Below are 72,089 nucleotides of genomic sequence, written 5' to 3' on the forward strand. Positions count from 1 at the left end.
TAAACCAAAATAAACCTCAAACAGATAGAAAAAGAATCCAGGTGCCAAAGTTTCCCATAAAAGGAAAATACTAATAAAGAACTTTTGCTTACATAATGAACTCTAAAATGTAAGCACTTAAAATACCAAAGCTTCTTCAATGCATATACCAAGCACTCAAAGTCAGCTGCTTTTTCATTTTCCCAGCGAACCAACACAACCCAAAATGAAAACCCAGAAACAAATATAAAGAATCTAATCCAAATAAAGGAGAACGTCACCAAAAAGAGAGTCAATTTTAATACAAAGTTTGCAAAGTTTACCTTGAAATTCTTGTTTCTGAGGAACCAAAAATCAAAATCCAAAGCTACAAATTAATAAACTAAATAAATTTCTTATTCCTTCGGTAAGACTTGGACTTTCTAATCTTTTTCTCAAAGTTTGAAATTGAAAAAACAAGAATGAATCAGGCGAGTGAGTCGTGTATTTATAGGAGGGGAAACAGCGGACGATGATTTAACGGAGTTTTATATGAAGATTGAAGCGGTAACCGTTTTTAAAAATGTTGGGAGGTGTACTTTTTCGTTTTTGTACTGCTTGAGTTGACGGCGTTAAAAGGAAACTAACGGCCCCGCCGACCACGTTCACACGTTCGACTACATTATTTGATATTTCCTTTATTTTCTTCAAATGCGTGGCGTACGACAATCGCTGATTCCACGCGCCTCCCTAGACTGTTTGAAACAATCTCCGTCATATTTTGTCCACATGCTTCATTTGAAAAAATAATTCAATTTATATGTGAAAGTATATCAACAAAAATTTATTCAAGAAATAGTGTGATAATAAATTCATATATAAATTTATCGACTATAAAACGATGCTAATAAAACTAAATTTTAATTAGTTATTCTTTTGCATTGGAATGCAACTACGAGCAAATAATTTTACGAACAATTCTATAATTCGAAAGTCTCGATATATATTTAATGGTTGAATGTCATGAATCAATGAAATTCGATACTAACTAAGAGCGGATATATCCATTGGTCGGTTAGCCATCATGTTGTATTTTCATAGATTCAAAAAAACTCTATAAATCAAGCTTTATTTTAAATAACATAGATAACTTTACCGTACAAGAAAGGACTGAAATCAACACCCGAAACAAGAACTAATTTTATGGCTTCTACATAATCCGATTGCACTTAAAGACGTTCAAAACCATAAATCATTACTATTTGAAGACTAATATAAATTTTTACAACTTGATTTAAAAATGTGGGACGGTGTTAACTTTCTGAAATCATTTTTCGTTTCATTAAAGAGTAAATTATATTGTTTCTCATTGAATTTTACTTTATTTCTTATTTTGCTCATCGTACTTTCAATATTTTTATTTTGCCCACTGAACTTTACTGATTTAACTATTTTGTTCACTCTATCATGAACTTTCTAACGGTGTGATGATGTTTCATTTATTATTATTTAATATAAAATAATTAAAAAATATAAAGGGTAAATTACATAGTTCCTCGTTAAACTCTACTATCTCTTCTATTTTGCTCACCCAACTATAAAATTAAAACAGAATATGGTTGGATGCAACCATCAACCGTCGTAGATGGTGACCATTCACTCCCAAATTTCATGGGTTGCTTCGCCTCGACACCTTCAGTCAAAATTTGACATCCATTTTTTCGAAACTTGCTCTAAAGTCAACGAATCGAGATCGAAAGTGAGAAAGCTAAAACGTTTTAGTTGAGATTTACGGATTTTGAGATATTTTTTGGTGAAACAATTACCAGATTCAACCACAAAGGGCCGATACAAACCAACTCATGAATTTGGGGACCAAATGGCCACCATCAACGACGATCGACAGTGGCGGAAATAAAAAAAGACGTGGTGACTGACGGCGACAATAAGGGAAAAGAAGAAGATTCGATACGATGTCATTTTGTGTATATTTGAGTTTTTCAAAACGACGTCATTTTGATGCTTGTGTCATGTCATAACACCATTAAAAAGTTAACGATAGAGTGAGCTAAATGATTTAATCGGTAAAGTTTATTGATAAAAATAAAAAAAATTAAAGTATGGTGCGTAAAATAAGAAATAAAATAAAATTTAGTGATGATTGCTGTAATTTACCTTTCATTAAATATTAATATAATATGTGTGTGTATATATAGTAAGTGAAGCTGTACGATAAGAAAGGAGCGTAGAACTTGATGAAGGCGAGCGAGAGTGTTTGACTGGTGCCGCTCACGTGATATGCACGTAACGAATCCGCCGTGTAAAAACTGAAAGCAGAAGCAGAAGCGAAACTACAGTCACCCGATGAACGACAGATAGCAGTACCTCGTCGGACACCTTTGACACGTGGCTGAAGTACGGGTGTTCTCTTTTACTCTCATGAACTTACGTGGCAAAATGTGGTTCAATCCTCAAAAGGTAAAGTATATTACTAGTCTGCTCTTAACAGTTTCTAATCAATCATGTTTTAATTAGACATTAATGAGTGGAAGCTTGGAAGAATATTTTTGTTCGTCGGAGGATGTATTTTTTTTTAAAGAATTACATTAATATGATAAAATCATTTATTATTTTTCTCTGTCATACTTATGATGAATTTCACTAAAAAATATAAATTACATTTATTATATTATAAAATGTATTTATTTTATTAATACTTATAATAAGAGACAAACATAAAATTTTATATTTTTATCCAACTTTATAAAAGCAAATCCTTTATTGAAAAATATCATGATAAGATATTGATTTCTGTGCTTTTACCACTCCCATCAAATCAAAATTAAATAAAATATATAGGGTTAGATTTGGTCCAACGGTCAGCTGGTGAACTCCAACCCTAATTACGTATAGATAAGGAACAAAACAAAACAAAACAAGAGAGCGAAAGATTAAGGACATGTATCTAGAAAAGGTCCAAATGTGGGTTGAATAGTAATGATGATGTGATCTTCAAAAAGGGTTTTAATTACTAATCCATGTTTTCTTTATTATTATAGTGTTTTAAAGTATAAAGGTTTGTCACTTGCCAATTTAATTAACCAAGTTGTTGTTGGATGCAATTTGTCACTTGTCGTCAACATTCCTAGTTCACGGACCTCTCCTCATTCACATTTGGAATTAGCATCTTTTTTGATACACGCACCTCCTTTAATACATCTATTAATTTAAAAATATAATAACTATATATCTATTCAAACTAAATCTAAAAAATTATATCAGCTAGATTAATGTAAATTTTAGCATAATTATATATGATTTCATCTAGATACTATTTTTTAATATTTTGAGGCAAAGAATAGGTCCAAACCTAAGTGGGCACACATCGAGATACTTCTAAGCTCTACTTTAAAGCAAACAAAATTATTATAATTATTAATAAAAATATTTAATAGGAAATAAAAATAAACATGTAGTGTTCGTACAATAAAAGATAACATATTATATCTTTTTATTAGCCAATAAAGTAAAGGAATAGGAGTGGGAGATAGGTCTTAAGAAGAGATTCTCTAATATATAATTACTTTTTAAATTTTTTTATAATTATATATTTATCTATAAATTAATTTAAATCAAATAATATAAAAATTCATAAAAACAACCCTTTCGACAATTGAATAATTGAAATATATTTAGAGACGAACTATATATAATGGAACTATAAGACTTGGTCATCAAATACATTTTCCCTTTAAACTTAACGTGTTTCGTCAAATTAAGATGACTACAATTGGGTACTGTTTTGTCACTTATGTTTTTGTTACTGTTGAGTCGGCACAATTTATTCAGTACGACTTGGTCATGGAAATGGGAACAAAACCAGTGTTTCATTTTTTTATTATATAAATTTAGGATAAATATAAAGTTCAAAAAGTATCAATTAAGTGATAATAAACACTCATATCCCTATCAGTACTCGAATTCGTAACCTTTATAGAGAATAACAAGTCTCTTAACCTTCGAGTTCAATCAATTCGTGCCAGTATTCCTTTTAACTTAGTGAAAACCGACACATTAACAAAATCTTATGAACCCAGGTTGGATTATATATTTGCTTGGGTCCCTAAGTGAAATTTTACCTCTATACTAATTTATAACTTCATAGAATATAAAGGGACTAAACAATAAATACCCCATTTTAGGGGAGGAACAAGTTCAACTTCATATATATTTTTTTTGTATAACCACCGATATCTGATCCATTGATTGACTAATCTAGATTGAGTGCTGCAGTGGCAAAGGCGACCCTCCCAACCCAGTTTGCTCCATTCACAATCGTCAAGATTCCAACCATTGACTTTACTTAAAAGAACTAGTGCCTTATCCCACTAAATCAACTCATTGTTGGTAGAAAATTCATAATCTAACTTTGGTAAAAACATAAATAAAATAATAAATAATAGATCATTTTTATTATTTAACTATAATATATATATATATATATATATATATATATATTATCTTTTTCCAGTTACAAACTCAGGTAAATTATGCTTTTAGTACATAACTATCAGTTTTGATCTGTTTTAATACATAAACTTTTAATATTTTTAAAATTATACCTAAAATTTAGTTTTTATTTCATTTTAGTACACCCACCATTAAAAATTTAACGTGTTTAGTACATAAACTGTCAGTTTTAGTCCGTTTTTGTGCCTAAACATTCAAAATTTTTCAAAAAATAAGATTAATTTTTGCACATGATACTAAAATGAAATAAAAACTAAACTTTATGTATGATTTTAAAAAAATTAAAAAATAAAATATTAAAATGACCAAAACTGATAGTTTATATACTAAACAAACAATTTACCCATACAAATGAGCGTAATGAGAATATATGATATTTAAATATATGTATATTTTTAAATTTATTTATAATTAATGTAGTATTATATGAACTCTCACACATTTATTTTATTTTTATTATTTCCATAATATAATGTGTTTTAAATTTGTTTATTATCATGTAAATACGTCACATTAAAAAAATCATCAAATCTATGAAAAATTCCCAAATCACATGGGAACTGCAAAGCCGGAATGAGATAAGCCAAAGAAGATTGTGTTCTCATTTCTCACCACTGCACATATTAAAAGGGAATGTCCCATTTGCTGACATTTTTATATAAATTATTACAAAATCAATATTTGATCTCAATTAATTATTAAAATAATATTTATTTGTATTACAAAATATAAAGACGTGTCGTATTTATTTTATATTATTAAAAGTAATTATTATTTTTAGATTAAAACATTATAGTTTACTAATTGTACGTGTCATATGAAATAAAACATATCTTTACCATATTTAATAAAACAAAAAATCATTTTTATAATGAATTAAAACAAGGTATTAATTGAATACATAGTTCATATAAAAATGTTATTAAGATAAAAAGCCTTTTATATATTCCACGTCAGCAATATATAAAATGGGTGATGTTGACTGTTTACATATATAAGGGAGAACTTATCTAATAATTGAATTAAAAATAATCAATTAAATATTTTTTTTGTTAATCTATAGTGATTATAAGTAGTAGTCTTTATTCTAAAGACTTTCGACTATTTAACAACGAACATTCAAATACCTTGTAATTGTTAGTATTCGAACTCAATACGAATAACAATCATCCCTTTAATCACTTAATATTTGTATATATATTTATTTGTCATGTTATATCTTCTAAAGAAATCATATTAGTATATCTTAATAATATTATTTTTAAATTTTAATTAATTTTTTTTTATATTATAAGACTTACGATTATATCCAACACTTGTCCATAATTAATATAATACTTTTATCTTGGATATTATATCATATGTACGAACCAATTTATCTCAATGGTTAAATCATTGTTATTTCTAGAGTTATGAGTTCTACCAATGACTGTAACATGATGATGGATCATTCATTGTCAAATAGAAAAAGAAAAGTCATATTAGTATATCTTAATAATATTATTTTTAAATTTTAATTAATTTTTTTTTATATTATAAGACTTACGATTATATCCAACACTTGTCCATAATTAATATAATACTTTTATCTTGGATATTATATTCATATGTACGAACCAATTTATCTCAATGGTTAAATCATTGTTATTTCTAGAGGTTATGAGTTCTACCAATGACTGTAACATGATGATGGATCATTCATTGTCAAATAGAAGAAAAGAAAAGTGAGAATGTGGTAGAAATGTGACGACTCAATTTCCTTTCATTGAGCATGGACCAAGGTTGGTGCAAGTTGTCCCAACATGGACCAAAGTTGATCAATTTTTTGAGGACCAAAGTGGAAAATCAAATTTCCTCTCTAAATGGAAACTTCCTTGATGACGACCTCAAAGGGTCTATTAGAATGCCAAATGAATATGGTAGAAAATCTTTAATTATTTATCTATAAACTGCATCAATAGTGTAAGGCTGTAAGCCCAAACCCATCTATAAACATATACTTTGTCAATTAGAGGGTTTTTTCCCACTAGGCCATGCGGTAGCCCATGATGCGAACATAAATTTATAAAATTTTATAGGAAAAAAATAGATTTTTAATAAAAGAATACATAAAAAAATCTATAATATATGATAACTTTTAAGGGTGCCGACCGCCTCGCCTAGGTCCATCCCTAGATACAACCATCACATGGTTAGATTAAAGCAAATACCGATAGATTACTATATTTTACAAAGTTTGAGAATTTGATCAGTATTTATGACGGGATTATGGTCGATCATGATGTGTTAAAAATCATTTGAGAATTAAGATTTTGACAAATTAAAAGCGAAAAAGATATATCGATAGTGTTCGTACTATCTAACAAGAATCAACATCGTTTCGAGACCATACTATTGTGTTCAGGGACGAAGTTAGGATTGTCACTCGGGAAAATTAAATTAATGCCATAGGTTAATTGTTTTTTTTGAAGTATTGATTGACAACATTATTCTAAAGTAATACCTCATGGTTACGTCCCATTTGAGATCTTCGCATTTTTAAAATGAGTGAGGTAGTCTCCCTCTGCCTCACCTTCATGTTATAATATATTTTGTTCAATTTTATACACGTTTTATATTACATCACCTTCTACATATTGTCAATGTTGCATTTAAAAGCATTTTTTTCATTTAATAAAATATAAAAAATCCCCACTATGTTACATAAATAAATAATTGAATATTTCCATATATATTTTAACTATGCTGTAAACATTTGGTAGGACTTTTATTTTCAACAATAATGGAATTCATTGGGTGTAATTAGTGGTCTAGATTTTGAAGACATATAGGTCTAGGCAAGGAAGATAGGAAGTTGAAAAATAATAAGACCTTATTCATTATTATGATTATTATTATCCTTGAAATAATCCTTTTTTAATTGACTATAATTCGAGTCTTTTTCATTAAGGGTAAGATGTGGGTCCACATATTTATTATTGATAATGTAGATTGTTATTAAAAATAATAATTATTCCATTTTTAAAAAAATACTTTTATTGTATTATTAATATAGAATAAAAACAATTTTAAAGTTTAAATTTTATTATGTGTAAATTTTCTGTATTTATTTTATTTATTATATCTTAAATTTTTATCATATTTAATATTTATAGGTAATTGATTTTTTATTAAGCTAAGGTGATTACAAAGTAATATATGTTCTAAATACTCTCAACCATTTTACAATAAATGCTAAATTACCCTACTGCAACCGCTGGTGCTCGAACTCGTAACCTCTAACAATAATAACGATTCCTTTAATTATTGAGGTCGTTCATATGAATAAACTATCTAAGTTGAAGGTGTGTGTATATATATATATATATATGGATTTTAATCTTTCCTATCGGATTAGGTGACTTAGGTTAACAGTTACCCACTGCCTCCTATATATACGGATAAGTCTCTTAAAAATGGACAACCACTTCTTTTTGTTTATGATGTAAATACTATACAAGGTTTAGTTAAACTAATTTCATCAAAAAAAATTCAAAGATTGAGTGCAACTAAATATGGATAAGTAAAAGTTCATTTTTCCTTATAATTATGATTAAATTCTTGATTAGAAAGTAATTTATTAAACTTATATGTCGTTTTATTGCATGTAAATATTTGTATAAATCAAAGATGTATGCTGGCATCAATATGATCATAGTCGGAATGATAAATTTGGTGTAAAAAATTTAAAAAGAAAAATCAAGTTTAACCATTAATTTGAACCAACAAATAAAGTTTAGAAAACTAATAGACAAAATAAAAATAGATAAAAACTCTTGTACCAAAATGTATATTTGAACAAAAGAATAATTGTTGAAGTTTAAAATTAAAATTTTATAATTATATGCTCTTTTACAAGAAATAAGGTAGACATATGTCCCCATTTGGTGTGGATTAAGCATATGACATACTAGTGAAAGACATCATTTTAATTTTTAGCAACAATAAATCTTAATATTGGTTTCATATAATTTTTTTCTCCCTTTCTATAAATCGTACGTACCAATCAAACTACCTCAGTGATTAAATGAATGATTGTTATCTTTCGGGTTCGAGCACCAACTACTGCGGGATATTTGAGTGTTAATTGTCAAATGGTTGAGAGTCTTTAAAACATATATTACCACTTGTAATCAACTTATATTATTAAAACAAAAAAGAATCTCTTTCGGTGAAATTAAATACTTTTTTTATTAATCTAAAGGTGATTATAACGTAGTGCATATTCGAAAGGCTTTCATCCCATTTGACAACAACACTCAAACACCTCTAATATGCGTTGTGCTTTAACCCGAGACATGTAGGAATAACAATCATCTTTTTAATCATTAAGGTAATTTGGTTCGTGCGATGTAATTAAATACTTAAGTATGTCTTATAGAAAGGGAGAATTTTTTCTTCCTGAAATTATAACATTAGCTTATTTTATTGAATAAATAAAGAAAAAATCAAATAAAAAGAATAATATTAAAAAAGAATAATCTACATAATCAAAAGTACACTAGTCATATTAATTAATTATTCTTCTAAAAGCATCTAAAAGCAAAACTAATCACTGAAAAATAAAATTTGATAATACAAAAAGAAGGGTATAAAATAATCACACAACTCAAAAAAAAAGATATAAACAAATATCATTGTCGGCACGAAAAATAAACACCATCGACACTAATATAATAATAGAACATGACAACATGATGATAATTGACTTTATCACAATTAAAACACATGTTTGAGGTGATTACGAGTAACTATCGATATGAGAGAACCAGTTCAATGATTCAAAGTATGAGTAGATCATCAAGATAACCAGATAACAATCGACTAAATAAAATGATGACAATAAATTCAATCATGAAAAAAATGATATAAGAATAGACAAAAGTATTTACTATTTTATAAAAATGTAAAGATTTATAAAATAAACAAAATAAAAAGTCAGACATGCAAAATAAAACTTAAAAGAATTGAACGAAGCAAAATGGAAAAATGAAAGATTATAGAGAGACAAAAGGGATTAATGATTGATTCTTAAATCTTTACCGATAACAATTAATTAAATTTGCTAGTTATAAAGTGGGCGAAATTTTTTCTACAAACCAATTTTAATCCACTTAAATTGAAAATTAGCCAAAATTAATCCACTTAAAGGTGACTTAAACTTGATGCTTGCCTAATGAGTTACCAAACTTCAATTCCACACTAAGGTCACACCTAAAATTGCCGCTGCACCTTTGGACCAACTCACCAATATATGCCTCAACTTTATGGGTATCTTTTTTTTCCTTCCGGTTCCTAAGGCTTCGCCTTGACTAATCTGGACCGACTCGAGTCGTACACCTGGTTTTTCCATCCAGATCTTAGTAAAATGAGCTAATACATTAAAATATTATTTTTATTAATCTAGGATAATTACAAATTGTAGTATTCAGTGGTAGATGTAAGAAGAACTCAGAGTGGGCACGAGCCCAACCTAAAATCAGAATTTTTTTTATGATAATTATTCATTTCGTTGATGTTATTCACCTTAAAATTTTGTTTATATCTATCTCACACAAAAATTATCTATTATTATTAACATATATGTATCCACCCTAAAATTTTTTTATAGATTCGTCACTGATAATATCCGTTTAAAGACTCTCAACTATTTGACAATAAATACTTAAATATCTTGTAATCGTTGATGCATAAATCCGAGATTTCTGAAGATAACAATCGTTATTGACATATGACAACAATGTATCTATTAAAATTTATAATTTGTTTTTTCAAATACAATACATTGATCCATTCTAATAGGTTATTATTTTTATATTTTTAAAGATAAAAATATGGAGTAACAAGTTATTATTTTTACTTTTAATAATAAATAAATACATATTTTAGTATATGAATTTAGTTTTAATGTGTAATATAGTAGTACTTGTTCTCTTATCTAATTAGGTGTTTAAACTAGTCTTTAGGGTTCAATCTAGTATTTAATTTTTTTAGTCTAATTTAGTATCTTAACTTAATTTATTGGTTCAAATTAGTATTCAAACTTCAAATTGTTGTCTAAATTAGTGTTCACAATAAATGATTTAATTAAAATAATTTAAATCATGGAATCAAGATTTATGTACCAAATTGAACCTAAATGAAAAATTCATGTACTTAATTGGAACAGAAAATAGCTTTAACTATCAGACTAAACCTTAAAACCAAGTTCATATATCTAATTAGCCAAAAAAAAAATATTTAGATGTCAAGTTATATCTTGAAACTAAGTTAAGGTACCAAAATATATATTTTATAACAATTAATCCTTAAATTATGATCATTATTCTAAACTAATCCTTAAATTTTATTGTATTTTATAACAATTATCAAACTATTAATATCATAATATTTTAGTCCTTCTATTAATATGACATTAACTCCACTACTTTTTTAGACATTCTTAATAAATTAATATGTTTTTGAATGTCCAAGAATTGAAATCTTGATATCCTAAAAGAAATTTAATTTATTTTTGAAGGTTCTAATAACATTTTAAAAAGTCACGAGTTCAATTTTTTTATTATAAAAAACATATTAATGTTTTTAACAAATAGAGTTAATGTATCAATAACAAAATGACCAAAATAGAATTTCGATAGTTTGGATATTGATATAGAATATTTAAATTTTTTGGACCAATTTAAAATGAGTCATAATTTATAGATTGATATATATAATATTTTAAAATTTAAGGACTAATTTAGAATAAACATAATCTGAGCACATCCTATGTAATTATCCTAAATGTTAATTTAATAAATATTTTTTTTAAATAAGGCTTAATGCCCAAATAAGTGCTCAAACTATATTTTTGTGCAAAATAAGTGGCTACATTTTTTTTACCCATCCGGGTGCCTAACATTGCAAACGTTAGTACTTTAGGTGCCCGGGCAGTCAACGGCGTTAGTTTTTCCCGTTAAATGACACGTGTTACAACCTGATAATTTTAAAATTTATTTTTTTAAAAAATACTATTATATTTATAAAAAAACCCTAAGTTTTCTTATATTATAAAACAGTCTCAAAATCTCAAATCTTAACCTTAGTTCGTCGTCCCCGCCCTCTCCAACCATGACCACCGCCGTCGACGTAGTCTTTACCATCATCTAGTTATATGTCGCCGTAGTTGTTGCCGATTCACCATTGGAATCACGTGGGATTACGATTTTCATCTTAGGGTTCACGGGATTTAAAACGCCAATTTATTGTCAATCGCTTTTCAACCGATCATGATTTCATAGGGTTTTTGGTTTTCGGGGGAAGTGATGTCGGGTGGAGCTTCTTCGACGGTAAAAGGCAGCGGTCGACGTGAGTTTAGGGGTTGAAATGAATATTTTCAAAGTTTAGGGGTTATTTCAAAATTTGTGTTTTCTATTTAAAAATATATATAATTTTTTTTAATTTTATATAAAAAATTTAAAATAAACAAGTTGTGACACGTGTCACTTAATGAAAAAAAACTAACGCCGTTGACAACCGGGTACTTCAAATGCAAAAGCTTATAACGTTAGGTACCGGATGAGTAAAAAAAATATAGTCACTTATTTAATACAAATGATATAATTTGGACAACTTATTTAGGCATTAAGCTAAAAAATAAATTTAAACACATAGATACAGTTTTTAATTTAAAATTGAAAGATTATATATAGAAGATATTTTTCTTTCACAGTAGTCGCGCCTTTATTATACAAACGGCGAGTCACGTATTCCATTTTTAATGTAGTTAATAGAGAAAGCATTTCCCTCTAAATACACTGGAAACGATAACTCCAGATTTTCATTTCCTTTCATTTCAAACTTTCACAAACATTTCTCCTTTTTCTCGGTTCTCAACTCTCAGATTCCTTCTCCCTGTAAAATCCCACTCAAAGAATTTTGCTATCTCATCATTTTCCACAGCTGTTTTCTCTTTTCTTTCTCCTTGCTCCAATGAGATAATGTAACTGAAGAAATGTATTTTGAAAGAGGTACCCTTCAAAGTCAGTTTTATTTATTTTTGGTTTATTTCTTCAGCAGTGCATTTACTTTATGGAAAAGAAATTCTGGGTTTTTTTGTTATTTATTTCTGGCCTTGTTGTCATGTTTTCATGGGTTAAAAGTTTTCTGCTTCTGGGTGTTTTTTATTCCCTTCCTTTCTTGCTCTGCACTCTGTTTGGTTGGTGAGAAAGCTTAGGGAAGAGAATTTGGAAACTGAAGTAAAAGAAACTAATAGGTTCGCTTAAAAGCTCTTTGCTTTCCTGGAACTCTTTTTGGAGTTCAATAACTCTAAATTTTTTGTTCTTAGTAATCATACAGATCAGCATATGTAATTCTTGTTTTTTTAATCATAATCAGAAGAAAGTTTCAGTTTTTGATTCATAGTAAATTATAGGTTTTTGACCAATGCTAATCAGATCAAGTATATTTTTCAGATCACAAGCTTTGGGGAATTTATTGGTTTCCCTTTTTACTGAATTATGTTTCTGGGGGTCTTTCCTATTTGTTTCCTTGTGCGGTCATGTGAATTCGAGCAGTTTTGGTATAAGACCAGTCAGAAAGTTGTTCTTTTTGTCATGTATATCAGTTTTGACTTTTATCCCTTTTGCAGTGAAAAAAGTCATGAAAGTTTTAAACTTGACCTTCTAGTTTTAGTTAAATTAGCCTTATTTGACCCTGAATTGCACTACAGATTTTTTAATTTTCCTTTTCTCTATTGTCAATGTTTTGATAGTTTAGAATTGGCTTGATATGACCCAGAATTGTATTTGCAGTTGTTTCAATGGACGGGAGGCTTGAATAGCAAAAAACAAAAGAGTAGAAATGAGAGGGGAGTCCTCTGGTTTGATCATTGGGATTTCTATAGGAGTGGTGATTGGTGTGCTTTTAGCTATTTTTGCATTGTTTTGCATCAGGTATCATAGAAAGAGGTCCCAGATAGGAAACAGCAGTTCTAGAAGAGCTGCAACTATCCCTATCAGAGCTAGTGGAGCCGATTCTTGTACTATGTTATCCGATTCAACTACCGGCCCCTACTCACCTGTGAAATCTGGAAGAAATGGAATGTCTGTGTGGCTTGACGGGCTTAGAAAAAGCAATGTTGTCTCTATGTCCGGAATACCCGAGTATTCATACAAGTACGTTTCTATGCATCGTGGTAGTTGGTTTTGAGTTGTATTGATTTTAACAAAGTATTCTTTAATTTTATGTATATGTGATTATGTGTGAAGAAAATGTGTTAGTAATTGGATTGTTTTGTTATGCATTTTATATGATAAATGATTTAACGGCTCTGGGAAGTTGTTTTCGTGGTCAAATCTTAAACTTTGCTTAGGTTTTTCATGTTGTGCCCCAGGATGGATAGATAGCTTGATGGAGATTTTCAAAGTATTCCAGTTTTGGTATCTGTCAAGTTGTGTTGTTTTCGGTAAAAGTGAGCATTCTTGATGAGAAACTAACTCGATTTCTTGCGATGCTATAGTTTTTCAGTATCAGGCAACTTCTATCCCTAAAATCGAGCTAATGTCCCAAACTTAAGAATGTGTTTCAGCCCTTAATACTTTCATTCATGCTATAGCAAACTAGTAGGATAGTTGGGTGGTTTGAGACATGAATGAGTTTATTTCCTAGTTTGTTAATTTGTCGATGTTGTTACCGATACAGGGATTTGCAAAAAGCAACTTACAATTTTACAACACTAATAGGACAAGGAGCCTTCGGTCAGGTGTATAAAGCTCAGATGTCAACCGGTGAGACTGTTGCAGTGAAAGTGCTTGCAACTGATTCTAAGCAAGGGGAGAAAGAGTTCCAGACTGAGGTAGGGATGTTTAGTAGTTTGCTTTTTGTTGCTCCTTCGTGCTCTCTCCTGCTTGTTTAATGTTTCATCGTCGTAACATTTCAGGTTATGTTGTTGGGAAGACTGCATCACAGAAACCTTGTAAATTTGGTCGGATATTGTGCAGAAAAGGGTCAGAATATGCTTGTCTATGTGTACATGAGTAAAGGCAGCTTGGCTTCGCATTTGTACAGTAAGTATGCTGTCAACTCTCTCCGTAGAAAGATTAGTGTAATTTTGAAAGGCTAGGACTGAAAACTGCACTATCGACTTGTATATCAGCCGGTCTCGCTCTTCTATACGTTACCACTTTCTTCGAAACAAAGCTTTTCTGAATGTTTGGCGTTCAATATTTTCTTCATACATGTTAGGCATCCAACATAAAACCGACTGTTAATTGGTGGAGAGGTCCAACTTGAATATAAGACCCCAGGAAATCCAGCACCGACTATATGAGGAACAACATCAACACAACAGTTAAACATACTTGAATTGTGAAAATCAACTGTTATGGTGAAAATAAGTCTATATAAGTATGATTTGGATCATAATTAGCATCGAATTACTATAAACCATCAATAGATTAGGGTTTAGGAGGAACTTTGTAGTGCCTGCTAATTGAAAATATACACATACACTGGATTCTGTTAAAAACAACATTTCCTCTTTGTGCAGGTGAAAATCATGAACCTCTGAGCTGGAATTTGAGGGTTTATGTTGCTTTAGATGTAGCGAGGGGCATGGAATATCTTCATGACGGGGTAATATTTCTACTTATCCGGACCATACTTTAACCCCTCTGCGTTTGCAGGCATGTATCTGTTGATTCTCGTGCATGCATTTTGTGTTTTTGGAAAACATTTCTGAATTTGTTCATACTTCGGTTCCAGGCATCTCCTCCTATAATACACCGGGACATTAAGTCTTCCAACATTCTTTTGGATCAGTCCATGAGAGGCAGGGTATGTTCTTGCAGATTGTTAATTATAGATTGTCAAAACACAAGCATGAGATTCTATTAAGATTCGATCTTAAGCAGGTAGCTGATTTCGGGCTTTCGAGAGAAGAGATGGTAGACAAACATGCAGCTAACATACGAGGAACGTTTGGATATCTCGACCCGGAGTATATATCTACGAGGACCTTTACTAAAAAAAGCGATGTTTACAGCTACGGGGTATTGCTGTTTGAACTCATAGCAGGAAGAAATCCTTTACAGGGTCTCATGGAATATGTTGAGCTAGTAAGATCTCTCTTGCACATTCTCTTTCAAGAATTGAGTTCATATCCATGGAACATAATAGTGATGTGACCAACAGGCAGCTATGAGTACCGAAGGGAAAGTCGGGTGGGAGGAAATCATGGATTCACGATTGGACGGGAAATTCGACGCGCAAGAGCTCAACGAAATAGCAGCCCTCGCGTATAAATGCGTGAACCGCGTTCCGAAGAAACGACCTTCCATGAGGGACATCGCGCAAGTGCTAACGCGGATCCTTAAGACAAGACACAACAAGAAACACCAGAAGTCTCAATCCGCAATTGCAGATGAGGCTTCAGTCGACTTAGAGCAAGGAGAAACTAAGAATCAGATAATCGAACACCGGAGAGAGGAGTCCATGGACAGTGCAGCCGACACCTTTGAATTGCAACCCAGTGATTCTTCCATTCGTTAAAAAAGTACGTTGGATTTGGTCTCTGTCTTGTGTGGTACATGTTCAGATGTGGAGGGCATGCTTGTAGTATTTGAATTCTCGTTTGAGTGAGTTTTCTTAGGGAAAAAGGATTGTTTATAATTTGTTGTAACATAATTAGATTTTACTCCTTTGATTTGCTGATCTAATTTTGTATATTAAACCCTTTAGTAATGAAAGCATAGATAATCAAAGTTAAATCTCAAAATTATACATGAATTCCGGTATATATAAACCTTTAATTTACTTTGGATTTTACTAATCACTGAAATTTAACTTCATTTTATGTTTATATATTGTGTAAAAAATAATTAAATTTATCTAAAGTTGATACGTATATTTTATTTGTCGCTAAAAAAGAACTAATTAGTGTATTATGTTAAAGTAAAAATATTGAGTTATTATATTATTATACTATCATCTTACAATATAAAATAGAGAAAATAACCTCAGTGACCGAAAATACCTTATAATATACGATTTTAATCAATTTTTTTTTGGATTTGTCAAAATGACTAACAAAATCGCAACGCGAACTCTAATTTTTCAACTCAGTTTCCAAATTCGCAACGCGATTGTAAGATTCGCAACGCGATAGTTAAAATGTGTTGCGATAGTTAAAATGTGTTGCGAGAGTTTGAAAAACGTGTTGTTGCGATAGTGAAAAATCCAAAATAAGTTTACATTTTAACTATTCCAAATTCACATGGAGTTTGAAACAATAAATAATGTGTTGCGATAGTGTAAAAGATTCCGAAGCCATTTGTAAGATCTTAGTTTGAAACAATAAAGAATGTGTTGCGATAGTGTAAAATATTCCCAAGTGTTTGCAATACTCAATCCCACATAGTATTGGAAACACTATTGAGAATGAGTATTTAAGGCTTGGATTTCCCACTTCCTTGTTGAGTGGAAGAGAACAAGGGGGACTCTCGCGCACCGCCGCCGCCGTCCCGTCTAGTCTCGGGTCGTGGTCGTGTCTTCGACACGTCCGCGCAGATACTATTTTTTTTAGAGAAAATTCTTAAGAAACAAATGCAATACCACCAGTCGTTGCGATTTTAGAAAATCGCGTTGCGATTTTGTATTATCGCGTTGCGATAGTCATAATCGCGTTGCGATTTACATATTCGCATTGCGATTTTCTAAAATCGCAACGCAAATTTGGAAAATCGCAATGCGATAGTCAAAATCGCGTTGCGAATCTGAAAACTGATTTGCGATACTGGAGATCGCGTTGCGATTTAGATATCGCATTGCGATTTTGTTGGTCATTTTGGCAAATCGAAAAAAAATTGGTCAAAATCGTATATTATAAGACATTTTCGGTCACTGAGGTTATTTTCTCTATAAAATAATGTAAATTCTTTTTAATCGGTCCTTTAATTAATATTTATTTGTAATCATTTTCAATATATATATATATAGATATATTTAAGATCCAATATAAAACTTTTTAATTTTACACAGATTTAAGACTATTGGATGAGTGAAAATAGATGACTCAGATTGACTCATTATTTTTTTTCTAAGTGAATATCTTCATATACCCTATTGTTAATTTGAGTCATTTTTTTAACTCATCAAACGATCCTAAATCTGTGTAAAACTAAAAAGTTTTACATTGTGTAAGTAGATCTTGACCTCTCTCTCTCTCTATATATATATATATATATATGAGTTTACAAGTGATAGTATATGTTTTAAAGAATCTCAATCATTTGATAATGAATGCTCAAATATCATGTACTCATTGATGTTCGAACCTAAAATTTTTAAAGATAACAATCACATCTTTAATCAATAATCACTGAAATAACTCGATTCGTGTTTCATCGATAAAATGTATAATTTTATATATAATTTTGAGATGAATTTTAATAATGAATTTAGTTTGATTCAACTATTAAGCCCAAAGCCCATAATATTTTTTTTACCAAAACTTTAGTCCAAAACTCCGTCGTTTCCATTATCATCTATCTTTTATCATCCACAATTTCCACATACACACCATGTTTGTCGTCATCATCAAAACAGTAGCTGTCGACAATCAATTTACAGAACCGTTGAAGAAGGCGAAAATGGCAGCCATGGCTGCGTTGCAAAGCTCGATGGCCGGTCTTTCTCCGTCCTCAAACTCCTTTTTGGGCCAGCTTCTGTCAATTCCTCCTCCTCTCCCCACTCTCCACGTAAACATGGTTTTCAGAATCGGACCGATTAGTGAACCGGCCATATTACCGGTTCACTTGTTCAATCGGTCGAACCGATCAATCCGACCAATCGAAAGAACCGAACGACGTCATAATTATTTAAAAAATTAAATAAAAATATCAAAAATATTTAATAAAAAATAATTTTTAATATCACAAGTTATATTCAAAGCAAGTCATAACATATATAAGTTAAAAACCATAAAATCAAGTGAAACAAAATTATTCAAATTAACTACAACATAATATTTAAGGTAAAACATATTAAATAATAAATATAATTATATAACTATAATTAAAAAATAAATTTGGGGTTAAAAAATCATAAAAAAATGATATTGTTTGGTTTATTTTTTTTTAAAACAATCCCACATGGCTAGGAAACATAGAAGAACATCCCAAAAGTCTAAAGAGTAAAAATATGAGAACAAAACAATCCCACATTGCTAAGAAACATAGAATAACATCCCAACTAACTTCTATAAGAGGTAATTTGACATTCAAAATCATGGAGCCTTTTGGTGAGCATTGAGTGAACTATTCTTTCACTTCAATCAAACTCGAATTTTAGACTTCAATCGAACTTCTAATTTTTTTTTGAGTTCAAGCCTTTTCGAGTTCAAGTTTCAATATTATATTTCGAGTTCGAGTTGAACTTGATAATTTTTAGCTCGTGAATTTGAGTTGAACTTACTTTTAAAGTTTTCAAGTTCGAGTCGAGCTCAGCAATACTCGAGTTCGACTTGGCTCGTTTAACAAACGACGTCGTTTGGTTTAATTAAAAAAAAACAAAATTGGCGGTTTTTTCCGGTTTTCAGCTGATCCGGTTCGAACGGTTCAATGGTTCCGACCGGTTCACTAGTAACGGTTCAACCGGTATAAATTGAACCGGACTAGACAGTAGTTTCCGATTGAACCGGTCGATCCGATCATGTTTTCAAAACACTGCACGTAAATTAAATTCTTCCATCAATTATTTTGCTCTAATCTTTACATTTTCAGCTCTTTGGAGATTATATGGAAATGGGTGTTTCATAAATTTCACTCCTTTTGTAGTTTTCTCCTTGTAATTTTGTTGGCCAAGTCTAAAGCAACTGCTTTTGTGTGTGTGTGTTAAAAGGGACCAAACTTTTGACATATAAAATAAAAGCAATACAATTTACGAAGTTATTCCATTTTCTATGTTTTAATTGATGATTTGTTTAGTGTTTTGGTTAACTGTTGATGGGCTATGCATTGTGCTATGTAAGATTGATGAATGTTCTTCATGTGCTATTCAGTTCACCGTTTTTGTTTTCCTGCAGATCAAGCCAAGCGAGAATCCACGTCTCATTGTAGTGAAGGTTGGTACTTCTTTCTCCGGTTTTTCATACTATTCTTTTGGCTTAACTATAGAGAAGGTGCCCAATCTATGCCTCTTTTTCGAGTTTAGTCTCTAACATTTATTTTGTTTCAGTTTGGTGCCTAATATTTTATTCCATTACTAAAAATGAGTTAACCAGTGACGGTCAGTTAACACCGTGGTAAATTTAAAATTTTTATTTAAAATTAAAAACTTAAAAGTATATTAAAAAAGAAAACACAAATTTTGAAATAAGCCCAAAATTTTAAAAACTTTTTATTTTAACCCTTAAACCTACGCCGACCGACACCTTTTACCATCGACAAAGCTTTACACGATCTCTCCTACTCTTGGTGACCAAAACCGACCATAAAATCATGATCGATCGATGGTTGATCGGCATTCAGAATCACGATTTTCATCCTAGGGTTGGCTGAGTATGCAAATTTTTATTCAGCCGAGCCTAATCATGCCATTGCAGTCAACAAAAGTATTGGCACCGATGGGTACGAGGATATGACCTTCTAAAGATCCTCAAATTCATAAATTTTTCGAATACGTACCCATATTAGAGATTTTTAACCGAGTTCGAGTATAAAAAGAATGACTTCAACAATGGCTCAGGAATGTGACAACACACTCGAAGAGTCTTAACCAGTTCTGAAAATGGAGGGAAATAAATATCTTTCATTTGAGTTCATCTGCTCCCAAACTGACCCCAATCCAGTATTTAAGACACAATTGAATGGAATTCAAACTCTAGAATTTATGTTTTATTCAGACAGGTGAAATGAGAGGGGTTTACATTCATTTATGACATGCATGTGCCTTGAAATCCAATAGTTTGAAATTCAAGAGAGGGAAAACAAAGAAGGGTTGTTTATTTTGTACCAGTTTTGAGATAAAAAAAAATGAAGAAGACGACAGAATTACAGGTGTCCATGCTAATGTTTTCCTAGGTTTTTGTCTCTTGTTGGTAAGGACCACAAGCAAGTGGACACGTTAGCACATCCATTAGTATTTTTTTCATTTGTTTTTCTTACCAGACAACACAAAAACATGTTTAAAGGGTCCCATGTTCTTAAATCACTATACTTTATGAAATGAAATCAACATGACAATAATTAAACTTGTTCTCCAAGCAATCATGCAACTGGTTTGAATGGTTAATCATGGTCAAATTATTGTGTCATGAATTTTATAAGATATTTTATCTTTTATTCGAATCCTGGATTTGTCTTTATGTATGTGAATATCTTTATCTCTTATCCAAATATTTGGACATTTTCATCTACAATCACAGTTTCTTAAACAAGAAAAAGAAGCACATGAATCTGAGGTGCACAAACCAGACCATATTAACAATTAACAAGAATGAGAATTCTTTCAAGAAAAGGATTCACATAAACATCATAAATTCACAAATTCACAAATTCTAAGTTAAAAGCACTTGAAATTTGTTTATTCAAGGTTTGCAGATTACCACAAAACAAGGAAGGAGAGCTCTAGGATCGAGCAGATAAAGTTCTTCGATGTTCGAATACAGACCGACTTTCCCGGCCAACGAGCCGAATCCGGTTTGGCCTGCCATTTCTTGTATGTTCTCCAAAGGTCTATGAACTCTCCCGGCTATTACTCTGCAAACTATCAAAGCTTTCCTTATAGACGGATCGTCTTCAACAACTCGAATGGACTCGTAAGCTCTTCCACTTGTGGAAGTCGTGAAAACACCAAGTCCTTCCTTGAGTTCCTTCTTGGCGGAGAATCCGTTCCTAATAATCCGACAAACACAACATTTTTCGGATATGCAAAGTCTCGAGGAGCCATTTAGACCGAGAGAACACGCCACGGTCGTGCCGTAGAACCTCAACAGCTCGTTTCCATCGGCGATGCATCGAGGATGTTTCTTGGGGAGCTTGCTTGCTTTAATCTTGACCATATCCCTATATTCCTCGAATCGAGCCAGGGTTTTCTGCATGTTGTGGACTTTCAGGACCCTTTCGATCCGGCCGCAATGGTTCTCGGACTTCAACCAACTCGTCCGACATATAATTTCAACAATCCTCCTGGATGAGTCACCTTCCACAAGCTCAGTAACTGCCAAAAAAATGAGAATGTTTAGATAAGCCTGCTTCAAACATATCCACAAAAGAAAATTTGCAGGGAATTAAGAACCTTGTCCAAATTGATCGAAAAAGAACAAGGAAAAGGGTATCTAGGAAATATGTTAAAAAGTAAAGAAAAAGGCTTGGATTGTTCATTCGTAAAGGTAAAATCTTGGAATGCTCACTTCAAAAAGGGGGGAAAAGACTAGATTTTGTGGTGAGAGGAAAGTGAGTGATTTTAAGTACCAAGAAGATAAGAAAACAACGGAGGAAAAGCAAAGTCCAAAACTTTCAATAAATGGAAAGACTATTTTCAAAGAATTTCAACAACAACAAAAAGTTACCAGCATGCTTGGAGAGATGGTGAGTTTCAGCAGCTTCGAATTTGGTAAATTGCTATCCACATTTGTGCAAGTGATTCTAGAACATCCATTGGAACCCTATTTCTTGAATGAACATTGCCACCTCCAAAACCAGAACTTTTCCTTTCAGATAAAAGGAAAGGTGATTTCTTTGGAGCAGTAGCAGAAGAATTCTTAAAATAATCCATTGTTGGGTGGCCACCGGGCCCTGGTGTTCCAGGCCTTAAGGTACCAACAAAAGTTGAGCCGCCGCCGCCACCATTGGAATCACTATTACTACCACCATTGGTGACACCATCTTGGAACCCTCCAAAGCCAGTGATTTTCAGCTCACACCTTGAGATGCTGAGAATAACTTCATGGGTTATGTGGTTAAGAAACTCACTGCTACCAATGGATCTCGGACTGCAACTCAGTGGCTTCTCTAAATGTCTCTTGCTTCCATGGATTACATCTTTGAGATTTGCTATGGACCTTGAACACCCTGACCTGCCTGCTTTTCTAGTCAGTATTGTACTCAATTGCTTCCTGGTTTTTGGGTCATGAACATCTGATGGCTCTGATTTACAGTGTAAAGATCTCTTCAAAGAAAACCAAACCGTTGGCATATTTCTTCTTCTTCAAAAATTAACCAAAAAAATTCAACCTTGCTCTTCTTTAGCAATAATGATATTCTTTTTCCTTTTCTCCACCAGTAGTACAACTTTTGCCATGAAATTTGGGTTTTCTTGCTTTGTATTTCACTCCATTTCCCGGCAGTTTCTTTTCCATTTTTGGAACCATATGAACTCGGCAGCTGAATCATGTACTGTAGAAGAAAACATCATCAAAAGAGAACTGCAACCCAAAACCCAGGATTTTTAAGAAAATAATAATATGATAAACAAAACAAAATAAATTCAATCTAAGAACTTAAAATGTAGCATGCTGATGTACGGCAGTTCTTACATGAAAAGCTCTGCTCACCACTAACCAGAAAATACGTTTTTCAGCCTTGTCTGATTATATAAAAATCAACGAGGAGTTGAGCAATTGAACAATCATTTAAATAAATAGATAAATAATACGATTTAAATTAGACATATCTGATCTAATACGATTTATCATAAAATGTAGCATAGTGTTTTTTACTAATAAAGTCCTTGTCAAATTTACCTTTGGTCCCCAAAAAATATATATATATCATAGTGTAAACAAGACAAATTCCATGCTGTTATATGTATATTATCCATAGAAGAATTAATTTCTATTACTATTGTTTGTGGATTTTTCATTATTATTTTATTTTGGGTAAATTACATCTTTCAATTTTTTTTAATTTACTCATTGAACTTTATTGATTGAATCATTTTGCTCACTCTGATGTTATCTCTCTAACATTGTGATGACGTGTCATTTTATTATTATTTAATCATAAATTATATCGTTCATCACCGAACTTTGCTCCCTCTTCTATTTTGATCATAAAAATAGAAGGTGGTCGAATGCCCACGTTGATCACCGTCGACTGCCGTTGATGGTGGTCGTTCAATCTCAAAATTCATGGGTCGGATCGTCTCGATCCCCTGAGTCCGAATCTGGTGGTTGTTTCATCGAAAAATATCTCAAAATATGTGGATATCGAGTGAAAGGTTTCGACTTCCTCATTTTCAATCTCCAATTCGTGGAATTCGGAGCAAGTTCCGACAAAATGGAGGTTGGATTCGGACTTAAGATGTCGAGGTGAAGCGGTCCATGAAATTTGGGACCGAACGACCACCATCTATGAAGGTCGACGGTGGCCGACGACCACTTTATGTTTTTATTTTATAGTTTGGTGAGCAAAATAGGAGATAGGGTAAAGTTCAACGATGAACGATGTAATTTACTCTTTATATTTTCAATTATTTATATTAAATAATAATAATAAATAACACTTCATTACATTGTTAAAAAGTTAACGACAAAGTGAGTAAAATGATTCAATCTATAAAGTTTAATGAACAAAATAAGAGAGAGAATAAAGTTTAATGAAGAACGATATAATTTACCCTTTTATTTTTCGTTCAAATAGCAAATTATTATTTAAATTTTTTATCCTAAAATTATGGGTTATGAAGAGTAAAAATAATGAAAGCTCCCAACCACGAGACAATGGAACACTAATCTCAGTGCTACTTTCCAAAACACACATAAACTGATAAATGACAATACAAAAAAAAGTTGTGAAAAAGAGGTACCAAAAAAGATTTTTAAAAGTGTGGGGTTAAATTTATTCTAGTATTTTCATTTTGTTTCTGTGTAAAATATAAACCAAAAATAGGTCACTATTCTTTTAAAAGTTACAAACATGTCACTCGAGTAAAACATTGTTACAAATAGATCATTACATCCTTAAAATCAAAATGGACATCTAATATGGTATAATAACATTTTAAGTCTCTAAAATTTATACAATCTATTAATTTGACCCTAACTCAAAAATAGTTCAATAAGTTTGGCCTTTCACATTTGAAATTCTATTTTTTTGTGATACTGTTAAAGAAAACAAATCTATTGGATCAAAGCATTAGTTGGATAATTATATTATTCTATATACCATGAAAATAATATAACATTTTAGGGGAATAGCAAGAAATTAAGCAGAAAAACAAATACTAAACTGAAAAAAAAATTAAATATGAATGGTTTAAATTATTAAATTATTTTAAAATTAGGACCAAATTGATAGATATATAAACTTTAAGGACCAAAACTATTACTATATCAAACTATATTACTGTTAATCTGTTATCATCTAATAATTAACTACTACTAATATATTTATAATAACGTTTTAATTAAACGATATACTTATAACTTTTAGAAAAAAAATATCATATTTATTAAGTGAAAAGGCACTCAATGTCCCCGAACTTTAAAAAAATTAATGTGGTTTTTATCTTATTTTTCAGATCAATGTGGCCCTCCAATTCGAAAAAAAAAACTCTAATGTAACCCTTTAACCAATGTTTTCCATCGTGGACCAACTGAACTGTTACTTTCGGCTGACGTGAAACGTTTTCTATCCGTTTAATGCTTAAAAAAGTGTTAATCGGAAACCAATCGTCGGTGTAACATCTTAATCTAGTAAGACCCAAAGATCGATGGACTATGATATCACACGGACAACAGGGTGGCTAACCCAATTTTTTTCTTTTAAAATCAACATAATCCGATGTAGAATTCTGGATTTCCACCCTAGGTATAATATAGGGGTGCATGAGCTCTGAGATGTAGCCCCTTAGCCGCACCATGATGCCTATCTTTGTATGTATGTTTTAGCTTAGCATATTGGAATGCTAGTAAGTATGTTTTAAGTATGTTCATTAGAGGATGCATGTAATATAGTTTGACTATTAGTGTGGCACTAAGCTTGTGAGCTCAACGTTTGAAATTTGTTTCTGTGCGCATGTTAGTAGCATCATCCTTTGAAGGAGCCACCACCTAGCACTAGCCGCCAACTTTTGAGTATGTATCGACTTATTTATTAGTGGGCATGTATTGTATGTGGACCTATGTATGGCGAGTCGAATGATATGTAAAAATGTTTTGTAAACTTTAAATTCAAGTCAGTTTGGGGGCTCTCGTATATGTAATTAAGTACTAAGTATTTATTTTGTTATTTATGTTATTATATGGATTATTATGAAAGATTATGTTGATTTTAAAAGAAAAAAATTGGGTTAGCCACTCCTGTGGTCTGTGTGATGCCATAGTCCGATGATCTTTAGGTCGTATTGGATTAGTACGTTATGTACATCGACGATTGGTTTTCAATTAACACTTTAAGCTCAGCGATTGCGAACCAAATAAATTGAGTAAACTTACAATAGACCTTCTACAAAACTTGATCTATATTAATCAATTAATATTTATTTTATTAAGCTAATATGATTACAAAATAGTAAATGTTATAAATACTCTCAACCATTTGATATTGAATGCATAATCATCTTGCTGCAACATCTGATGCTAAAATCTGTGATTTCTAGAAATAACGACGATTCTTTTAACCATTGATGTAAGTTGATTCGTGTAATCAATTAACATATCAAATACTAATAATCAATTAAAAAAACATTTAAAGATGTTGTTTTCACGTGAATTTGTTTAATGAGCTTTTATGGTTTTTTTAATCAAGCTAAAGTGATTATAAGTAGTATATGTTCTAAATATACTCTTCATCATTTGACAATAAACTCTCAATCACCCTGTTGCAGTCGCTGGTGCTCAAACCCATGACTTTTAAACGATTCATTTAACCATTAAGGTAAGTAGTTCGTGGTTGTTTAAAGAAAATATAAAATAAATAATAGTATCCAAGGCGTGTTCAATGGTTGCGGTATCGGTCAGTGTTTATGAACCAATTTAATGCTACCACATGCCATTATGAGGTTTCAATTTTTCCCTACCAAACTGCATTTACTCTTGAAAATAAAAATTACACCATTGACTAAGTATAAACAGCAGATTCTATATTCATGGGTAGAGTTTAAAAAATAACTACATTTTTTGTATGGCAATACCTAATATTCAATTAGGATTTATATAGGAATTTACAGCTTGCCCACCAAGAATGACGGTAGTAGGATTTAAATTTGATCTTACAAACGTAAATTCATGAATCCTCACCACTTGTGCCAACACTCATTGGAAATAACAACGTTGACTAACTATAAAATACTACAATAAATTGGCTTTTGTTTCGAATCAAACATAAATTATACAAAAAAGATCCACCAAACTTAAATTAAATTTTGAATTTTTTTAAATAAAATCTAAACTTCTTACGATTCGAAGTTGGTTAAATTAAAGGATAGCAGGTAATTAAATCGGGTAATTCTATTCTTTATAGTTAATTGATCAAATCTAATAATATTTGAATAGAATTTGATCGGATTGGCTTTTTATAAAAGAAATTAGCTTTAAGTTTTTTTTTAAAGAGGGTACTTTGTATTACGAATAATTTCCAAGTACACCACCTCGAGGACCTCATTAAAAAATCTCCCTAACCCTAAGTGCAGGAAAAAGAGTGAACCAAGAGGTGAGAATGATCGAATACAAAAATAACACTAACAACAAACAAGGCATACCCCAAGCCACAACCCAACTCAAACTAACACCAATACAAACCATGCAACAAAACGAAGATAGAACGAGATGGACAACCATAATACTGATCTACAACGAACACAGCAGCAAAGGGACGTAACCAAACAACGGCAGAAACCCTGATCACCAAACCTGCTAAAAACACTAACGTAGCGCCATAACTCCAACAAACTTCCTCCCAGCACACAAAACTCATCATACAATACTCCCCAACGCCATTAGAAGAATTCAAAAACCAATCACTCCCCAACAAGATTAACACTTATGCAAATCAGAAACAAACTCCACAATTGGATAGAAAACCACAACACACCTTACCAACCACTAAATCTTAAACCCACTGCAGTTCAGACTAAAAAAAATTAGAATTTAAATCCAGCTCTTCTAAAAAATCACGACCAAAACCACTAAGACCAAAAGCCTTAGACCTCACGACAATCTTTGTTTAATACCATAAGCCCAACACTATCATCAATAGCCATGTACATGAGCCCATCATAGAGCGAAAACGACACATCCTTCATATTGACTTCGAAAATAGCACACATATTCTCCTCAGGAACCACGTGCCCCCTACTAGCTGCCTCCAAGACATTAAATGTGTCACTCATCTGATAGAGTGAAGCATGCATGGGAACCACATTACATTCTGTCTGGGGACCAAAACCATCAGCCCATACCTCAACTCACAAAGAACAATCACCAGCTACCTCAGCATCTGAACGCCACGCTCCACCACTATGCCTCCCCATTACAGTACCCAAACTAGTTAGTTCTGAATTTCTTCAAATGATAAAATTGATTTAGGTTCGGTTTGATAAGGAAAAGTTTGATCTGACCCGATATAATATTACAATTTTTCTTTGTATATTTAGGGATGTTTACAATTTGTTTATACTATTTTTTCAATCGAGTCTTTATTTTATATAATAAAAATGAATGGGGGTGTTTGGTAAATAATTTTTTGAAGAGCTTTTAGCTTATTTGAGCATAAATAGTTGATTGGTAGTCAAACACTTCATTTTTAGTGTTTGGTAAATACCTTTCAGAAAGAGCTGATTGTGCAAAATAAGCTAAAATGAAAACGTTGGAAAATTCATCGGTTTGGGAGAGCTGATTGCAAAATAAGATGTTAAAGAACATATTTGACTTTATTATTTCCATAATTATACCCTTGCCATAAAACCTAATCTAATGAAATGGATTCTATGTTTGTTAAATATTCTTATTTGTTTGTACTTGTTTAGATTTGTATCTCTTTCTTGAATATTTATGTAATATAAATTTATTTTCAATGAACTTGTGTAAAATGAATTTTATGCAGCGTCTAATGATGAATTAGTAAAATTTTATTTTATTATTCTATTTTTAGTTGTAGGTTCTCAAATATATTTTATTTAAGAAAATATAGCAAAACATGAAAGTAAAAAGAATGTAGTGTTGATATTTTATACAAGATTAATGTATGTATCAATCTCACAAGATCAATATTTGTAAATATTAAATTTTCAAAAATATCTTATTTGAATTAATTAACAAATAAATTGAGTATTAATATCTTATTCTCCATACTTCTGTTGGACTTGTATTGTTTGGCCTAGTATAACAAAGAATATCTCTTACCTGCAACTGAAAAGCAAATGATCAAATTCGACAAAACCTTGCCATCCCCTATAATTTCCAATAGATGATTCCACCTTATATCCAAATAGTATCTAAACCGACCAATGATTCAACTCACAACTCACATGTCTGATACGGTCTGTCACAGTACTCAAAAGCAGACTTCTCTTCAAGGTTCCAACTTACATGTCTAAAGTATATCAGACAAATCAGTTGGAAAGAAATTTTCTCAGCTTCCAAACAGTTCGAAAAAAGGAAAAATGAAAAGAAAAAAAAGAGCTGGCAAAGACTAAGTGCAAGGTAATACTGACACAAGTACAGGCTGCAAAGTATACTCATGAAACGATTGAAAAATAGTACTACTATTTAGCAGGGAAAGTAAATTGGTATTTCTTTGTCACGTTTAATTACATTTTTCCTGCAAAGAAGAAGAAGAAAAATCTTGGTTTTGAAACTTTGAAGGCTTCTGATTCTCTCTTGTTGGGAGAGATGGCGAAAGCTGGTATTTTCGTTTGTCTCGTGATTGTTCTCGTGGATTTTGCTGCTGGTTTTCTCGGCTTCCAAGCACATATTACCAAAGACAAGGTACATTCTTTGATATCTGATTCAACGTCACATATTATACTTGAAAAATCAAGGGTTTTTTTGAACTTTATGTTTAACAGGTGAGATACATGAATGTGAAGAGATCTGAGTGCCAACAGCTCAAAAACAAAGCATTCAAGTTCGGGTTGATTGCGGCTGTTCTGCTAGCTTTGTCCCATGTTTCTGCAAATTTGCTTGGTGCCTGCATGTGCATCTGTTGCACTGAAAAGCTTGAAAAATCATCTGCTAATAGGAAGTTCTGGTTCGGGTGTCTCGTTCTTTCTTGGTACGTGTTTTCCAAAACTCCATTTTTGTTCGAAATCTTCCTTTTTTTTTGAAATGTGAAATTCATTGGCTTAAGAGATGTTATCAGGATTGTAGTGGCAGTTGGATTTCCAGCGCTGGTGATGGGAATGCTGGAGATTCCCAAATCAAAAGGGTCATGCCACCAGGTTCTGCATCACCATTCTCTACTTGCTGGGGGAATATTGTGCTTTGTTCATGCAATTTTAAGTGTTGGATTCTACGTTTCTGCAAATGTAAGCTTTGAAAAGGATGTCGCCGTAGGGTAGCATGCCCTTAAATAAAGGCTGTATCCGTAGATATGTATTATGTTTGATTAAATCGGATACGATTGATTCATGTTGTGTTTTATATTGTTTGTCCTGAGGCAACTTTGTACCCTAACTTCACAATATAGTTTCCATTTGTGGGAAAACTTCACACCAAATTGTCATTTCAACAAAAGAACAGAGATTTAGTTGGCAGTTCTCATCAAAGAGACATGAAGGGACACGAGGCAATTGGCTGTCATGTTCGACATGTTAAAGTACTATTACCATCACGTGCTTAATATGCAAATCGTACTTAAATTTTATTTAATTAAAGTTTTCAAGAGTGGGGACAAATCGGGTGAAAGTCCTCCCACGATCAACGTAACTTCGTCATTGGGGACCCAAGTATAAAATCCGAATATTTCTTTACTCGTAATGATTATGAAAACTCCCCGTTACATTTAGAGAGGATGTATTCTCCATCTCATGATTCAATAAGTCACACGTGTCACATTGATTGTCAAAGTATTTTAAAAGCAAAGACCCCTCCCAAGGTCCCTACCCTAAACAATCAGACATGTAGTCCCAGAGAAATTTTCTCAGCTTCTTTGTCACGTTTAAGTACATTTTCATGCAAAGAAGGGAAAAAAATAGGGTTTTGTCATGAACATGCACTTTACCCATTTTTATGAAAGAGACCATGGAGGCTTCTGTTTCTCTACTATTTCCTTTTAAAAATATCATCCGTAAAATATCATCCGTTCCATGCCGTCGTTGCCTTTTGGTTAATTTGAGGAACGTTTGTGGTAGAAAGAAATGGAAAAAGCTGGTGTTTTCGTTTGTCTCATGATTGTTCTCCTAGATTTTGCCGCTGGTTTTCTCGGCATCCAAGCACATGTAAAGAGATTAGAGTGTCGACAGCCAAATGATGAAGCTTTCGAGCTCGGGCTGATTGCAGCTGTTCTACTAGCTTTATCCCATGTTTCTGCAAATTTGCTCGGTGGCTGCATGTGCATCTGTTGCACTGAGAAGCTTGAGAATAAATCATCTGGTATAAGGAAATTCTGGTTCGGGTGCCTCGTTCTTTCTTGGTATATATGTGTCTTCTAAAACTCCATTTTTTCCCAAAGATTCTTCCATTGAAATGTATGAGACAAAGCTGAACCAAAATGGTTTCTGAATTCATCAGGATTGTAGTGGCGGTTGGATTTCCAGCGCTGGTGATGGGAATGCTGGAGATTTCGAAATCAAAAGGGACGTGCCACCAGGTTTTGCATCGCCATTTTCTACTTGGAGGAATATTGTGCTTTGTTCATGGGATTTTAAGTGTTGGATTATATGTTTTTAAGCTTTAAAAACGATGGAGATCCTTAAATAAAGAGTGTATTTATCCATTGTATGCATCAAACACCGTTATATATTTATATTACGAGCCTCTAATAATTGCATCGAACTGTTTACAAATGAATCAAACTGGTTTGAAAGAAAATTTGTATTAATCTCTATAAAACTCGATTTAAATTAATCGATTGATGGATCATATATAAGTGATTAATATAAATGATTAATTCAAAAAAAAAAATTAGGCGGACCTTTTCAAAATAGAAAACCTAACAAGATTACAATATAACTAGACGAGTTTAGCCTCAATGAAAATGGCAACCATTCTTTGCATAGAAAGGGTAATATCGTCACAGCAAGCCAAAAGAGAGTTGAAGCCTTCAAACACCGACTTTTAAAAGAATTCAAATCCCAACGGTAACGAAAGTCCAAAACCAAAATCTTATTTTTAATACAAAAACCAATTCCTTTTTACCAACAAATCTAAAAACTTCATCTAAAAAAAACTTATTTTTAAGAAGATCAAAATTAAATCGAAGATTTTTTGTTTTCTTATTGCTTGAAAAGCAACGGTTTTGATTCATTATTGGTAGCTTTGAGTGCAATTCATGGCATCACTTTACTAGACCCAGAATTTACCATCTTCCCTCCCATCCCCAACATCTCACAACTTCACTATCTCTCTCCATTTTCTTCTTCAAAAATGGGTTCAAAGAACCAGAACAAACCTCCATTTCAACATAACACTACTCTCACAACTACTTCTACTACCATCACAGTCCCTTTTAAAGTAAGTTCCTTTCCTTTTTTGTTTTTGAAGTATTGAAAGTTGTTTATTTTTCATAAATGTTTTTAGATAGAAGTGCAATCCCCATGATCTTCTTGTTAATGGGTAAGTTTTGCTTTCCAATTTGGATTCAAAATGAGTTTTTTTGTTTGTTGAAGATTCAATCTTCATGATCTTCCTGTTCCTGGATATCTTTTGTTTTTCATTTTCTGGATAGGATTAAATCTGCATGGGGTGTTTGTTAGTAAATACCTTTTGCCTGTCATTGGGGTTTAGATTGGCTTCTTGTCCCAATTCTTCTTTTTTTGTTGTTGAAAATTTCGATTTTTGTAACTCAATTACTTCCCGCTGCTTTTGAAGAAATACAGTGCTGATGCGGTGAGTGAAGATAAGGGACGAAGGCTTGGATTCGAGAAAATGGTTGGCACCGCAAATAATGGTCGGCCCCGGCTAGCTTTCTCACTCGTAAATGGCTCCCAAGACCTTGGCTCCGATAGTGCGCCACCGAGTGTTGCCGGTTCAGAATGTGGTGGTATTGAGTTCACGAGAGAGGATGCGGAAGCACTAGTGAATGAGAAAATGAAATACAAGAACAAATTTAACTACAAGGTGAGTGTGTTTTTTCAGCTGTTTAGCTGGAATTAGCTTAGATCTTCGCTCATTTTCGTCGGCTATGCAGGAGAGATGTGAGAATATGATGGAGTGTAACAACCCGAAAAATTGGATTTTTTTTAATTTAATTGTGTAAATTGGTGAAAATTTGATGACTAAATTAAAGTTTTTAAAATTTGTAACCTGTTTTAGAATTGAAGAAAATTTAGAGACCAAACCCTGAATTAACCCAAAAAGTGTCAGCAAGCTTTTTCTTTAAAGGAAATGAATTGGTTTCTGCGTGAAAACACATTAACCAATTCATAAAATCCCCTCCCTTACGCCCAACTTCCGACGCAGTCCGACTTCCGATCGTAGTTTTGAAAACAACATCGTGTTCGTTATCGAGTGAGGAACAATTCCCTTAAATTAAATGAAGCGAAACGCTGTCAAATGCCGGGAACTTCCAGTCAAAGTCTCGACCTTTTTTTAGCTCAATCGCCGAGAAAATCTTAAATTCATCGCCGATCGTTGCTCCGTTTACGACACCTCCCGCACCATCGTGTTCCTTGTGCCGTTCTGAGTTCGCCGGTGCTATCCTCGGTCTTCGTCGACAGCGGCGCGTGGGGAGGTGAAGCGGTCAAAGTTTCCGATTTGATGAAATCGAGCTCTCCGCAGTTCAAAAATTTGAATCGATCTTTGTAAGTATCTCGAAATCGCTCAAAATAATTTTTAGAAATTTTTCCGTGAATTTTACGTTGCCAGAAGGCACCTCACGTGCCGTCACTGCGAGTGTAGAAGGTTAAAATGACCGGTTTAACCGGTTTGACCGGTTCCGACCCGACCCATTGACCGACCTGACCCGTTGACCGGGTGATATTTTGGAAATTAATTCGAAATGGGTGCTATTTTGAGAATTAATTCGAAATAGGTGCTATTTTAGGAATTTAATTCAAAAAGTGCTATATAGGGAATTTAATTCAAAAAGTGTTATTTTGGAAATTAAATCGAAAAAGTGCTATTTTAGTAATTATTTTAAAAAGGGTATCATTTCTGTAAAATGGTTGATAATTTGTTGACCTCCTTTGACCAGAACTTTGATCAGCTTTGAATGGCCATTAAACAATCGTTAATCTTTTCCGAGAATACCTATCCTGACATTTTTCAATGTCCCGAATCCGTTTTTGGGGTCGGTTTCATAAAATTCAAACCCGAAAGTCTCCGAATCGTCATTCAAACCCGTTGACTTTGATTTTGACCAAGAATTCAAATTTTCGAAAAGTCATACTTTATGTTTTTCGACGCCCTGAATCTGATTCCGAAGTCCGTTTTTCCAAATTCTGGCCCAAAATTCCCGAATCGAGCTTGTAAACCCAAAAGGTTTAATATTTTAATATTTTGATTATTTAATTGAGATTTGGTTAAGGAATTGATTCAATAAAAATATTTTATGAAGGTACTCGTGTTTCACCTGAGCAAGGATCAATTAGGTCCGGTGTTGTCCGTTCGTTAGATCAGCCTGAACCGCGTACTACGAGAATTACCCATAGGTTTCCGTATATTATTTAAATAATATTTAGATTATTTATATTAGGTTTCCAATATGGATTTTTCCAATTCGTAGGATCTAGCGCTGCAGCAGAGCGTGATCGACAAAACCAGTAATAAGCTTCCCTATTTGATTTCTCAGACTGTTACAGGTGTGTTTCATGACAGTGTTATTTTACTGTTTTAAAAATATTGTTTGAATTGTTTTAGATTGGTGATAATTCATAATACTGTTATGACATGATACATGATACGTGATTCCTGAATATTGATTTCCTGATATCTGATTTCTGTATTTCGGTATATGGTTTTTTTTAAACATAAATTATTCACCAATTTTACTTGAATACATACTTGTTTATTACTGACATTGGGGGGGGGGAATTGTTGGATGAAGAATACTTGCAGGCTCCTCGGCTTTGTGCTCAGGGCCTTACTGGACGTGACGGGGTGTATGGTTCTGGGGAACCTACACATTTTGTTCGTGATGGATGGGGGTAGTGTTCATATTTTAAATAAAACAAACATGTTTGATGAAATGATTTTACTGAAATATTTTATTAAAATATTTTTATACACTGTTTGAAACACACTGAGCTTTTTAGCTCATTCTATAGTTTTTACCCTTTTTCAGATAACAGCAGACCGTAAGCTAGCAGATTTGGCATCATGGGAGATCAACTACTTATTTTGTACGAACATATATCTTTACATGCTTTCCGTTGTATCTGGTGACATTTATTTGCTATCGTTTTGGATATATTTGTATTATTAATATTTTGTTTTGTATTATATCTAATGTATTATAAGTTGTTTAAAAACAAAATACCTCTGAATGGGATATATGACCACTTAGGTTTGGGTCTAACTTACAGATCGGGTCTGGGGTTACATTTGGTGGTATCAGAGCCTTCGGCTTTAAACACTCGGACTGTATATGGGTCATAAACTTTGGATTTTTAAGAATTGTTTTTTAAAAAAAGTCACCTTATGTTATGATTTAAATTTTTCTCGAGATCCCTGATGCTAATCTGACATATGTTTCAAATTCTTTCTATAGAACCTTATAGATCCAACGATGAATGCTGCTAGAGGTCGTAGGATAGGACGTGAACGTGGTAGAGGGCGAGTCACTCGACCTTCTGTTACGACAGACGATCCGATGTCACCACGTGATCCTCCTGTTCCGCAAATAGATCCGACTCTTTCTCATGATGATCAGTTTACTCCTGCGAGAGACCCTCCCGTCACTGAAGATGAGGATACTGAGATGAATGAAGATGCCATTAACAGAGCTATCTTCTGCATGTTTCAGAGAGCTGCTAGAGCCCCTAGTAACATGACTGCAGTGGAGATTTCAAATTCTCTGGTTGCTGCTGGTGTAGTTCCATTCGAGGGTATTACTGGTGGACCTCCGACAGACGCTGAGTTTTTGGCTGGAGGACACAGAGAGGATTATGGATGAGATGGACCTCAAACCTGAGCAAAAGTTAAAGGGGGCCCTAACTATGTTGAAGAAAGAAAGCTTCAGATGGTGGCAATCCATTTCTGGTAGTATTCCGAGGAACCAATTAACATGGGATCTTTTCAAGACGCGCTTTCGGAGTCGCTACATCGGAGAGAGATATCTGCAGGAGCGACGCCAAGAGTTTCAGAATCTGGAGCAGGGTAATATGTCTGTTATGGATTACGAGGTGGACTTCATTCGATTGAGTCGTTATGCTCCTGGACTTGTTGACACGGAGACAGATCGATGCTTGAGGTTTGAGAATGGACTCAGGTATGAGATCAGGAGTCGAGTTGCTACCCACCGAGAGAGGAATTTTGATGCTTTGGTTGAGATAGCCAAGACTGCTGAGGAAATATAGCGACTGGGTATGGAGCACAAGAGAGATAGTGATCGAGCTCAAACCTGATTCAGGAGGCCTTCTGGTTCTGTTGATTCTTTAGCACACCCTAGCAAGAGAGGCAGGGGTGAGTCTTTTTAGAGAGGTGGTAAGAGTGTCAGACCTGTTGCATCTGGTTCTTCAGCTATTCAATCTTCTAGACATGGTGGTTGTTTTGGGTCGCAAACATTGCCAACATGTGATTACTGTGGGATACATCATTTTGGGGAATGCAGGATAAAATTGGGCACTTGTTATAAATGTGGGTCTGGTGACCATCATTTGAAGGATTGTCCAGAGATACTTCGTTCTGTTCAGACACCAGCTCGTACTCCCGCTCATACTCAGAGTACTGTTCAGACTCCAGCAGTGAGTCATAGTCAGGGCAAAGTACTAGGATCGGCTAGTAGAGGCCGAGCATCTCAGAGTAGGGGTCCAGTCAGATCTGATGCCAGACAGCCTGCTTTGGTTTACACTGCCAGACTTCGACAAGATCGTGATGGGACTAATGTGACTGCATGTACTATTACTATTCATTCAGTTCCATACTTTGCATTGTTTGATAGTGGCTCTACCAATTTCTATGTATCGCATTCTTTTTCTGAGGGTCTAAATATTCATGTTGAGAATACTGAGCATTCAGTGATAGTTCAAAGTCCCTTAGGCAAGTCCATTGTGTTGGATCGTATTTTTAGAAAATGTCCTATAGAGATCAATGGGGAGATTTTTCTGGCTGACCTGATGGAGTTACCTTTGGAAGAGTTTGATTTGATTCTCGGCGTAGATTGGTTGGACAAACATCGAGTAAATATTGATTTTGAGACTAAGAGAGTTGTTCTGAAGACCCCGTATAATCGAAAGATTGTAATGATTGGGGAACGCCGCTGATTTCTGACGAATGTTGTGTCTGCTTTGGTAGCTGAGAAGATGATCATAAAAGATTCCGAGGCGTTTCTTGCTTATATATTGGATACTAGGAGTTCTCAGTCTGATATTGAAGGTATCCGGATTGTCAAGGAATTTTCTGATGTTTTTCCCGAGGAGTTGCCTGGATTACCTCTGGATAGAGAAGTTGAGTTTGAGATTGAAATCTATTATGGTTCTACTCCAGTTTCAATGGCTCCTTATCGTATGGCCCCAAAAGAGCTTAAAGAACTGACAGTCCAACTCCAGGAGTTGTTGGACAGGGGATTTATCCGACCCAGTGTATCACCGTGGGGAGCCCCAGTTCTCTTTGTCAAGAAGAAAGATGGGACATTGAGACTTTGTATCGATTATAGGAAACTGAACAAGCTCACGGTTAAAAACAAATATCCTTTGCCCAGAATCGATGATCTATTTGACCAATTTCGAGGGGCTTCTATCTTCTCAAAAATAGACTTGAGGTATGGGTATTATCAACTCAAAGTGAAAGATTCAGATATTCCGAAGACTGCTTTTCGAACTCGGTATGGGCATTATGAGTTTTCAGTGATTTCGTTCGGGTTAACAAATGCCCCTGCTGCTTTTATGGATCTGATGCATAGGGTGTTTCGACCTTATTTGGACCAGTTTGTAGTTGTGTTCATCGATGACATACTGGTGTATTCTAGAAGTGAAGCAGAACATGAGGAGCATTTAAGGATTGTTCTACAGACTTTAAGGGAGAATAATTTATATGCTAAGTTGAGCAAGTGTGAGTTTTGGCTCAGCGAAGTGACTTTTCTTGGACATATCATTTCTGCAGATGGTATTCGGGTAGATCCAAGCAAAGTGGAGGCTATTCTGAATTGGAAGCAACCCAGGAACGTTTCTGAGATTCGTAGTTTCTTGGGCTTAGCTGGTTACTACCGTCATTTCGTTGAGGGGTTCTCCCTTATTGCAGCTCCTCTAACGAAACTATTGAGGAAAGATGTTCTATTTGTCTGGTCTGAGAACCAACAAGCTAGCTTTGAGAAACTAAAGATTGTTCTAACTCAAGCCCTAATACTGATTTAGCCTGAATCTGGGAAGGATTTTTCTGTCTACAGTGATGCTTCTCACTCTGGATTAGGCTGTGTTTTGATGCAAGATAGGAAGGTTGTCGCTTATGCTTCGCGTCAATTAAAGTCGCATGAGCGTAAATATCCTATTCACGATCTGGAGTTATCTGCCGTAGTTTTTGCTTTAAAGATCTGGAGACACTACCTATACGGAGAAAAGTGTTATCTTTATAATGATCATTAGAGTCTGGAATATCTGTTTACTCAGAAATAATTGAATTTGAGACAGCGTCGCTGGTTGGAGCTTCTAAAGGACTATGATTTGGAGATAGAATATCATCCAGGGAAGGCTAATGTAGTGGCAGACGCCTTGAGCCGTAAGGCGATATCAGATCTCAGAGCCTTATTCGCCAACTTGAGTTTATTTGATGATAATAGTCTGTTAGCAGAGTTGCAGGTTAAGCCTACTTTGGCCGAGGAGATTAAGACCAAACAAATTCTGGATAGCTCATTGCTTTCCATTATTGAGCAAGTTAAACAAGGATAGAGTTCAGAGTATACAGTGGATCAAGATGGTATTTTGTGTTTTCACTATCGTTACTGCGTCCCTAAAGATAATAAGTTGAGACGGGTTATTCTTCAGGAGGCTCATAGTAGTCCTTATGCTATGCATCCTGGCGGGGACAAAATGTACAATAATCTCAAAGAACGCTACTTTTGGACTGGTATGAAGAAAAATATTTCAGATTTTGTGGTGTGGTGTTTGACTTGTCAGCAGGTTAAGGCAGAGCACCAGCATCCATCTGGATTGTTACAATCAATTAAGATTCCTGAGTGGAAATGGGAGCGTATTATGATGGACTTCGTTACTGGTTTTCCTTTGTCTCCTTCTAAAAAGGATTCTATTTGGGTGATTGTTGATCGACTTACTAAATCAGCGCACTTTATCCCTATCCGGATTAATTATTCCTTGGGCAAACTGGCTAAGTTGTACATTTATGAGATCGTTAGACTTCATGGTGTTCCGTTGTCTATCATATCTGATCTAGATCTGAGGTTCACTTCCAGGTTCTGGAAGGCTTTGCACGAAGCTTTGGGTACCCGTTTGAATTTCAGTACATCTTTTCATCCTCAGACTGATGGACAGTCAGAGCGAGTAATTCAGGTGTTGGAGGATATGTTACGGGGTTATGTGATTGATTTTCGTAGTAGTTGGGAAGATTTCTTGCCATTAGCTGAGTTTGCTTACAATAATAGTTACCAGGCAAGTATTCGCATGGCACCGTACGATGCTCTGTATGGACGTAGATGTCGTACTCCTATATGTTGGACATAGTTGCATGATAGAAAAACTTTGGGTCCAGACTTGATTCGAGAGACTGAAGATACTGTCAGATTGATCCGTGATCGCTTAAAAGAGGCATTTGATAGGCAGAAATCATACACAGATAACCGACGTAAGGATATTGAGTTTGAGGTTGGAGATCAGGTTTTTCTCAAGGTATATCCATGGAAGAAGGTATTGAGATTTGGACGTAAGGGTAAACTGAGTCCGCGATTTATTGGGCCGTATCGTATTTTGAAGAAAGTTGGACCTGTTGCTTATCAGCTTGAGTTGCCTCCCCAGCTCAGTCGTATTCATGATGTTTTTCATGTGTCTATGTTGAGGCGATATCGTCCAGACCAGGATCACATCATTCAGGTTGACAAGATAGAGCTGAGACCTGATTTGTCATATGAGGAGGAGCCTGTTCAGGTTTTAGAGAGGGATGAACGAGTTCTTCGGAATAGGCGTATTCCAATGGTCAAAGTTCAATGGAGTAATCGTAGCCCCTCAGAAGCTATATGAGAGACGTTGGAATCAATGGAGGTTCAATTTCCTCATCTATTTTCATAAGGTAAATTTCGAGGATGAAATTTCTTGTAGAGGGGGAGAATTGTAACAACCCGAAAAATTGGAATTTTTTTAATTTAATTGTGTAAATTGGTGAAAATTTGAGGACTAAATTGAAAGTTTTTAAAATTTGTAGCTTGTTTTAGAGTTGAAGAAAATTCAGGGATCAAGCCCTGAATTAACCCAAAAAGTGTTGACAGGCTTTCTCTTTAAAGGAAATGAATTGGTTTCTGCGTGAAAACACAGAAACCAATTCATAAAATCCCCTCCCATACGCCCAACTTCCAACCTCGATTCCGATGTCGTCCGACTTTCGATCGTCATTTTGAAAACACCATCGTGTTCGTTATCGAGTGAGGAACAATTCCCTTATATTAATTGAAGCCAAACGCCGGGAATTTCCAGTCAAAGTCTCGACGTTTTTTAGCTCAATCGTCGAGAAAATCTTAAATTCATCGCCAATCGTTGCTCCGTTTACGACACCTCCCGCACCATCGTGTTCCTTGTGTCGTTCCGAGTCTGTCGGTGCTATCCTCGGTCTCCGTCGACGGCGGCGCGTGGGGAGGTGAAGTGATCAAAGTTTCCGATTTGATGAAATCGAGCTCTCCGCCGTTCAAAAATTTGAACCGATCTTTGTAATTATCTCGAAATCGCTCAAAATAATTTTTAAAAATTATTCCGTGAATTTTACGCAGCCAGAAGACACCTCACGCGCCCCCACGCGCGTGGGGAAGGTTGAAATGATCGGTTTAACCGGTTCCGACTCGACCCGTTGACCTACTCGACCCGTTGACCCGACCCGTTGACCGTTGACCGTTGACCGGATGACATTTTGGGAATTAATTTAAAATGGGTGCTATTTTGGGAATTAATTTGAAATGGGTGCTATTTTGGGAATTTAATTCAAAAGTGCTATATTGGGAATTTAATTCGAAAAAGTGCTATTTTGGGAATTTAATTCGAAAAATGTGTTATTTTAGTAATTATTAAAAAAAAGGGTGTCATTTCTATAAAATGGTTGACAGTTTGTTGAGTTCCTTTGACTAGAACTTTGACCGGCCATTAAACAACCTATAATCTTTTCTGAGAATACCTATCCTAATATTTTTAACGTCCCGAATCCGTTTTTGGGGTCGGTTTCACAAAATTCAAACCCGAAAGTCTCCGAATCGTCAGTTAAACCCGTTGACTTTGATTTTGACCAAGAATTCAAATTTTCGGAAAGTCATACTTTATGTTTTTCGACGTCCTGAATCTGATTCCGGAGTCCGTTTTACCAAATTCTGACCCAAAATTCCCGAATCGAGCTTGTAAACCCAAAAGGCTTAATATTTTAATATTTTGATTATTTAATTGAGATTTGGTTAAGGAATTGATTTAATAAAAATATTTTATGAAGGTACTCGTGTTTCACCTGAACAAGGATCAATTAGGTCCGGTGTTGTCCGTTCGTTAGATCAGCCTGAACCGCGTACTACGAGAATTACTCGTAGGTTTCCGTATATTATTAAAATAATATTTAGATTATTTATATTAGGTTTCCAATATGGATTTTTCCAATTCGTATGATCTAACGCTGCAGCAAAGCGTGATCGACAAAACCAGTAATAAGCTTCCCTATTTGATTTCTCAGACTGTTACAGGTGTGTTTCATGACAGTATTATTTTACTGTTTTAAAAATATTGTTTGAATTGTTTTAGATTGGTGATAATTCATAATATTGTTATGACATGATACATGATACATGATTCCTGAATATTGATTTCCTGATATCTGATTTCTGTATTTCGGTATATAGTTTTTTTAAAACATGAATTATTCACCAATTTTACTTGAATACATACTTGTTTATTACTGACACTGGGGGAAAAAATTGTTGGAGGAAGAATACTTGCAGGCTCATCGGCTTTGGTTATGGGGAACCTACACATTTTGTTCGTGACGGATGGGGATAGTGTTCATATTTTAAATAAAACAAACATGTTTGATGAAATGATTTTACTGAAATATTTTATTAAAATATTTTTATACACTATTTGAAGCACACTAGGCTTTTTAGCTCATTCTATAATTTTTACCCTTTTTCAGATAACAACAGACCGTAAGCTAGCAGATTTGGCATCAAGGGAGATCAACTACTTATTTTGTACGAACATATATCTTTACATGCTTTCCATTGTATCTGGTGACATGTATTTGCTATCGTTTTGAATATATTTGTGTCATTAATATTTTATTTTGTATTATATCTAATGTATTATAAGTTGTTTAAAAACAAATACCTCTGAATGAGATATGTGACCACTTAGGTTTGAGTCTAACTTACAGACCGGGTCTAGGGGTTACATGGAGTATGTAAAGAGGCTTAGGCTTTGCATCAAATGGTTCCAAGAACTCGAGGGAGAATATGCTTTGAACAAGAGAAATTAAGGTAAGAATGGTTTTTGGCCTTAAGGATTTTTGTATATATTTATTTTCGCGTGTTTGAAAATGAAAAGTGATTAGTTCTTTTGAATATGACAATTAGGCTGCAGTGGATTCACTTACAAAAGAAAAAGAAGCTCGAACTAGTATCGAAAGGTCGCAAGCTTCTCTGTCGGAAGAGATCAAGAAAGTTCAAGGCGAGCTTGATGGTGCTAATCAAAGGGTAAATATACAAAGCACCTTGGTTTTCCTTGTTGCTGCATTTGCATTAAGGCCTTTTACTTTGTTAACTCATTGGATTCTTGAACGATGCAGATAGCATCGATTAATGATATGTTCAAGCTACTACAAGAGTACAACTCGAGTCTGGCAATTATACAACAGTAAACTCCAGTCGGACCTTGACACAGCTCACGAAACCATTAAGCGTGGAGAGAAAGAGAGATCAGCCATAGTGGAGAATCTTCACACCTTAAGGGGTCAACATAAATCATTGCCTTTCATCTATAGTGAGTTTCCGTGCATGTGAATCACATCTTTTTTGTTACGTATTTTTATCATGCCTAGTGATCTAGCCTTTTTATGACATTTTTAGCACACTGCTCGATTGTTAGTTGTCGGAGTTTATATGGCTTAAAAGAGGCTTGAATATTGACGTAACGAAGATTACTGCTGCCTTCTCTACTTTCTTTGGGTTAGGCTTCCCAAGATGATGTTATGAAGCAGAAAGATTCTTTGCTGAATGAAGTTGCATGTCTTAGAATGGAGCTACACCAGACCAAAGAAGACCGCGAGCACTATCAACAGCAAGTGCAGAGTCTAACAACTGAAGTATCGAGATACAAAGAGTTGGCTACCAACTCAAGCGAATTACAGGTTACGTTTCTTTTTCTTTTACTTTACTTTCTGACTATGAATATATTCTGATACATGTGTATCTTTTACAGGAAAAATGCTTGTCTCAAGGTAATCAAATACAAATTTTGCACGACCAACTAGCGGTTGCAGAGAGGAAATTACAGGCAATTTAATTTACTTTTGAGAAAACTCTTCATAACATTTTAGTCTGTTTAGTTCCTATCATAATCTCGGTTCTTTCCCAATTTTAGGTGTCTGATATTTCTGCGTTCGAGACAAGAAATGAATTCGAAGCACAAAAGAAACTCATAAAGGAGTTGCAAAACCGCTTGGAAGATGCAGAATATAAGCTTATAGAAGGGAAGAAGCTGCGTAAGAAGTTGCATAATACAATATTGGTAATGTTCTAAACTATAACTTGTTTTAACATACCACAAATATGTTGCCTAACGACTACTTTTTCGGTTGTAGGAATTGAAAGGGAACATCCGTGTATTTTGTAGAGTGCGACCTCATTTACCTGATGACGGTTCGAGTAATCAGGGGAAAGTTTTCTCTTATCCCACGTCAATGGAATATCTGGGACGCGGCATTGACGTGACACAAAATGGTAATGAACAAATATATTTAAATTATAAAACTATATTAGAGAATGCCATTTGATTTCATTAGCTTGGTTTTGTTTCGATCATTAAGAGCTCATTTGATGTTTGTCTGCTATTATCAGGGCAGAAGCATTCTTTCACTTTTGACAAAGTATTTATGCCTGATACGTTGCAAGAGGAAGTTTTCGTAGAAATATCGCAACTCGTCCAAAGTGCTCTTGATGGTTATAAGGTTATTTTACCTGTGGAAATATTGTAGGACTCTCCTAGATACAAATACTGTGATAATGGTAGCGGTAGTATCGTAAATGCTTAATTGTGCATCTGCTTAATCTTTCGACAGGTTTTGCATTTTTGCCTATGGGCAAACAGTTTCGGGTAAAACCTATACCATGATGGGAAAACCGGGTCAACCAAATGAGAAGGGATTAATACAACATTCGCTAGAACAAATATTTCAAACTAAGCAAGCTCTTCAGCCTCAAGGCTGGAGATACGAAATGCAGGTCTCGATGTCAGAAATCTACAATGAAACCGTTCGTGATTTGTTATCACCAATCTGGGATTCATCACGAATCGAAAACGGTCCTGCTGGAAAGAAATATACAATTAAACATGATGCAAATGGAAACACACAAGTTTCAGATCTTACCATTGTGGATGTTCAAAGTAGCAGAGAGGTTGCGTATCTTTTAGACCGAGCTGCTCATAGCAGGTATATACTTTAGAGTATGCATAAACACATGAGAACCATGCACTCATAACTGTCTCTCTGTTACATTTTTGAAAAATAAACGAATGATGTAACCTTTTTTGGGGTGATAATCATGGATTGATGAAGTTTGTTCTTGTCTCTTTCAGATCTGTTGGGAAAACTCACATGAACGAACAATCATCAAGAAGTCATTTTGTTTTCACCATACGAATAACTGGTGTTAATGAGGTACGAGTTGAGATTTTGTTATAATCCTTGCAAATATAAAGCTGCTTTGCTCTCAATCATTTGTTCCACCAGCCGAGGGAGGTATTGTAGTTTTAACCATGTCCCTATTGTGCACCACTGAGAAACAAGTACAAGGTGTCTTGAATCTAATCGATCTCGCTGGAAGTGAGCGTCTTTCCAAGAGTGGCTCAACAGGAGACCGGTTAAAAGAGACTCAAGTATTTTAACAATGCTTATTATTATTTCTCTCCTAGATCATTACCTTCTTGTTTTTTTAAACTTTTTTTCCCGAATTTTATTCAGGCAATTAATAAAAATCTATCATCTTTAGCCGATGTTATATTTGCATTGGCAAAAAAGGAGGATCACGTACCGTTTAGGAACTCAAAGCTTAATTATCTTCTTCAGGTGAATCTATGTACACATGCAATTCGTTGCCTGCGGAAAACATGGTGTTCATACGTCCATGATATACAGGGCCAATCCAATGAGTTTTAATGCCCTGGGAAAGATGTTGCGGGAGACGATTATCAGATAGAACAAAATCGTAACTGATAATTTGAGAAAATAAAAATAAAGATAATGTTGAACAGGGGGGGAATCAGTACCCCTTGTGGGGGAGTCGGTACCCCCTGGACATTCTGTTTTTCTCGGAGGCAAAAACCTACAGGAGGGTATCTGTACCCCCTGGGGGGGTATCTGTAGCCGGGGTATCTGTACCCCCTGGGGGGAATCTATACCCCCTGGGCAATCTTGAAACCCCTTAAAATATTTTTGGCTCAAATCCGAATTTTAATTGATTTTGAATTATTTTTGAAACCTTTTAAAAACTTTGAATAAATTCAATTAAGTCCAATGCCTTAGGCTTGGACAATGAAGGTTTATCAAACGAAAAACAAGTTTTAGGCTCACGATATAAACGGAATGATAGTGCAAGTGTTTTAGATCTCCATGAGCGTTTTCTTCATCTTATGATCACTTGGTGGTTTCGACCATCCGGGGGTCGTTATTCTACTCTTAGAGCTTTAGACCTTTGGTGGTTGCATTGTTTTGAAAACAATATAAAAATAAACCTTTCCGAGATTATCTTTGCTGAGATCGTTGAAACCGTTAACTTAGTGCCAAATAAGAAACTCTGTTCTTCACTAGTTTACGGTTGTATCCTTAGTAATCTCTTTTCTAAAGCCGAACTCCGAGTTGGTCTAGATGCCTCATTTCCTCTTAAGAAACAAATCAATCTTCTTTCTTTAACAAGAGTGGGATGGGTCAAAAATAAGGAAACCGGTGCATGGGTTCGATCTTCTACTCCGGGAGCTAGTTCTTCACAAGCTCCACCCGAACCTGACGAAGATCCCGAGTTTGAACAATTAATGAGGGATATCGATGAAGCTGAAGATGAGCCTGAACAACCCGAGGAGCACGCACAACAGTCGACTCAAATGCCTCCATATTTTCAATCCTTTATGGAGACATTTGATTTTCGATATGCGACCATGGACTCGCGTTTTACCTCTATAGAGTCTCATTTATCCACAATGGGAGCTCAACAATTAGAGATTCTTCGGGAGATGCGTGCAAACAATGAATCAACCAACGCTCGTATCAATGAACTCACACACGAGATGGCCGCTATGCGAGCCCGTTTTCCTCCTACCGATCCGGATGTTTGATTATGTGTTTAGTTTTAAGACTTTGAACTAAAAGAATATTGTTTCAACATTTTTTATATTTTGGATTGTTTGATTTTGTGGATTGTTGGATTTTGGATTTATGAATAGTGTGAACTTATATGTTTTATTCATTTTTTCATCATCATTAGGAATATGACCAATTTTTCCATATCACATTATTTATGAATATTGATTTATGAAACTAATGGCTAACCTCTCTTTTGATTGTGATATTAGCAGCTTAAGCTTATAATTAATAAATCAATTGGCATCAGAGCCTAACTCGTTAAGAAGGTTTAACCACCTTGAGACGATCCTAGAAGAAGCTCTACCAATTCCCGACGCAACCGACAAAGAAATGACATTTTCCTCCGGTGCTTATTATCTTGAAGAATATCCTATTATGGATTCACAACCGGTCAACAAGCCACCCTTCTTCAATGGAGCAAATTATGCACATTGGAAGAATAAGATGATGTACTTCATTCAATCATACAATCTAGGAGCTTGGTACTCAATCATGGACGGTAACTCCTCTCCACCCGGCAAGTACAACGATTGGAATAGAGAAGAGCATAAAAATTTTCAGCGTAATTCTAAGGCTATACATATTCTATTTTGTGCTTTAGGTCCAAATGAATATGGAAGAGTCTCATCTTGTTCTAGTGCCAAAAAGATTTGGGATAAGCTCCAAGTCACTCATGAAGGAACCGACGAAGTGAGGGAATCAAAGAAAAGTCTTCTCAACCATAGCTACGAGAACTTCAAGATGAAACCCAATGAAGACATCAAAGCTATGACGAATAGATTTTCCGTGATTGTCAACGGTCTCAAGGGATATGGAGAAGTAGTCCCTAATGAGAAGCTTGTGAGGAAGGTGATTTACTCTCTTCCAAAGGAGTGGCAATCGAAGAAGACGGCCATTATCGAAGCTAAAAACCTAAAGTCTCTCACTCTCGAAGAGCTAATTGGTTCCCTTCTCACTCATGAGATGATGGTGAAGGAAGATGAAGAAAGGGAAGAGAATAAAAAGGTAGGCATTACCTTCAAATCCACCAATGAAAGCTATCAAGAATCAAGTGATGAGGTGGATGAAGAAGATGATGAACAAGAAGAAGAGATGGTCAAGATCTTGAAGGAACTCAAGAGATTCATGATTTCCAAGGAAGTGAAACATGAATCAACCAAGAAGAAGAGTCCCCCGGTGTGTTTCAATTGTCAAAGAAAGTGGCATGTCAAGTATGAATGTCCTCTTTTAAAGAAAAAGGGGAAGAAGGCATTTGTTGAATCTTGGAGTGATGAAGATGATTCCAATGATGAAGATGAAGTAGTCAACCTATGCCTCATGGCCACTCATGAAGAAGTTGAGGTATCTTCTAACTCAAATGAATTTAATTCATTTACTTTTGATGAGTTACAAGATGCTTATAATAGGTTGTATTTGGGATTTGAGACCATGAATTCCAAATATACGAAATTAATTTCAAAGCTCAAAATTAAAGATAATTTGATGTTGAAAGCAAAAGTTGATTTTGAAAATCAAAATGAAATTTTGAAAAATGATTTAGAGCTTTCAAAAATTAAAATAAATGATTTAGAAAAGAAAAATTTTGAGTTAGAAGTTAAGCTTGAAGGCTTAACAAAAGAAAAAGAATTAATTTCTAAAAATAACCTATTATGTGTAAAAATGACAAAATGCTCACATTGCCATTTTCATGGTCATTTGGAACATACTTTTCCTTTGAAGAAAGGAAAACATTTTAAAATTAGACAAGTATGGGTTCCAAAAGGAACAAGGGGCATTGAAACTAACATTCAAGGATCCAAAGCAATTTGGATACCAAAATCGAAATAAATGTCTCTTGTAGGTGTGTGGGAGCAATGGTGATGAAGATGATGATATTCAAGATGCTCTAGCCACACATGAAAAAGGAATGTGTAACCTCTAAGCTTAATGCTTTTAATTTTAGTTATTTGGTTGCTCATTTGATTTTAAGCATACATGAGTTTTGGTTTTAAATAATTATGCATCATTGTCTTAATCTCATGTATGTTAAAAGGAAGTTATGATGAACATCTTAACGTTTTAATAATTTTTCAGAATTTTTAGTTCATCATAATGAATTTTGGTCAAAATTGATTTTAAATGCTAATGATATCTCTCTCACAATTGATATCAAATTTTAAAATACTTTGATTTTATAAATTTAAATTTTTGACCTAAATTTGAATGTTTATGCATGTGGTTTAAATGAAAATGATATCTCTCTAACAATTTATATCAAATTATTCAAAATGCATGACATTTTTGGAAAACTTTATGCAAATGCACTTAATTTTAACAATTGGTATTAATATCAAATTTCAAAAATTGGTATTGCATAAAGTATTTTAGACTTGGATATATTGAATTTCATGTGCTACAAACATGTTTGTTATTCTTTTTAGAAATTCAATATTTTGTTTAAGTGTCAAGATCTTAAAAGCTTAATTTTGTTTGGAATACATTTATTGAGGGGGAGCTTTGATTTTTCAAATTATTTTTAAATATAAAATTTACTACTTACTCTCCAAAGTTATTTTAAACTTCAAAGATCGAATTATTTTTGATATAACAAAAAGGGGGAGAAGTTTAGTTTGAAAAATTCAATTTCTTAATGAAAAAGGGGGAGCTTAACATTTTCATATGTTTTCCAACAACTAGTATCTTTTTCATTAAACATTTTATTAAGGGGGAGTTTTTGCCAAAAACAATTTTTCAAATGTTTTGTTATATCAAAAAGGGGGAGATTGTTGAACTATGTTTCGATATAACAATTTAAGGCAAAATGGTTTTTGGACTTGAATTGAATTTACAAAATGTTTTTGGACTTAATTGAATTTATTCAAAGTTTTTAAAAGGTTTCAAAAATAATTCAAAATCAATTAAAATTCGGATTTGAGCCAAAAATATTTTAAGGGGTTTCAAGATTGCCCAGGGGGTATAGATTCCCCCCAGGGGGTACAGATACCCCGGGTACAGATACCCCCCCAGGGGGTACAGATACCCTCCTGTAGGTTTTTGCCTCCGAGAAAAACAGAATGTCCAGGGGGTACCGATTCCCCCACAGGGGGTACCGATTCCCCCCTGTTCAACAGCCCAACGGTCATAATATTTGAATATTATGAAGGGGTATCGATTCCCTATGAAGGGGTACCGATTCCCTCTATTCTGGGCAACCTTTTTGAGTATAAAAATCATTCCCCAACGGCTCCAAAACATCCCCAACAGCTATATACGACTTCAAACTCATTCCAAGCTATAAATACAAGCTAAAGACACTTGAAGAAGTATGAGAACAACTATCCAAGTAATCAAACACAAGATAAGAGTTTTTCATTCTTATTTCATCTTTCTCTTGTAAATATTTTGTTCTTGTGAGATTAATTCTTGTAAACACCTACCTTAGAGAGGTTTTATTGTTTACATCTTTTATCCTTTTGTAAAGGGGAAAGGTTCTAGCTTAGCCCGTGTAAAAGCTAGGGAAAGGTTCTAGTTTAGCCTGGAAAAACTAGGGAGTTTGTAAGGTTACTCTTTATCCTCAAAAGAAAGAACAAATTAGTGAATTTGTTGGAAAATCCTTGGCGAGGAGCTAAGGTAGTGGACGTAGACTTTGTTTGAGAAAGTCGAACCACTCTAAATCACTGTGCAATTTTCTATCATTCAATCTCCTTACTCCCTAAACACAAAACCGTTCTGACCCCTCTTTGCAAACCGTTCTGGTTGTCGATTCGAGCTTCCGAAAATCCCAACAGATAAAAAGACACAAAATTTATGTGGAAAACCCCTAAATAATATAGGGTAAAAACCACGGGCAATGGTAGAAGAATTTCACTATGAGAAAATAGGAATTACAACCTCTCTCGATCTACCAAAGAGAAAACAATGATATTGATAAAATAAGAAGAAAACAACTCTCAAGAAACTCTCTAGTGTTGGGAGAAATCTAGAATTATTTGGGATGGTTTTGAAGCTAAATGGGATAGGGTATTTATAGTTGAAGTTTAAGGACTAATCTTGTAAATATCCTAAAGACTAGGGACTAAATGTTATAATTTGCCCATTTAATTTTCAACCATTGTTGCACCTAATTTTGACATTGTATATTCGGTGCCTAACTTGGTGCCTAATTTGGACCAATTTTCAGCCGCCCAAAGCAGCCCCATATGCTGTCATTATAGAAAAATAGTCGCCCATGCTTTGACATTTCAACAATCTCGCACTTGAAGATTTGATTGGAACAATCATATCTTCACACCATTCTTTCTACCTTATACCATCATGTTGCTTACGTCTCTCACAGGCCACAAGAGGATCGACACCAGGTAAATTTATCAGCATTGGTTGTCTTCGTCATGAAATTTGCTATGTTGTCTTTGATATGGATCTTCTGTATATCTACAGTTCCTTCTTCTACCTTTTCACGAATAAAGTGGTACTGAACTCGTATGTGTTTTGTCCTTGAATGAAATGATGGATTCCTTGCTAGATGCAAGGTGCTTTGAATGTCACAAAACAGAAAGACATACTCTTGATTGTGCCCAAGCTTCTCCAATAGCATCTTCAACCAAATTGCTTCTTTACTAGTTTGTGTAACTACTACATATTTTGCATATGTTGTGGATGTAGCCACAACTGACTGTAATTTTGAAACCCAGCTTACAACTCCACCAGTAACTTTGAACACATATCATGTAGTAGATTTGCTTTTATCCAAATCTCCTGCATAGTCAGAATCTATATACCCATTGATTAGTAAGTTTGATCCTCCGTAAAATAATGCAACATTTGAGGTCCCTTTAATGTATCTCAGGATCCTCTTTACTGTATTTCAATGCTCTTTGCCTGGATTCGCCATGTACCGACTAACCACTCCCACTGCTTGTGCAATGTCTGGTCTTGTGCATATCATAACGAACATTAAACTTCCCACTACTGATGCATACGATACTCGAGACATCTCCATCCTCTCTTCTTCACTACTAGGACTTGTATTGGAGGATAATTTGAAGTTAATAGGAAGAGAGGTAGAAATTGGCTTATAATCTTTCATGTTGAATCGTGACAAGATATTATTCAAGTAATTCTTTTGTGAAAGTAAAATATTCCTATTACTTTTGTTTCGGTAAATTTGCATCCCTAGAATCTTGTTTGCTGATACCAAGTCCTTCATTTTAAATTTCCTAGCCAGATGTGCCTTTAATTCTTCAATATGATCTTTGTTGGGTCCTGCAACCAACATGTCATCCACATACAACATCAATATAACAAAATCATTATCAACATACCTCTTGAAATAAGCACAAGGGTCTGCATTAAGTCTGTTGTATCCAAGACACATAATGAAGGAATCAAATCTCTTATACCAACACCTCGGCGCCTACTTTAAACCGTACAGAGATTTGTTCAACCTACATACCAAGTTCTTCTTTTCTTTTTCTTCAAAACCTTCAGGCTAAAGCATGTAAATCTATTCTTCAAGATTTCCATGAAGAAAAACTGTTTTAACATCTAGCTGCTCTAGATGTAAGTTCAATGTAGCACACATTGTCAAAACTACTCGAACTGTTATTAGTCGAACCATATGAGAAAAGATTTCATTGAAATCAATACCTTATTTTTTAGCATATCATTTGACCACCAGTCTTGCATGATACCTCTCAACTTGATCGTCATCATTTCGCTTGATTTTGAAGACCCATTTGTTACCAATTGGCTTTCTTCCTTGTGGTAGTGACATAGGGTCCCATGTATTATTTTTATGAAGGGCTTCAATTTCTTCTTACATTGTCATCATCCACAGTGAAGCATCTGAGCTGTTTATTGCCTCCTGGTATGTTGATGACTCACCGTCCTCTATTAATAATATTACCTTCTATAACATAATATGAGTGCCAATTAGGACGTCTTCTCACACGATCTGATTGACGAGTTGTTGGAGCAGCTTCAAAACTCTCTAGTTCTTGTTCATCATGTGTTGGTTCTGCTTCAGAATAATCTCCTTGTTCAAACTCCTTTTCCATATGTATCTGAGTAGTCTCTTACTTTTCAATGTTATCATTATCTTCTTTTCTTTGTAGTTTATCTTCTACAAAGATAACATCCCTGATGATGATCATTTTGCGGGCAGTGAGATCCCACAAGTGAAACCCCTTTACACCATCAGCATACCACAAGAATTTGCATTTCCTGGATTTTGGATCCAACTTTGAAATTTCTTGGGAGTTGTACATCACGTACACTATACTTCCAAATACATGGAGGTTTGAAAAATCAGCTGGTTTACCAGTCCACATCTCCATTGGTGTCTTTAGCTTTATTGCAGTTGATGGAGCTCGATTCACCAAATAACATGCGGTATTAACTGCTTCTGCTCAGAATGATTTTTCTAGGCCTGCATCCCTCAATATTGCTCTTGTTCTTTCTAACAAGGTTATGTTCATCTGCTCTGCCACTCCATTTTGTTGAGGAGTGTTCGCCACTATGAACTGTCTTTTGATGCCTTCTTTCCTGTAAAATTAATCAAATTCTTAACTTGTGTATTCTTCTCTATTATTTGTTCTGAAACACTTGATCTTATTTCCAGAATCAAGTTCCACCTGCGCTTTGAAGTTTTGGAAAGTTGAAAACACATCTGACTTCTTCTTAATAGGTACACCCAACATCTACTAGAGTAGTCATCAATAAATGAGACAAAGTATTTTGCTCCACCTAGGGATGTAACTGCTGCTTGCCATATGTCAGAATAAACCAATTCTAGAATACTTTTGTCTCTAGAATTTGACGTGTTGAATTTCAACTGGTGCTGCTTACTTGTTATACAATACTCACACAAAGTAAGTGATACATTTGTTAAGCCTGGAAGTAGCTTTTGCTCCACAAGGACTTTCATTCCTTGTTCTGACATATGTCCAAGTTTCTGATGCCATAGCATTATAGAATCTGAACTACATGAGGCAACATAGGCTTCTACTTCTAGCAAAGTCTCTCCCTTCAGCATGTACAAGTTTGCTGCTATATTTTCGCCTTTCATCACCACAAGCGCTCCATGGAACACCTTCATGATTCATTTCCGTGTTTCAATCTTGCTTGCATTATTATCCAACAATTCGTAGGATAATAAATTTTTCTTCAGGCCTTTCACGTGCCACACATCTTGAACAACTTTAATTGTTCCATCATACATCGTCAATTTGATGGTCCCCACGCCAATGATCTTTAAGGCATGATCATTGCAACTATACACAGATCCTCCTGAGACAAGTTCATAATGATGAAACCATTCTCTTCTTGATGTCATGTGATATGTTACTCCCAAATCAATGAGTCATATATCTGTAAATCTTTTTATGTCTTCCACGGTGGTTGACGCTTCACAACATAGACCATCTCCATCATCTGAAGTGTTCGCGGTATTGCCTTGTGGATTGGAGTTTTTATTTAGACTCCATCAATCCTTCTTTAAGTGACTATTCTTTCCACAATTATAGCACTTTAAATTCTTCTTGCTTCTCGACTTTGATATACCATGTTTGTGACTGCTGCTTTGGCCACGTTCTGTTAATCTCCCTCTCATCATTGTCAACGCTTCTGCTTGTTGGAGATTTACTTGTCTGTCTTCCTTATTCTTGCGCCGATTTCCTTCTTGTAGAACAACAGCTGCAACGTCATTGAAGACTAGACTGGTGACATTACTGTTTGTCAAGCTGATGATGAGTTGATCATACGAATCAAGTAGACTTTGAAGTAGAATTTCAGCACGTTCTTCTTCTCCTATTGTACATCTTAAGGATGTAAGCTGAGAAAATAAAGTGTTCAGCGTGTTTAAGTGTTCTGTCACTGAAGTAGATTCTGGCATACGGAGAGTGTACAATTTCCTCTTAAGGAAATTTTTATTGTGCAACGATGTGGCCTCGTACAATTTGGTGAGATGATCCAATATCTCCTTAGTTGTATTCTTCTCCTCGATGCTTGACAATACTTCATATGCTAATGCTAGATGAAAGTTTGTCATAGTATTCCCATCCATTTTGATCCATTTGTTGTCATCTGTAAAATCTATCAACCTTTCATTGATAGCTGTTAGACAACCGTCTTTCCTCATGATGACATTCATCTTCAATTTTCACAATGAGAAATTTCTCCCATTGAATTTTTTAATATCAAATTTCATTGCCATAGCTTCTATTACGGATAGCTCACACTATTTCACCATCGTGAATATTTTTCTAGAACCTTCAAAGAATGGGTAATACATTCTTACTTTCTTATGTTGGAGGATCAACCTTTTGGTGGCAACCACAAAGACAATAAGTAGATATTACACACTCTAATCTGGCTCTGATACCAATTGTTGCTGAAGACGGCTATCGGATAGAACAAAATCGCAAGTGATAATTTGAGAAAATAAAAATAAAGATAAAAAGACACAAAATTTACGTGGAAAACCCCTAAATAATATAGGGTAAAAACCACGGGCAACGGTAGAAGAATTTCACTATGAGAAAATAGGAATTACAACATCTCTTGATCTACTAAGGACAAAACAATGATATTGATAAAAAAGGAGAAAACAACTCTCAAGAAATTCTCTAGTGTTGGGAGAAAACTAGAATGATTTAGGATGATTTTGATGCTAAATGGGATAGGGTATTTATAGTTGAAGTTTGAGGATTAATCTTGTAAATATCCTAAAGTCTAGGTACTAAATGTTGTAATTTACCCATTTAATTTTCAACCATTGTTGCACCTAATTTTGACATTGTATATTCGGTGCCTAACTTAGTGCCTAATTTGGACCAATTTTCAACCGCCCAAAGCAGCCACATATGCTGCCATTATAGAAAAATAGCTGCCCATGCTTTGACATTTCAACTTGTTTTTTTAAACTTTTTTTGCCAAATTTTATTCAGGCAATTAATAAAAGTCTATCATCTTTAGCCAATGTTATATTTGCATCGGAAAAAAAGGAGGATCACGTATCGTTTAGGAACTCAAAGGTTACTTATCTTCTTTAGGTGAATCTATGTACACATGCAGTTCGTTGCCTACGGAAAACATGGTGTTCATACGTCCATGATATACAGGGCCGGTCCAATGAGTTTTAATGCTCTGGGCGAGATAATAATTTTATGCCCCTATACTTGTATCATATAATATACAAAACATAAATATTTTTTTAAAACAAAAATGTAATAGAAAAGTGATTTTTTGGGCTAATTTTTGGGCCAAATATATATATACACACTATAAGCACTAGAAAACTGATGCCCCTCAAACATGTTGCCCTGGGCTAAGGCCCATCTGGCACATGTATTGGGTCGGGCCTGATGATATATCATATAGTAGGGTCTTCATCTGACATTTTTCTTAATCCCATGGTTAACCGCAGCCGTGTCTGGGAGGAGACTCAAAGACTCTGATGTTCGTAAATATATCTTCGAAGCCATCCTCAACAGGTGAATCCCTCTGCTCGTTACGTTTCGCAGCCAGGGTTAATGCTTGTGAGATAGGGACTCCACGATGGCAACTCAACATGAAGGCTTCAGATTATCGTCTAAGCTATGGCTGATCTTTCTTTTGTGTTGCTTTACCTAAATCTATGTTTTGCTAGTAGTAGTAGATTGAAAAAATTGAGTGGTTCTAACATAAAAGCGAGGTGTAATCTGTATAATTGATCATTGCACTTGTATTTTGTTTAGTTGTTCCTGTGTTACTTGATTTCTTCAACATTCCCACATATTACGTTAAATACAACATTGGAATCACATTATTTATTATTATTTCTTTCAACTTTTATGCTCGAATGAGAGACTTTGTTTGTACAAGTGTTTGGTGTAACACCCCAACCCGTACCCGACCCGAATACGAGTCCGAGGTGTCACATTGACTTTTCAAATCTGGACACTTAAAGAAAATACCCCGGGTAATTTAAAACTTTGTTTAAAACAAAATACTTTAATTTACATCAGAGAGACCACAAAATACAAGTTTGATCAGAGTATTCATAATTAACGACTTATTACATGCCAACACTCTATACACGCCAAAATACATACTTGTTGATTACTTCTGATATGATCTTCAAGTAATAATACTGTCCTTGCTACTTCTATTCTTGCTCTTCACGTTTCTTGGTACCTACGTGTAAATCACTTACACGCTAAGTCATAGACTTAGTGAGGCAATAAATAAACATTTAACAACAAATTCATGAATGTGCATTCTTATCATTTGATCATGACATTTCAACATGCATGTATCTATCACATGATAACATATATAAGCATGTCAAGCACATGTAACACTTACCTTCTTGTGCCACTTTCACTTTAATTTATCTTTCAATTGTATTGCCCATGTATATCATTGAGAATAGAGGTATGCGAGTTCATTGAGGTTGTGCACAAATGCTGTCACCACAGCTCGTATAAATTCCCTCATGGGGCACCGAACATTAGTTCAGTATTCGTCCCGAAGGACTGCTATATATGTCCCGTAGGACCACTACGTCCCGAAGGACTACGTCCCGAAGGACTACGTCCCGAAGGACTACAGAACCCTCGACTTTTGGCATGCCAACTATACATATAGCTCTCATATCATATACTATGGGCATTTATGATGAATACATTTCTCATCACTTGTTCTTTCTCTTCTGTCACATACCACATGTATGTGTAACCATGTATTTCATATCATATCACATGTATCACATTTTGTATATTCATATGTTATTTCATATATTCACATAGTTTTTCTCATTTCACATGGTCATGTCTCATAGCATAATCATGTATGCATGTATATCATGTAACATTTATAATAATCTATACACATTTCATGTATTCATGCACATATAAAAATCATGAAATCAAATAACAATTTAGGAGTCACTTCTTACCGTAGTAACTCCATCACTGGCTCATCGCAAGCCAATGTTCGTTCAATAATATAAGTACAATAAAAAATTGCACTCACCTTAGCCTTGTTTGATTTGAATCAATTCTAATCCTTTGATTATTCCAGAACTTGTTTAGGCTCAATATCTACATAAATATAACATTTCAAAACAACTATCAAAAGCCTAAACCTTAAAACTTGATGTTAACAACTTAAGCCAGATTATTGAACCTAATTTCATTTTTCCTTTAGGGGGGAATCGATTCCCCCCCCCCCAGGGGAATCGATACCCCTTGGACATTCTGGAAAAATTTCGTCCAAGAGGGGGAATCGATTCCCTTCATAGGGTATCGGTTCCCTCTAACCAGAATTGGTATTTTAACCCCGAAAATCATTAATTCTTCACTTAATTCTTCTATTTTAAACCCCTATCATGTCATTAAATTCAACTACCATCACTTAAACCAACTTATATCCATGAAAATCATCTATAACTTCAAAATCCTATCCTTCATATGAAATTCAAGAATCATACTCAAATTTCAATATGTTCTAAATACAATTCTAACACTTCATATTCCTTAATTAGGATGATGACAAGTCAAATTTAACTTTAAATTCAACTTATCAACTCTTTTCCATGATTTCATATAAAAACTCATTTTTTTTAATCTCTTATAACTTCTTCATCTTTTGATTATAAGACAACTTAAGCTTTCCTTAAGCTTAGTTATCATCTAATGATCAAAACCTAATCTTTAATTTAACAAATAACCAACAATTTAGAAAACCTTACCTTTGCCCTGCACGTTGGAGAAGAAGAAAGGAAGAAGAAAGAGTTTTCAGAAACTCTTTCCCCAACTCACGTTTATCTCTTAATAAAGAGATAAAAAATATCTTTCATGCTAAATGACCATTTTGCCCTTTAATTCCTTTGATAATTACTAATAACTTTCAAGAAATATTTCCGAACAAATCATTGGACTGTACAAATATCCTACTTAAATCACCAAACTCTGAAATTTTACAATTTAGTCACTAACCCGTATTTTGGGATGTTACAAATCTCTCCCCCTTAAGAAAATTCGTCCTCGAATTTTCATTGTTCAAGAGATGGGGATATTGAATCTTCATGTCCTCTTCGCGTTCCCACGTAGCTTCTTCCACCTTGTGATTTCTCCATAACACTTTGACTAATGGAATAGTCTTGTTCCTTAATTGCTTGACTTCATTAGCCAATATTTGAACAGGTTCTTCCTCATAAGTCAAATCTGATTGAACTTCGATCTCTTCAGTAGTCACAATATGAGATGGATCGGATCGATATTTCCTCAGCATGGAGACATGAAAGACGTTATGGATTTTCTCCATTTCAGGTGGCAAAGCCAATTGATATGCCACTGGTCCTACTCTCTTAAAGATTTCATATGGTCCAATGAACCGAGGACTCAATTTTCCTTTACGTCCAAATCTCAATACTTTCTTCCACGGAGACACTTTCAAGAACACTTTATCTCCGATTTGAAACTCAATTTCTTTCCTTTTTAAATCGGCATATGATTTCTGTCTATCAGCTGCAGCTTTCAGATTATTCTGAATGACTTGAACTTTCTCTTCCGTATCCTGAATCAACTCAGGACCAATAACCTCTCGATCCTTAAGTTCATACCAGTTCAAGGGTGTACGACATCTTCTTCCATATAAAGCTTCATATGGAGCCATTTTGATGCTTGACTGATAACTATTGTTATACGTAAATTCAGCAAGTGGCAAATACCTTTCCCATGATCCTTTGAATTCAATTACACAAGCTCTTAGCATATCCTCCAGAATTTGGATAGTTCGTTCAGACTGACCATCTGTCTGAGGATGAAATGCTGTGCTAAAATTCAGTCGTGTGCCCAATGATCCATGTAAAGACTTCCAAAATCGTGACGTGAATCTAGGATCCCGATCAGAAATTATGGAAACAGGTACACCATGTAACCGTATAATCTCTCTAATATACAACTCAGCATATTTATCCATAGAAAAATCAGTTCGTACCAGAATAAAATGGGCTGACTTAGTTAACCTGTCTACAATCACCCATATTGAATCTCTTTTGTTCGGATTTAAAGGCAACCCCATGACAAAATCCATCGTTACATTCTCCCATTTCCATTGAGGAATTGAAATTGATTGTAATAGTCCCGACGGAACCTGATGCTCAGCCTTAACTTGCTGACAAATCAAACATTTAGATACGAATTCTGTAATGTCTTTCTTCATTCCCGGCCACCAATATCGACTCTTGAGATCCATATACATTTTGTTCCCTCCCGGATGCATTGTCAATGGACTACAATGAGCTTCCGTTAACAAATCATTCTTTAATTCATCATCATCCGGAATTACCAATCTCTCTCGATAATACAAGTTCTCATCAGACTTGATTTCATAATCTGTACTCTCTCCATTATTTATTTGCTGCAACTTCTTTGAACTTTTTTCATCTTTTTCCTGCAATCCTTTAATTCGATCTAACCATGTTGATAGTCAATTCTGCACAAATTGCACCATCACCGCTTAATGATAATTTAGCATCCATAGCTCGTAAAGCTACAAACGTTTTTCGACTTAAGGCATCCGCTACCACATTTGCCTTTCCAGGATGGAAATCAATCACAACATCATAATCTTTGAGAAATTCCACCCATCTTCTCTGTCTTAAATTCAACTCTTTCTGAGTCATCAAGTACTTTAAACTTTTGTGATCCGTATACAGGTAGCATTTTTCACCATACAAGTAGTGACGCCAGATCTTTAGAGCGAACACTACTGCAGCCATCTCCAAATCGTGTGTCGGATAATTCTTCTCATGAGGTTTTAATTGCCTCGAAGCGTAGGCCACCACCTTGCCTTCTTGCATTAACACGCATCCCAAGCCATTATGAGACGCATCACTATACACTACAAAGTCCTTGCTAGACTCAGGTTGGACTAACACTGGAGCTTCTGTCAAAATATTCTTTAACTTTTCAAAACTCTCTTGACATTCTTGAGTCCAAACAAATTTTATTTCCTTTTTCAACAGCTTAGTTAGAGGTAAAGCTATAATCGAAAAGTTTTTAACGAACCTTCGATAATAACCAGCTAACCCCAGAAAACTTCGAACTTCTGATACATTCTTTGGAACTTCCCACTCCAGAATAGCTTTAATCTTTTGAGGATCCACTCGAACTCCTTTTGCAGAAATTACATGTCCAAGGAATGTCACTTCATTCAACCAGAATTCACATTTAGAGAATTTAGCATAAAGCTTCTTGTCTCGTAAATTTTGCAAGACAATCCTCAAATGAGAACTATGCTCTTCCTCTGACTTTGAATATATTAAAATATCATCAATGAAAACCACCACGAACTGATCCAAATAGGGTTGAAAAATTCTGTTCATTAAATCCATGAAAGCAGCTGGTGCATTCGTAACTCCAAACGGCATCACTATAAACTCATAGTGACCATATCTTGTTCTAAATGCCGTCTTTGGAACATCTTTCTCTTGAATATTTAATTGATGATAACCCGAACGCAAATCGATTTTTGAGAACACTGAAGCTTCCTTTAATTGATCAAATAAATCGTCGATTCGGGGAAGTGGATACTTGTTCTTGATGGTTACTTTATTGAGTTGTCTGTAATCGATACAAAGATGCATTGATCCATCTTTCTTCTTAACAAATAGAACTGGAGCTCCCCAAGGTGATACACTTGGTCTAATAAAACCTTTGTCCAGTAATTCTTGTAATTGAATCTTTAATTCTTGCAACTCTTTTGGAGCCATCCTATATGGTGACATGGCAATGGGCGCTGTTCCCGGCATTATCTCAATCTGAAATTCTACCTCTCTGTCCGGAGGTAAACCTGGAAATTCTGCAGGAAATATATCAGAAAACTCTCTAACGATAGGAATTTCTTCAATCCCTTTTTCCTTAGTTCTAACATCAAGTACATTAGCAATAAAACCTTGACATCCCTGTAGCAGTAACTTCTTTGCCGTCATCACTGAGATCACATTTGCCAATGGATTCCACCCTTCACTAAACACCACAATTTCTACCTCTTCTGGACTTCTCAACGTTACTCTTTTCAGTCTACAATCGACATTAGCATAATAACGATATAACCAATCCATTCCCAGTATCACTTCAAATTCTTCAAATGGTAATTCCATCAAATTAGCAGGGAATTCAATTCCCTGAATTCGTATGGGACACCCTCGACTCACCATATTTACCCGAGCACTGTGTCCTAACGGATTCGTCACTATCACCTCATTGTTAGTAGCTTCTAATTGAATGTTCAATTCTCTTACTAACTTACTAGTAATGTATGAATATGTAGAACCCGTATCAATCAATACCATAACCCATTTATCAAACAACAGAAAAGTACCTGTTAAAATCTTCGGTTCATCCCGATCCTCATTGGTCCTGAGATTATACACTCGAGCAGTGGAACATATCTCTTGTTGAGCAGAGGACTCTGACTGATTTCTTCCTCTGCCTCTACCTCTTCCCCTTTGGCCTGTAGAAATAGACCTCTCTGGCTGCGCAGATTCATCGACTACTCTAGGACAATCCCGAACAAAATGTCCGGTCTCCCCACATCTAAAGCAAGCTCCAGAAATCCTTCTACATATTCCAGGATGATTCTTTCCACAATGTTGGCATTGTCTATCTTGACTCTGGTTAAATCTCCCAGCTCCAGATCCCACTGATTGAGTTTGTCTGCCTCTCATCGGATTTGATCCTCTAGCTGAGGATACTACTGACTCCGATCTAGCTTGAGGTCGAGAACCAGCATCTCTGCCTCTTTTTGACGGTGCGGAACTCGAAGAAGTACCCGCTCTCTTGACTGTTTGAGTCCTTGAATTTTCAAATCTCTCATTCTGAGCTCTTTCCAAAGCTTTGGCACGATTGACTACCTCTTGAAACGAGGATAAATTCAATACAATCAACATTTCCTTCAACCGAGGACGTAACCCCTCTACGAACCACTCACAAGCATCCTTCTCAGTAGGAACAAGCTCAGCAGCAAAGCGACTCAACTTATTGAATTCACACTCGTACTCATATACGGTGTGATTCCATTGCTTCAGATTCATGAACTCTTGCTTCATTTGGCGAACAAACTGATCTCCGATGTACTTATGTTTGAATTCTTCTAAAAATAATGACCAAGTTACTTGGGCGTTAGTCATCCTCAATGTAACATTGGTCCACCAAATCCTTGCTTGTCCTCTCAACAAGGAAATTACCCCATCTAACTTCTCAGCATCGGAACAATGAAGTCCCGTAAGCATGACCTTCACGTCATTAAGCCAAAGGTCCGCAGTAACAGGACCTTCATCGGCTTCCCCTCTATACTCTGGAGCTCCTAATCCCTTTAACTCTTTCGCAACATTCATTTTTGGAGTTGAAGTAACAGGAGGTTGAAAACGCGTCAATACTGCGTCTAAAGTTCTAAAGAATACATCTTGATCATTCACAGGCACTCCAGAGGGTGTCTGTTCTTCACTCTGCCTGGGCAGGGCAGGTGAATTACTGTTTTCAGCGGGTATATCATCTCCCACTTCATTTCTAGAACTACCTTGTCCGGACATTTATAAAAATACAATCATATAGTTCTATTAGCACAACAGCATACTTACTATTCCATCAGATCAGAAGTTTTCACTATATTGTTGGCATGTATACTTTATAAAACACTCAAGACTCCGGTTTATGCCGAGAATCAACTAAACCTGGCTCTGATACCATTAACTGTAATACCCCAACCCGTACCCGACCCGAATACGAGTCTGAGGTGTCACATTGACTTTTCAAATCTGGACACTTAAAGAAAATACCCCGGGTAATTTAAAACTTTGTTTAAAACAAAATACTTTAATTTACATCAGAGAGACCACAAAATACAAGTTTGATCAGAGTATTCATAATTAACGACTTATTACATGCCAACACTCTATACATGCCAAAATACATACTTGTTGATTACTTCTGATATGATCTTCAAGTAATAATACTATCCTTGCTACTTCTATTCTTGCTTTTCATGTTTCTTGGTACCTACGTGTAAATCACTTACACGCTAAGTCATAGACTTAGTGAGGCAATAAATAAACATTTAACAACAAATTCATGAATGTGCATTCTTATCATTTGATCATGACATTTCAACATGCATGTATCTATCACATGATAACATATATAAGCATGTCAAGCACATGTAACACTTACCTTCTTGTGCCACTTTCACTTTAATTTATCTTTCAATTGTATTGCCCATGTATATCATTGAGAATAGAGGTATGTGAGTTCATTGAGGTTGTGCACAAATGCTGTCACCACAGCTCGTATAAATTCCCTCATGGGGCACCGAACATTAGTTCAATATTCGTCCCGAAGGACTGCTATATATGTCCCGTAGGACCACTACGTCCCGAAGGACTACGTCCCGAAGGACTACAGAACCCTCGACTCTTGGCATGCCAACTATACCTATAGCTCTCGTATCATATACTATGGGCATTTATGATGAATACATTTCTCATCACTTGTTCTTTCTCTTCTGTCACATACCACATGTATGTGTAACCATGTATTTCATATCATATCACATGTATCACATTTTGCATATTCATATGTCATTTCATATATTCACATAGTTTTTCTCATTTCACATGGTCATGTCTCATAGCATAATCATGTATGCATGTATATCATGTAACATTTATAATAATCTATACACATTTCATGTATTCATGCACATATAAAAATCATGAAATCAAATAACAATTTAGGAGTCACTTCTTACCGTAGTAACTCCATCACTGGCTCATCGCAAGCCAATGTTCGTTCAATAATATAAGTACAATAAAAATTGCACTCACCTTAGCCTTGTTTGATTTGAATCAATTCTAATCCTTTGATTATTCCAGAACTTGTTTAGGCTCAATATCTACATAAATATAACATTTCAAAACAACTATCAGAAGCCTAAACCTTAAACTTGATGTTAACAACTTAAGCCAGATTATTGAACCTAATTTCATTTTTCCTTTAGGGGGAATCGATTCCCCCCCCAGGGGAATCGATACCCCTTGGACATTCTGGAAAAATTTCGTCCAAGAGGGGGAATCGATTCCCTTCATAGGGTATCGGTTCCCTCTAACCAGAATTGGTATTTTAACCCCGAAAATCATCAATTCTTCACTTAATTCTTCTATTTTAAACCCCTATCATATCATTAAATTCAACTACCATCACTTAAACCAACTTATATCCATGAAAATCATCTATAACTTCAAAATCCTATCCTTCATATGAAATTCAAGAATCATACTCAAATTTCAATATGTTCTAAATACAATTCTAACACTTCATATTCCTTAATTAGGATGATGACAAGTCAAATTTAACTTTAAATTCAACTTATCAACTCTTTTCCATGATTTCATATAAAAACTCATTTTTTTAATCTCTTATAACTTCTTCATCTTTTGATTATAAGACAACTTAAGCTTTCCTTAAGCTTAGTTATCATCTAATGATCAAAACCTAATCTTTAATTTAACAAATAACCAACAATTTAGAAAACCTTACCTTTGCCCTGCACGTTGGAGAAGAAGAAAGGAAGAAGAAAGAGTTTTCAGAAACTCTTTCCCCAACTCACGTTTATCTCTTAATAAAGAGATAAAAAATATCTTTCATGCTAAATGACCATTTTGCCCTTTAATTCCTTTGATAATTACTAATAACTTTCAGGAAATATTTCCGAACAAATCATTGGACTGTACAAATATCCTACTTAAATCACCAAACTCTGAAATTTTACAATTTAGTCACTAACCCGTATTTTGGGATGTTACATTTGGACCTTGTGAGTCTTGAACTTTAGGCCTTATTTACTTACTATTTCATTTATATTTCCAGGGTAAAATACAAGTTTCATCGTTGAACTTTACTCTCTCCTATTTTACTCACTTAACTTTAAAAGTTTTCAATTTCCTCACTGACTTAATATATTAGTCTTTTTGGTCACTGAGTTTTACTCTCTCTCCAATTTTGGTCACTCCGCCATTAAATAATTAACGGTGTTAAAAATGACACCGTTTATAAAAACAAATTTTCATCAAAATGATGTCTTTTTGCATATATATAACTGTCCATTTTAACACCGTTAACTATTTAACGGCTTAGTGAAAAAAAAAACCCAGTGCATTAAGTTCAGTGAGAAAATTGAAAAGATTTAAAGTATAGTGAGTGAAATATGAGAGAGTGAAAAGTTTAGTTACGAAATTTGTAATTTACCCTATTTTGTAATAAATATATAAATGTTAATATCCAAATATATAAATAAGAAAAGGGAAATGTTTTTAACTGAATAAGATTATATATATACATGTAAAAATTTTAAATTTATAAGTGAATATTAGTTCTTGAAATAGTTTTAGAGTAATTATAAAATAATATCTGTTTTGAAATAAGTAAATATTTAACATATAATATATACTTTTATAGGTTTTCTCTAGGCGCACGATAGTGGATTTTCTCTGGTTGCACGTTAGTAGGTCTAACGTTTCTGGGTCTTTTCGTCGTGCCCTCCGTCGGTTCACTGGTGGTGCTACAATCCTTTCTCACGGTTAATCTATGTCTTCATCCTTGTGATGTTCTTGAGTTGAAGATGGACTGGAGGAAGATTTTTGGAGGCTCCAACGACCAAACCCTAAGTTACTTCCCTCCCAAACTCTGCGATGGTGTTCCCACGGTTCATCCTCCCACAGAGATTCTGGAAGTTGGCTCTGCCGAATGGAAACTATCTCTAGTGGGGCAATTTCTTAGTCCAGCCCCAAATTTCAACTCGCTGCAGCGCATAGTTAATAATCTATGGAAGAAGGCCCTAAATGGCTCTTATACTCAAGTGAGTATTGCTTGCTATAATCTATATATTTTCTCTTTCAACTCTGAAGAAGCTAGAAACTGGGTGCTTGAGAATGGCCCGTGGCACATTCTAAACAAGCCATTGATTCTAAGAAAATGGGAACCGAACCTTAAACGACTTAGCTTTGATTTATCAAAAATCCCTGTTTGGGTTCATTTGTACAATATTCCACTTGAACTTTTTTCCCAAATTGGTCTTAGCTATATTGCTAGTGCAATAGGAGTCCCCTTAGCTATGGACTTCGTTACTGCTACAAAGACCAGACTTGAATTTGCTAAATTGTGTGTGAAAATTGGTATTAATGATGATATTCCTAGCCAAATTGAGTTTGTTCTTCAGAATGGTCAGACCTCTGTTATTTATGTGGAGATTCCATGGTTGCCACCAAGATGTAATAAATGTAGTGTTTTTGGGCATTCTGATAAGGCCTGCTTAACGAAACAATCTCTCTCTCATGTGGTTACCCAAGTATGGAAGAAAAAGGGTGAAACTTAAACTGATAATCCCAATGATAGTAAGCTTCAGCTTGCTGTGAATCCTGGAAACACTCCTATTGATTCTCAACAGCAGAATGCTAATCTTTTAGGTTCATCCTTTACTCCTGTTGCTCCTGAGAGTGAACCTGTCCCTGAAACAAATTATCTTGAGTCTATTGTCATTCCTTCTCTCCCTCTTGAAGTGAACATTGACTCATCTTCTGATACTCTTCATATTTCTTCTGATCACAATACTGAAGATGGGAACCGATCTCCTAAACCTTTAATTCCTAAACGTGGTCGTGGAAGACCTACAAAAGTAAAATCAGTTTTAGCAGGTTCTAAGAATAGGTTTGAGGTATTAAATTCAGTTGATGAATCTGCTATAAACCTTGAAAGTCTTCCTAAGAAAGTAAGGCCTGCCTCTTTGGGAGTTGCAGGACTGATGAATGAGCTTAAGAAGAAAAAGAAGGACAAAATAGGAATTGCCAAAAGTCCTTCAGTTGGTGGTGAGGGGAGTTCCCTGGTTTCTAATACCCAATGATTTTAAGATTTTAGAATGTTAGAGGATTCAATAATCCTCAAAAGCAAGCTAGAGTCCTTAAAAGAGCTAGCATTAATAATGTAGATATTTTATGCTTACTTGAGACTAGAGTCAGAGCTGATAAAGCCAAGGATATTTTTAATTCCACCCTTGCTAACTGGAATGTTAGTTCTAATTATGAGCATGCTTCTAATGGGAGAATATGGGTTTTATGGAAGAAAGGTTTGTACCTTATCATCATCCATGCCTCTGACCAAACCATTTCGGCTAAAGGGTATTTTCTTGGTAGTCTTTTTTTTGTCACTGCTGTTTATGGCAGCAATGATGCAATCACTCGCAGACATCTCTGGCAGCATCTCCATGATTTGGATGAAATTTTTGTTCAATATCCTTGGATCCTTGGTGGCGACTTCAACATAATTTTGTAGCCAAACGAAAGCTCTGATTTTGAATATTACACTCACTCCACCTCTGATATGAAAGACTTTCAAAATGTTACCCAAGATCAGTTCCTCCATGATCACCCCTATTTTGGTCCTCTTTTTACCTGGATCAACAAGCAAATTCACTCGTATCTTACAAGAAAGCTTGACAGAGTTCTTGTCAATCCTTCAGAGTTCTTGTCAATCCTTCTTGGGTTAACACATTTCTTAAATCATTTGTTGAATTTCTCCCTCTTGGTATTTCTGACCATTGCATGTCTCTTGTTTGGCTTTCAAAAGAGGCTCCTACTAATCATCCAAAGCCTTTCAAGTTCTTTAACTTTTTGACCCTCCACCCTAGTTTCTTGGATAATGTTGCTCAATCTTGGCAGATCCCTACTAGTGGTAATCCTATGCAAATTTTATTTCACAAACTGAAGAGGCTAAAGTCTGTCCTAAACAACTTAAACAATTCCTACTTGTTGGGATTTTCGGAAGCTCAAATCGACAACCGGAACGGTTTGCAAAGAGGGGTCGGAACGGTTTTGTGTTTAAGGAGTTAGGATATTGAAAGATAGAGAATTGCACAGCGATTTATAGTGGTTCGACTTTCTCAACCAAAGTCTACGTCCACTACCTTAGCTCCTCACCAAGGATTTTCCAATAAATTCTCTAATTTATTATTTCTTTTGAGGATAAAGAGTAACCTTACAAACTCCCTAGTTTTTCTGGGCTAAACTAGAACTTTTCCCTAGATTTTACACGGGCTAAGCTAGAACATTTCCCCTTTATAAAATGATAAAAGATGTAAATAAGAAAACCTATCTAAGGTAGGTGTTTACAAGATTGAGCTCACAATAACAAGATATTTACAAGAGAAAGATGAAATAAGGATGAAAATTTTTTCTCTTGTGTTTGATTGCTTGAATAGTTGTTCTCATTGTTCTTCAAGTGTCCTCAGCTTGTATTTATAGCTTTAAATGAGTTTGAAGTCGTATATAGTCGTTGGGGATGTTTTGGAGCTGTTTGGGGATGATTTTTCTACTCAAAAAGGATGCCCACGATAGGGAGTATCAGTACCCCTTCATAGGGTATCGGTAATCCTTCATAAAATTCAAATTAAACTAGCCGTTACAGCCAGGGGTTATCGATACCCCTGGGGGGTTATCGATACCTGGGGTATGGATACCCCTGGGGGGTATAGATACCCTCCGAGCAATCTGGAATTTGAGCCTTCAGGGGGTATGGATACCCCTGCAGAGGGTATCGGTACCCTATAGCATTTTTGCTCAAATTTGAATTTTAATGGACTTTGAATTATTTTTGAAACCTTTTAAAACTTTGAATAAATTCAATTAAGTCTAAAAACATTTTGAAAATTCAATTCAAGTCCAAAAACCATTTTGCCTTAAATTGTTATATCAAAACATAGTTCAAAACTACTTCAGTGATATCTCTACTAGGGCCAAGCAAAAGCAAATTCAGCTCGAAAAACAGCAGCTTAATTCTTTGAATGGAGTTCAATATGTTGAAAATGAGCTAACTCTTCAAAATGAACTTATCATTCTACAAGAAGCGAAGCTTATATACCTTAAACAGAAGGAAAAAGTTCAATGGATCAGAGAAGGAGACAAGTGCTCTAAATTCTTTTATTCTGCTGTAGCTTCCAAAATTAAGAAGGATACCATACGAGTGCTTATTGATGAACAAGGAAATAGAATGGATTCTTATGATACAATATCTGCTGACATTATCAGATAATTCACAAATTTAATTAGGAGTTTTGATCCTAATGTTAAAGGTTGTGATACTGACTTCTTGAAAGATATCCTTCAAACAGTTCTACCTATGGATTCATCTTCAATTCTGGTTAAGGACATTTCTGATGAGGAAATAAAAGAAGTTGTTTTCTGTCAAGCTAATGATAAAGCTCCGGGGCCCGATGGCTACACTCTATGCTTCTTTAAAACTGCTTGGTCTATCGTTAGAACTGATGTGATTGCAGCTGTTAAATCCTTTTTCAAGCATTCTGATATTCTCCCTGCTTTCAATGTAACCACAATAGTCTTGGTCCCAAAAATCCCTAATCCTTGCAAGATCAAAGATTTCATACCAATTTCTTATTGTTCAGTCATCTATAAAGTCATTACTAAAATTATTGTAAAAAGACTCAATAGCTTTATTCCAGGAATTGTTACCCTTAACCAAACAACCTTCATAAAAACTAGGAACATTGTTGACAGCACAATTCTTGCCCAGGAAATTGTTAAGGGTTATGGTAGGAAAAACATGTCTCCTAGATGTATAATGAAGATTGACATCCAAAACACTTTTGATACTCTCCATTGGGATTTTATATCTTCTGTCCTTAAAGCCTTGGATTTTCCCTTGCTGTTCATAGGTTGGATTGAAGCTTGCTTTAGGGAGGCCAGATTCTCTATTTCTTTTAATGGAAGCCTGATTGGGTTTTTTTAAGGGAGCCAGAGGTATAAGACAGGGAGACCCTCTCTCTCTCATTCTGTTTGTCCTTGCCATTAATGTGCTTTCTAAATTACTCAATTTGGCTGATACTAGAGGATTATTTGGCTATCACCCTAAATGTAAAAGAGTTGAGCTTACCCATTTATCTTTTGCATATGACTTATTAATTTTCTGCAAAGGAAATATGGAATCCGTCCTTGGAGTCTGCACTGTTCTGGATTTTTTTATGATCTTTTTGGACTTAAACCCAATGCTTCGAAATGTGATTTCTTTTCAGCGGGAATCCCTAGGAATATCATTGATTCTATCCATCAATCCACTGGGTTTAAGCACGGTTCTTTGCCTGTCAAATACTTGGGAATCCCCTTAGTCTCCAGAAAGCTTTCTGATAAAGATTGTGAAGAGCTAATTCAGAAAATAAAAAATAAGCTTTTGTTCTGGTCTGGTAAACACTTGAGTTATGTTGGCCGGCTAGAACTTATCATAACTGTACTTTTCAATATTGCAAATTATTGGTGTAGGCAAGTAGTTTTACCACAAGCTATCATAACCAAGATTGAACAACTTTGTTCCAGATTTTTCTGGAAAGGATCCGATAAGTCAGCTGTTGGTGCAAGAGTTAGCTGGTCTAAGATTTGCCTATTGAAGTCAGAGGGCGGTCTTGGTCTGAAAATTTTGAAATCTTGGAACCGGGCTTTCATTATCAACCTTATCAGGAAAGTTCTTGTTGGTGAAGGATCAATTTGGGTTGCGTGGATCAAGAAATATATTCTGAAAGATAGGGACATATGGCAAATTGATGTAAACTCTAGCCACAGCTGGACCATAAATTGAATGCTCAAAGCAAGAACAGAAGCTGCTGCAGTTTTCTTAATTGGAGCAAAGGAAATTCGAGCAATTTGGGGGGAAATTAGAGAGAAAGGTGAAAAGTCCAATTGGCAAAAATTGGTATGGTTCCCTTTATATATCCCTAAACATAGTGTGATTGCATGGATGGCTCTTTTGGATAGACATCCTACTCGAGTTAGATTGCATAAAATGGGAATAGTCAATGATGTTAATTGCCCTATCTGTAATAAAGTTCCCGAAACTAGAGAACATTTATTTTTTGACTGCTCTTTAGCTTCTTGTGTTTGGAATCAAATTCTGCTTAGTACTGGTCTGATTAAGTCCTATTTGTCTTGGGAAGATATGTGTTGAATACATTTTGATATTTCGATATAACAAATTAAGATAAATAAATTTTAAGATTTTCCTAAAGATTTTCTAAGTATATTTGATATAATTATTTGAATATCAAAATATTACTCCAAATCTTTCAAAAGTCATTTTTAATCCTTACTCAAGTGTAAAATTAAGTTTTAATCTTAAAATAATTTCAAAATAATTTTACAAAGTATTTCAAACAATTTCAAAGCCAAAAATTCCAGTATGTCCAGAGGGAACCGATTTCCCCCCAAGGGGGTACCGATTCCCCCTGAATGGTTTGGCTCCGAGAAATTCCAGTATGCTCGGAGGGGAGGGAACCGATTCTCCCCCAAGGGGGTACCGATTCCCCCTGATCAACGGTAGAAATATTTGAATTTTACACTTAGGGAACCGATTCCCCATGAGGGGGTACCGATTCCCCCCACGCTCAAGGCATAAATATTAATTGTTTTCACACTTAAACGGCTCCAATAACTTCATTAATGATCCCCAACGTTCAGAAGTGATTCAAGGTGTATTTAAACAAGCTT

General features: G+C 34.7%; 4 protein-coding genes, 1 long non-coding RNA gene and 1 pseudogene across 5 annotated transcripts in view; 4 read left to right on the plus strand and 2 right to left on the minus strand.

Annotated features, from left to right (window-relative positions):
* Positions 1 to 37, minus strand: part of LOC120179460 (chitin-inducible gibberellin-responsive protein 1-like) — a 2,084-nt gene extending 2,047 nt beyond the window's left edge. The window contains exon 1 of the mRNA XM_039185050.1: positions 1 to 37. This exon is cut by the window's left edge and continues 2,047 nt beyond it. The gene's annotated coding sequence lies outside the window, so the exon portion shown is untranslated.
* A 12,338-nt stretch (positions 38 to 12,375) lies between these two features.
* LOC120179449 (calcium/calmodulin-regulated receptor-like kinase 1) lies at positions 12,376 to 16,266 on the plus strand. The gene is made up of 8 exons (XM_039185045.1): positions 12,376 to 12,539; positions 13,323 to 13,685; positions 14,212 to 14,365; positions 14,450 to 14,576; positions 15,059 to 15,144; positions 15,274 to 15,345; positions 15,423 to 15,626; positions 15,703 to 16,266. The coding sequence occupies exons 2-8, from the start codon at positions 13,372 to 13,374 to the stop codon at positions 16,057 to 16,059; spliced, it is 1,314 nt and encodes a 437-aa protein (XP_039040976.1). The 5' UTR covers positions 12,376 to 12,539; positions 13,323 to 13,371; the 3' UTR covers positions 16,060 to 16,266.
* A 4,653-nt stretch (positions 16,267 to 20,919) lies between these two features.
* On the minus strand, positions 20,920 to 22,712 carry LOC120179439 (annotated as a pseudogene).
* An 8,095-nt stretch (positions 22,713 to 30,807) lies between these two features.
* Positions 30,808 to 39,214, plus strand: LOC120179469. Its single transcript, XM_039185055.1, has 6 exons — positions 30,808 to 31,071; positions 31,181 to 31,259; positions 31,926 to 32,122; positions 32,480 to 32,728; positions 32,799 to 32,823; positions 39,174 to 39,214. Exons 1-6 carry the CDS (start codon positions 30,808 to 30,810, stop codon positions 39,212 to 39,214), a joined length of 855 nt encoding a protein of 284 aa, XP_039040986.1.
* A 3,316-nt stretch (positions 39,215 to 42,530) lies between these two features.
* On the plus strand, positions 42,531 to 43,447 carry LOC120179440. Its single transcript, XR_005521616.1, has 4 exons — positions 42,531 to 42,647; positions 42,740 to 42,933; positions 43,124 to 43,300; positions 43,372 to 43,447. It is a non-coding gene; the product is annotated as an uncharacterized LOC120179440 (long non-coding RNA).
* Positions 43,448 to 44,044: 597 nt separating this feature from the next.
* LOC120179471 (kinesin-like protein KIN-14M) lies at positions 44,045 to 56,336 on the plus strand. Its single transcript, XM_039185056.1, has 6 exons — positions 44,045 to 44,142; positions 44,231 to 44,602; positions 44,749 to 44,830; positions 44,944 to 45,048; positions 45,134 to 45,238; positions 55,932 to 56,336. Exons 1-6 carry the CDS (start codon positions 44,045 to 44,047, stop codon positions 56,109 to 56,111), a joined length of 942 nt encoding a protein of 313 aa, XP_039040987.1. The 3' UTR covers positions 56,112 to 56,336.
* Positions 56,337 to 72,089: the final 15,753 nt, after the last annotated feature.

This window comes from Hibiscus syriacus, unplaced genomic scaffold (genome assembly GCF_006381635.1).
Source record: "Hibiscus syriacus cultivar Baekdansim isolate YM2019G1 unplaced genomic scaffold, ASM638163v2 tig00112416_pilon, whole genome shotgun sequence".
NCBI lineage: Eukaryota > Viridiplantae > Streptophyta > Magnoliopsida > Malvales > Malvaceae > Hibiscus > Hibiscus syriacus.

Coding starts and splice junctions, on each gene's coding strand:
- LOC120179449 (XM_039185045.1), top strand. CDS start 13,372: ATGAGAGGGGAGTCCTCTGGTTTGATCATTGGGATTTCTATAGGAGTG. Junction 13,686..14,211: donor ATACCCGAGTATTCATACAA/GTACGTTTCTAT, acceptor TTACCGATACAG/GGATTTGCAAAAAGCAACTT. Junction 15,346..15,422: donor ATCAGTCCATGAGAGGCAGG/GTATGTTCTTGC, acceptor GATCTTAAGCAG/GTAGCTGATTTCGGGCTTTC.
- LOC120179469 (XM_039185055.1), top strand. CDS start 30,808: ATGGAAAAAGCTGGTGTTTTCGTTTGTCTCATGATTGTTCTCCTAGAT. Junction 31,072..31,180: donor AATTCTGGTTCGGGTGCCTC/GTTCTTTCTTGG, acceptor TGAATTCATCAG/GATTGTAGTGGCGGTTGGAT. Junction 31,260..31,925: donor CAAAAGGGACGTGCCACCAG/GTTTTGCATCGC, acceptor CATTATTGGTAG/CTTTGAGTGCAATTCATGGC.
- LOC120179471 (XM_039185056.1), top strand. CDS start 44,045: ATGCCTGATACGTTGCAAGAGGAAGTTTTCGTAGAAATATCGCAACTC. Junction 44,831..44,943: donor GAATAACTGGTGTTAATGAG/GTACGAGTTGAG, acceptor TCCCTATTGTGC/ACCACTGAGAAACAAGTACA. Junction 45,239..55,931: donor AGCTTAATTATCTTCTTCAG/GTGAATCTATGT, acceptor GGTTAACCGCAG/CCGTGTCTGGGAGGAGACTC.